The sequence below is a fragment of the Vicugna pacos genome, unplaced genomic scaffold, assembly GCF_048564905.1.
Source record: "Vicugna pacos unplaced genomic scaffold, VicPac4 scaffold_19, whole genome shotgun sequence".
NCBI classification, from domain to species: Eukaryota; Metazoa; Chordata; class Mammalia; order Artiodactyla; family Camelidae; genus Vicugna; species Vicugna pacos.
In genome coordinates, this window is record NW_027328740.1 from 66,848,138 (window position 1) to 66,920,226 (window position 72,089).

Here is a 72,089-nt window from a genome sequence, read left to right on the forward strand (position 1 = left end):
CTTTAAAACAAGATGTTAATTATTATCTCCAGGGCAATGGAGGAGAAGTAAGGAGGAGGAAGAGGAGGAGGAGGAGGAGAAAAAAAGATAAAATAAACAACAAATTAAAATGGCACACTTGAAAATGCCTACTTTGTACAAAAAAGTGTAGTAATAGAGGAATGGGGGAAAAAGGACAAATAGACAGCAGATAGCAGATGTAACTTCAACCTGATAAGAAATTACATTATGTAAATGAATTAAACATTCTAATCAAAATACTAAATGCAGAAATAAATGGAATAGAGAATAGATGAACAACAGAGAAAAACCAACAAAAAGAAAAGTTGGTTCTTTGAAAAGATCAACAAAATTGACAAATTTTTAGCTAGTATTAAAAAAAGAGAGAAGATTCAAATTACTAAAATGAGAAATGTAAGGAAGGATGTCACTACTGCCCTTAGAAAAATAACAAGGAATATAAGGGAATACTATGGATAATTATATAGCCAATAAATGAGATAATCTAGATGAAATGGATAAATTCCTAGAAGGACATAAATGACTGAAGCCAATTCAAGGACAAATGGAAAACTCAAATAATCCTACAGTAAGTAGTGACGGAAATAGTAATCCAAAACATTCCCACTAGGAAATGCTAGGCCCGTATGGCTTTGCTGGTGAATTCCATCAACTACTTAAAGAAAAAACAAAAACAAAAACAAACAAAGAAAACAATGCTTCACAAACTCGTCTAAAAATAAAGAGGAGGGAACACTTCCCAATTCATTCAATGAGACTAGTATCACACTGATACCAAAAACAGACAAAGGCATCACAAGAAAACTAAAGACTATCTCTTATGAATATAAATGCAAAAATCCTCAACAGAATACAAGCAAATCCAATCCAGTAACATATAAAATAGACCACAATTAAGTGGGATGTATCCAGGTATGCAGAGAAAGTTCAACATACAAAATTCAATTCATGTAATACACCATATTAATAGAAAAATGGATAGAAACTAGGAATAGAAGAGAACTTCCTCAACTTGACAGAGATCATCGGTGAAAAACCTGGAGCAAAGATCATACATAATGTTGAAAGACTGAATTATTTCCTCCCACAATCAACATTGTACTAGAGGTTCTAGTCAAAGCAACCAGACAAAGAAAATAAAGACTCTAGATTAGAAAGAAAGAAATAAAATTGTTTCAATTCCAGATGACATGATATTATATATTGAAATCACAAGGAATCCACAAAGGAAAAAAAAGAGAGTAAAGAAAAAAAATCCTATTAAAATTAATAACCCAGTCTGACCAAAATTGTAAGACACAAATCAATATATATAAAGTAATTATATTTCTATACAACAGCAGTGAATAATCTAAAAATAAAATGAAGGAATCATTTTCATTTACAATAGCATCAAAAAGAATAAAATACTTAGGAATATTAAGAACAATATGTGAAATACTGAGAAAAATGTCTGAAACTTGGATATTGAAAACTAAAATACTGCTGATAGAAATTAAAAATGACCTAAAATAAATGGAAAGCTCTTCTGTTTCCATGGATCAGAAGCCTTATTATTGTTAGGATGGCCATTGTCCTCAAAATGACCTATAGATTCAATGCAACTCTGGCTTTTTGGCAGAAATGAACAAGCTGATCCTAAAACTAATATGGAAATGCAAGATACCCAAAATAGTCAAAACAGTCTTCAAAAAGAACAAAGTTTTGAAGTTTCCAAATTCAAAACTCACTAACAAAACTGTAATCCATACAGTGTGGTACTTGCATAAATGACACACAAATAGATTGAGAGAAAAGAATTGAGAGTCCATAAACAAACCCTTACACGTAGCCATTTAATTTTTGACAAAGGTGCCATGACAATCCAATGGGGAAAAGATAATCTTTACAAAAATGATGCTGGGACACCTGAACATACACCTGGAAAGAAAGAAAACTGAACTTTTATCTTAACACCATTTATGAAAGTTAACTGAAAATAAATCACGGACCTGAAACTACAAAACTTTTAGAAAATGAACAATGAGAAAATCTTCAGGACTTTGGATTACAAATACTTGTAATAAATGACACCGAAAGCACAAACAACAAAAGAAAAAAAATCAAGTAAACTGGACTTCAGTAAAATTAAAAACTTCTGTGCTTCAAAGGACTTCATCAAGAAAGTAAGAAGACAATCCACAGGATGGATGAAATTATTTCCAATATTTTCCCTGATAAGGGACTTTTATCCAGAATAGACAACGAAGACTTAAGACGTTACAATACAAAGACAAATACAACTAAAATGGGCAAAGTATTTGAATTGATATTTCTCCAAAGAAGACATACAAAAGGGAAATAAGCACATAAAAAGATGTTCAACATCAGTAGGCATTAGGGAAACAGAAATCAAAAGCACAATGGCATGCCAATTCATACCAACTAGGATGACAAATATATATGATATATGATATATAAATATGTATCTATAAACCCGATAATGAAAAGTGTTGAGGTTGTGGAGAAACTGGACTCCTCATACATTACTACTGGAAATATAAATAGTGCAGTCACTTTAAAAACTACTTCAGCAATTCCTCAAAATGTTAAAAGTAGAATACATCCCAGCAATTCCATTTTTTGATACATCCTGAAGAAAACTGAAAATATGTGCTCACACAAAAACTTGTCCATGAGCATTTACAGCAGAATTATTCATCATCAACTGATGGATGGATAAGCAATGTGGAGTATTTATAACAATGGCATATTACTTGAACACAAAAAGGAATTTGGGGACTGATATATGCTACACCATGGATGAGCCTTGACAAAGTCACACTAAATGAAAGATGACAATCAAAAAAGGCAGCATACTGTATGGTTCTACTTATATGAAATGCCCAGAACAGGCAAATTCATAGAGGCAGAAAGTAGAATGGTGGCTTCTTGGGGCTAAGGGAAAGGAAGGTTAGGGACTGACTTACTAAAGGGTACCGGTTCCTTTTGGGGGTGATGGCTACAAAGCACTGAAATGTACTTAAAACCCTAATGCACACTTTCGAAGGCTGCATTTTATGGTATGTGAATTATATCTCCATAAAGTTGTTATTCTTGAAGCTGAGCCCACCTATGCAGCAACTGGCACAGCACTGACTGTGGCAACCCGAGGGTGAGTGACCTACCTGCCCACCACGAAGGAGAGCAGCACCTGACCCAGTGTTGGAGGGGCAAGATATTCTTGCTGATGGACACTGTGAATAACACAGACGAGGGGGCCAACAGGGCAAGCTGAGTTCATGAAACAGGACAAAGACACAAAGACCTCTCAATAAAACCATTGAGTGCACAGTCTCTAGGAGAACACATCATTGCTTTTTAAATCTTTTTGTATCTGTTTTATTTTCTATTACCTTTTTAATCTTTACTTTTTAAACAGTTCTATATGTTTAGTTTTCATTTCATTTTTAATTCTCTTGGTTTTGATCTGTTATTGATTATTCACAGGTTTCAAATATTGTGTTCTGATTTTTTTCTTCTTTTTATTAAGGCTTTTAAAAGACATCACAACTTGACTGCTATTCTGTTTCAACTTGCTCTTCTATTATTGATTATACACAGTTTTCAAACCTCCTTTTCCTCCATTCTTTTAAAATTCTCTCTCTGTCTCATTTTTAAATTTTATTCCCGCATAGGCTTTAGATAGATAAACAAATAAACTCCTTTAAGGACCACAATAGATAACTGATACTCCTTAAGCCACAGTGCCAGTGATATATGAGCAGTATGAAAAAGCAGAGGAAGTATTCCCAATTAAAAGAGCAAGAGAAATCCCCTGAAAGAACGATCAATGAAATAGACATTGATGGCCTACTAGATCAACATTTCAAAAAAGAAGTGAACAAGTTACTGAAGGAACTAAAAGAGATAGTGTTTAGAGACATAAAATATGTCAAAAACAAAATAGTAGCTATAAAGAAGAGCCATGTAAAATTGGTAAATTCATTGGCTGAAATGAGATCTGACCTAAAGGCTGTAAATAATCAGGCTAGATAATGCAGAGGAACGAATAAGTGACCTAGAAGACAGGACAACAGAAAGCACCCAATCAGAACAGCTGAGAGAAAAACAAATATAAAACAATGAAAACAATATAAGGAACCTATTGGATAATATAAAGCATGCCAATCTATGCAAAATAGGGGTTCTAGAATGGGAAGAAAGAACAAAGGGGATGGAAAAGGTATTTAAAGAAATCATGACTGAAAACTTCCCAAACCTAAAGAAGGAATCAGACACCAAAGCAGAGGAGGCTCAGAGGTTCCCAAACAGGAAGAGCCTAAAGAGACCCACGCCAAGACATATCATAATCAAGATGGCCAGATTGAAGGATAAAGAAATGATCCTAAAGGCAGCAAGAGAAAAACAAAGAGTGATTTACAAGAGAAGGCTCTCAGCTGATTTCTCTACAGAAACACTACAGGCCAGAAGGGAGTGGCAAGATATATTCAAAGTCCTGAATGAAAAAACAGATGCAGCCTACGATACTTTCTTCAGCAAGGCTATCCTTTAGAATAGAAGGAGAGATATAGATTTTCACAGAGAAGCAAAAACTAAAAGACTTTAGCAACACTAAACCCATGCTAAAAGAAATATTGGAAGGTCTACTCTAAATAGAAAAGAAGAAGGATGCTACAGAAATGAGAACTCATAACTGGAAAGGTGATAACTACCATGAAGTACAAATAGAATAAACATGAAATTGTAAAAGAAGACATCTAAATCATTGAGTGGGAGAGGGAAGCAAGAAAATATAGAGTATTTTTTCTTTCTTCTTTTTTTTAAATTTTTTGTTGTCAGTAGGGTGGGTTTGAGATTACATTACTATCTGTTTAGTACACATAGTTAGAGTAATTGGTTAACAGACTTACAAAAAAGTGTAACTGCAAGCCAAAAACTTACAAGTGAGTCAGAAAAACTAAATACAGTCCAAGATAATACAAAGGAAAATAACCATACCACAAAAGGAAGAAGAAAGGAACAGAGAAGAACTACCAAATCAACTGCAAAAGTAAATTCAAAATAGCAATAAACACTCATCTATCATTAATTACTGTAAATGTTAATGGACTAAATGCTCCAGTCAAAAGACAGAGTGGCAGACTGGATAATAAAGCAAGAACATTCAATACACTGCATTGAAGGGACACACTTTAGGGAGAAGGACACATATAGTTTGAGGGTGATTAGATGGAAAAGGATAGTCCATGAAAATCGAAACACCAAAAAAAGCAGGTACAGCAGTACTGATTTCAGACAAAATACACTTTAAAACAAAGGCCATAAAGAAAGATAAATAAAGACATTTTATGATTAAAGGAGCAATACAAGATGAGGATATTATAATCATTAATATATATGCACCCAACATGAGCACCTAAGTACATAAAACAAATAGTAACAGAGATAAAGGGGGAAATTGATGGGAATACAATCATTGTCAGAAATTTTAACACCACATTAACATCACTAGACTGATCTTCCAGACAGAAAATAAATAAGGCAACAGAGAAATTAAATGATACAAGAGAAAAATTAGATTTAGTGGATATTTTTAGAGCATTACAAACCCCCAAAATAGGATATAGATTATTTTCAAGTGCACGTGGAACATTTTCTAAGATTGGTCATGTACTTGGTCACAAAAGAAGCCTCAACAATTTTAAGAAGATAGAAATTGTCTCAAGCATCTTTATTGACCACAAACCCATTGAAACCAGAAATCAACTGCAGAGAAACAAAGGAGAAATAAAGGAAAGCACAAAGATTAAACAACATGGTATTTAAAAAAACCATTAGGTCAATGATGAAATCAAAGTTGAAATTAAAGAATACCTTGAGACAAATGAAAATTAAAACACAACCACACAAAACTTATGTGACGCAGCATAACAGTGCTAAGAGGAATGTTTAGGGCGATACAGGCCTTCCTCAAAAAAGTAAAACAATATCAAATAAACAATCTAACCCACCAGCTAAAAGAACTAGAAACAGAGGAGCAAAAACACCCAAAAGTCAGCAGAAGGAAGGAAATAGTAAGGATCAGGGAGGAAATAAATAAAATAGAGTTTAAAAAAATAAAGAAAGTAATCAATCAAACCAAAAGCTAGATTTTTTAAAGAACAAATTAAATCGAAAAACGTCTGGCCAAACTCACAAAGAAGAAAAAAGAGAGAGCACAAATTTGCAAAATAAGAAAGGAAAATGGAGAAATTACAACAAATAACATAGAAATACAGAATATCATATGACAATATCATGAAAAACTACATGGACAAAAATGAATAACCTAGAGGAGATGGACAAGTTTCTGGAAACATACAGCCCACCAAGACTGAATCAAGAAAATACTGACCACTTGAACAAACCAATCACTAGGAATGAAATCGAATTAACAATAAAAAAAACCTCCCTACAAATAAAAGTCCAGACTGGACAGCTTCACCGGGGAATTCTGCCGCACATACAAAGAAGAACTCATACCAGTCCTTCTCAAACTCTTCCAGAAGATTGAAAAGAAGTAATATTCCCAAACTCATTCTATGAAGCCACCATCACCCTGATACCAAAACCAGGCAAAAACACCACCAAATAAGAGAATTACAGACCAATATCACTGATGAACACAGATGCAAAAAGTCCTTACCAAAATACTAGCAAATAGAATCCAACAGCACATAAAAAAGATTATATATCATGCTAAAATGGGGTTCATCTCAGGGACATAAGTGTGGTTCAACATATGCAAATCAATCAATGTAATACTTCACATCAACAAGAAAAAGGACAAAAACCACATGATCATCTCAAAAGATGCAGAAAAGCTTTTGATAAAATTCAACACCCATTTATGATAAAAATCTCACCAATGTGGATATTGAGGGAACATAACTCAACATCATAAAAGCTATATATGGCAAACCTACAGCCAGCATAGCACTCAACAGTGAAAAACCCAAAGATTCCCACTAAAATCTGGGACAAGACAAGGATGCCCACTATCACCACTCCTATTCAACATAGACTTTGAAGTCCTGGATAGAGCAATCAGGCAAGTAAGAAAAGTAACAGGGGTCTAAATTGGATAAGAAGTGGTAAAAGGTGACACGATACTGTATCTTAAAAACCCTAAAAGGTCCACACAAAAACTACTAGAGCTGATCGAAGGATTTAGCAAGGTAGCAGGTTACAAGATTAATGTTCCAAAATCAGTTGCATTTCCTTACACTAATGATGAATCAACAGAAAAAGAAGTAAAGAAATAATCCCCTTTAAAATAGCACCCAAAGTAATAAAATATCTAGGAATAAATCTAACCACAGAGGTTAGAGAATTATACACAGAAAACTATAAACCATTGGTGTAGGACATTAAAGAAGACTTTAAAAAATGGAAAGGTATCACATTCTCTTGGATTGCAAAGATCAATATTGTTAAAATGGTCACACTGCCCAAGGCAATCTACAGATTTAATGCAATCCCTATCAAATTACCCCTGACATATTTCATAGACCTGGAACAAATCACAATAAAATTTATATGGAACCATCAAAGACCTAGAATTGCTAAAGCATTACTGAAGAGAAAGAAAGAGCCTGGAGGAATAACTCTCCCAGACTTCAGACAATACTACAGAGTTACAGTCACTAAGACAGCATGGTATTGGTACAAAAACAGACATATAGACCAATGGAACAGAATAGAGAGCCCAGAAATGAACCCACAAACTTCTGGTCAACTAATCTTCGACAAAGAAGGCAAGAATATACAATGGAATAAAGACAGTCTCTTCAGCAAGATAAACATAAAAGATAAGATACAATAAACCTCCTAGAAGAAAATACAGGCAAAATATCTGACATACATCTCAGAAATGTTCCCCTAGGGCAGTCTACACAAGCAATAGATATAAAAGCAAGAATAAACAAATAGGACCTAAAGAAACTTACAAGCTTCTGCACAGCAAAGGACACCATAAGTAAAACAAAAAGACAACCTACAGAATGGGAGAACAGTTTTGCAAATGAAACTGACAAAGGTTTGATCTCCAGAATATATAAGCAGCTCATATGACTTAATTAGAAACAACCAAATAACCCAATCCAAAAATCGGCAGAAGACCTAAACAAGCAATTCTCCAAGGAAGACATACAAATGATCAATGGGCACAGAAAAAAAGGCTCAGTATCACTAATTATCAGAGAAATGCAAATCAAAACTACAATGAGGTATCACCTCAAACCAGTCAGAATGGCCATCATTCAAATATCCACAAATGACAAATGCTAGAGAGGCTGTGGAGAAAGGGGAAACTCCTACACTTCTGGTGGGAATGCAGTTTGGTGCAGCCACTGTGGAAAACAGTATTGAGTTTCCTCAAAAGACTAGGAATACACTTGCCATATGACCCAGGAATCCCGCTCCTGGGCATATATCCTGAAGGAACCCTACATCAGGATGACAACTGCACCCCAATGTTCATAGCACTATTTACAATAGCAAAGACGTGGAGACAGCCTAAATGTCCATCAACAGATGACTGGCTAAAGAAGTGATATATTTATACAATGGAATACTACTCGGCCATAAACACTGAAAATATAGGGCCACTTGCAACAACATGGATGCTCCTGGAGAATGTTATTCTAAGTTAAGTAAGCACGGTAAGAAGGAATAAAGAGAAGTTACCTCCAGGTACAGTTATTTTGATTAAAATATACATACAGAAAGTAAGTCACCCCCACGACTGCTGCCAGGAGGAGCATCTGAGTGTTATAGCCCAGCCAAGCAAAGTAGATTCCGACCTTCTCTCCGTAAAATTTCCTGCAGAAAGACAAAATGTGGTTTCAGAAGACACACATAATCTCTCTGTAACTTCATCCTCATGTTAATTTCTTTTTTCTTTTTTTTTGTGGAGGGGCATAATTAGGTTTATTTATTTGTTTTTAAATGGAGGCATTGGGGATTGAACCCTGGACCTTATGCATGCTAGGCATGCACTCTACCACTGAGCTATACCCTCCCTCCATCATAATAATTTCTGATTGTAAACCAAGGGGGCTTTAAGTTTAAACCTCTGAGTCCATTCACGCTTAAAACGTGTTTTCATAGCATCCCCCAAATTCTACCGTGAAATAAGAAGTATTTTACGTATCATAGGAGTACAGATGACTGGTTCACCTGCTGAAGAGAGATAAATGAGAACAGAGCAAAGGAGGGGACGTGGTCGACCCTGGAGCAGATGCAGGGGATCATCACCACTCACTGGACAGTCTGGCACATTCAACAAATCCCCCCAAAGATCATTCTTAACAGGCTTGACACAAGTGGACATCAACAAGTGGCTCAGTCATCTGCTCCTGCCTTATCTCGGGAAATTCCCTGAAGCAAATGCATCGTAAACCACAGATAATAAGGAAATGTCTGATAATAATAACAACTGGGAGTGCAATTTCCCTCTGAAAAAATATTTATAAAACTTATTGTGGCAATGGGAGAGGGCAGAAGGGATGTGACTGAGGAAGGTACTGCCGTGTATTCTTTGTATCTAGCACGTCTGTTATTCCTAGGTTTTAAAAACTGTTCAATGTTTCTCAGTTAATCTTGAGTAGATGGAACAGGCCAGGGAGGCAAGATCAGAAGAAATGAGGCAGGGCATGGAGCGGTGCCAGGCTGGCCCTGAAAGGGAGACAGGCACAGACAGGCAGACACAGACGGTTTAGGAATGAGGCGGAACAATGAGACGGCTGCTCAGGTGTGTCATGCTGTTGCTGATACTTCCCTCAAATGGCTCATTACTGACTCGGCACTGCTTGGTAAAACCTGTGGATTTCTTCAGCTCTGAGTTCTCTCTGAGGCTTCCGGCTCAGTCTGGAGCTCACCCCTAGGGGGGACTCAGCTCTGAGAACAGCCTGCAGTCCTGGGAATCTTCACGCAGGAAACCCCTTGGGCTGGACCAGCTCTCACAGGGCTGCTATGGGACCAGCTCCATCATCAGAGACCTGGGCGTGGACCATTCCATGGGGAAAAGGGCTGGGCCCGATGCCAAATCAGATAGGAGGGACAAAATGTGTTCATTCTCATGTGACTAGGCTTTGTGGCCTGGCTCACAGATGGAAGGCTCAGGATGGTGTCTCGCAGAGAAAACCCTGGCAATGGGTTTGAGATGTCTTGGACTCTTTCTTGTTAAGCTTTTTGTAATAAATTCTTATCAAATATCCGTCCTGAAAATGCCACATTCAAAACTGAAAGAATGTTAGAAGTTGCCTTCTCCAACTGCCCAATGGTAAACACACCCTGCTACAGTTAGAGCAGGTCAGGCAGCCTCTGCCTGGATTTTAACAGTGACGGGGAGTTCATTATTTACAAAGGTTACATGTCGGTAAGAAGGTCAGACAGAGTTTTTGAACCTTAAAAAGATGTCGCCCCCTAGTCCTTGCTGAAACGCTAGGAATAATGAGGATCCCTTCAAATGTATTTTGTCTGACTGTTATCCCTCTCTGTCAAAAACACCCCAATTCTTAATATCAAATTTTCAAAATTCATCTTTGATTTCTTTTTATCAAAGTTATACCATATATTCCTTAAAGAGTCAAACAGTTCTCGAACACCAATTGGAAAAAGGAGCAGTTCCCAACAACTGCCCCATTTCCTGGCCAGAAGCAACCACGTTCAGCTCCTACTGCTGACTCCTGGAATAATTACTCCCTATCTCTGACTAGTATCCTTGTAACGCAGCCTACTGACTTTTTCAGCTTTATGTATCACCTATTTAACTTTGTATTTTGGAAAATGAGGATTAAGCTCTCTTTCAAACCCCATCTCATCTACACACCCAAAACTTCATTTTTCCAACTTTTTGATACAATTACATTATAATTTTGATCAGATCAGTAGCCTTGCTTTACATTATTAGCTCTCTGTACAGACTGTTCACAGCTGTAGCAAGTTGGCTGCTAGGCTTACTTTTTTCTTCCCTACGTTGTTTTCCCTGGAGTTAATAATTGTGTTGGTGGTTCATAGCTTAGATTTCTGTGCACTTAACAATTCAACCCCAGACCTTCCCCTGATGAATAACTTTCTCAATACTTTCCAATACATTGTCTACAAATTTCATCTCCTTGAATAAATCTCTTCAGATCTCCTTCAATCTTGATTAACGACATGCTAGTCTTGTCACAGACCTCAAGGGGCCACTAATGGGAAGAAACAAAGGGAACACATGGACCAGGGACAGGGAACAAATCAACATATTTTCCTTAGCAAAACATACTTAGAATAGTGGGAAAATTGTTTTCTTTACAAACACAGACACAAACCCCAAAACCCCATAAAGAATGATTAAAGAGCCGTAAAACCCATTGCCCTGCCATCAAATTCTGTATAACAAAACAAAAATAACAGAAGGAAAATATCATATAAATATGAATCTCAAGGGGGATGCGGTACACTCAGTGACAGAGTGTGTGCTCAGCATGCATAAGGTCCTAGATTCAATCTTCAGTACCTCCATCAGAAAAAAAAATTAAAAAGAAAAGAAAAATGTTTTAACTTTAAATATTTACATATGTACAAACATCCTCTTTTAAAACTGTGTTCTACCGAATAACCCGAGTTAAGGAGAAAGTGCCTCTTCATGACTGTGATCCTGCTGATAATTGAGGGAGGAAATTAGAGTATGACCACATGAAATAAAATCCCTTATGAAACAATGATCCCGGGTGACAAGCATTATTGGCTGCTGTCATCAAAAAATGAGAGTCAACTGGAAATTATGTACCTTATGACAGGAGTACAAAACTTCACATAACAAGTATTCTTGCACAAAGTTGAACCTCAATCAGATCAAGCTTTTAGGGGAGGATCAAATCACTTAGCTAAAGCAAATACATAGGATGGAGAAACAAGTCTAACACCACAGGGGAGAATGAATTCAGCCAAACAGGTAATAGAGAAACCCCTCAGCAATTTCAAGGAAAATGAGAAACAGGAAATTTTTCGATTAGAGCCCACTTGAGACATATACCAGCTGCAATGTCTGAACCTAAGTCTGGATCCCGATTTCAACCCCAAAACTACTTAAAAGTGTATTTTTCTGACAATTAGGGAATTACTTTGTAACCCTAAATAAAAAAGGAATATTTCAATTGTATTTGAAAGAGATCTTGTCATTTCACTAATGAAAGGTTAAGCTATGTAGGATTGTCTTCGAAATGATCCCGTAGTGGGGGAGGGGAGGAGGTGGAGATGAAAGATGCAACGGCAGTGACTCTGAGTTTATAATTCTGGAGCTGGGTGACTGATACAGGCAGGCTGGCTGTGCTGTTCTCTCTACTTCTGTACATGTTTGAATCTTTCCATAAAATGTGAAACAAACAAAAAGATTTCAGTGTTTTAAAACCCTCACTTTGAAGGTTAAGAGGTTTGCCCAAGTAGGTGGGCACCTGCATGGGGCACTGAGATTAGGAAGATCAGGCACCTGGCTCCAGGACGACCTGGGCCTACCTTGACCCTCCTCTTCTCCTCACCATCCACAGACAGCCCATAACTGTATCCTGTCAGGTCCACTCCCCAAACGAATTTCTCCCTGGCTCCCACCTTCTCTCATCTGGCCCACTCCAAGAGCCTCCAACCCGGCCTCCCTGATTCCTGGGTCCCTGCAATTCATTCTCCACATTATCTTTGCAAATTGTGGGTGAGAGAAAATTACTTTAGTGCTTAAACTACCATGACTGCTTCTCACTGTGCTTAGAGTCTACACTCCTGTCCGTGCTCCTGATGCCCTTCTAAGCCTCGCGTCTCATCCCTCTCACCAGCGCTGGCTCCAGTATCTCCTCAAACCTGCTGAGCACATTTGTGCCTCGGGGCCAATGGACAAGCTGCCTTTATTCCTGGGGTAACTTTTCCCAAATCCTCAAAGTCCAGCCTCCTTATCACCATCTCAGCTCACATGTAACCTACGCAAATATAGCTTTCTTGACTCACTTCCCCCCAAGCCTCCCATCTCAACACAGTGTTATTTCCTTCATTTCAATCTGACATTGTTTCCTTATTCGCCCGATTATTTTTATTTGCTCGGTTGTCCTTGGCCTCCCTCCCACCAGCAGCCTTGCCCAAACAGCATAAGCTCCCGGGGAGCAGCCGGCACTACTGCTCTGAGAAGACACATGCTGAGAGCGACATTAGAGTCACATGGTGTAGTGAAACGTTGTCGAAAATCAGATATAGCAAAGCAGTGAGAATTTCTCTCTTATTTTATAATTTAAGTGAAATCTAACATTTACTGCTGTTTAATGAAGAATTTGGTAGGTCTTTATTCCCAGTTCTTGGACGGGAACCACTAAAGCCTTGAAATTTCCCAAGATAGATGTGTCTTTGCTATTCATGGTGGACCCCTGTTAGGCTTGTGTTCACGGGATAACTCAGGATGGGGACTGGCCAGCCAGAGACACCAACCATGTGATTAGATGAGTGGGGCTTTGAGCTTTGTTACAATTGCGTGACCACCAGGAGAGGAAGGGGCTCAACGGTTAGGGCTAAGGAAAGGTTTGAGTTACAGTTAGGGTTTGGGTTAGCCATGTCGGTAGTGACCCAATAAATCATGTCTTTGTAATAAAGCCTCCAGTAAAAACCTGGGGCAACAAAGCTCAGAGCTCCTGTGAGCTTCCTGGTTGGTAACACTCTTGGAGGACTGTCACCCTCAGATGCCATAAGGACAAACCTGAGCCCTCCCCACTGGAGTGCTCTCCACAACAGCTCACCTGAGGAGATCTAAGGGCTGCTTCTTGTCTATGCTTCGAGGAGGAGCCCATTCCCTGTACAGAACGCCCTGTTCGCTGGGACAGCTGAGGTCATCTTACGGAGGCTGAAGTTGCACTGGGAAAAAGAAGCAAAGAGGTGATCATCACTGTCACCACGTGATCACATGTTCTGTTGATAAAATGTGGTGCTAACACTTCGTGGTCATTTGTAAATAAGGGGCCCTCACTTGCCAGAACGTATGGAGGTACCATATAATTTTTCATAATTCTCACCCAGGATTAATACTAACCCCTTGAGGGTCATTTGCAAACATGGGTAGAAAGGAATGTCTTCCACAGCAAAAAAAACTAGGCCACCCAAGGGCCCAAACTGCTGCAGTGGAGGGACACCTGATGGTCCAGCCCCATCCTTGGACAACCAGAAGAACCTGGACTCTGGCTGGTTAGGGGCAGTGTCAATTGTAAAACCCAGGTTTTTTTGTCCACACAATTCAGTAGTTATTTGGTGACAGCACATGGAATATAAACAACAAAGAAACTTGACATGATGTTATATATTTAGCTTACTCAAGAAACAAAATTAAAATCCAGTCATTCTCCTTCCCACCTGACCTACTTTCCATTCTCCTGTACTAGAACCAGATTATTACCCACCCAGCCTTAACATGGGTCCTGACTCCACTTACCTCCCTCCCAAACACCACATGCGATGATTTCTAAGCCTGGATGTGGGACCAGCAATTACAACAGGCTTTAGTGGAAAAGAACTGGTTGTGCGCAGATGCCAACGAAACACTGTAGAATCCTGGTGTCCCACATTAATAATCATGACAGCTGTTTGCAAGTGTCCCCAAAGTTCATGTCAGACTCTCACTGCTAATTTTGCTGGGACATAAATATAAAACATGTGGACTGCTGGACTGGACTGCTATGTTGGGTCTCTGATCCAGGAAGCTCAGTGTCTGCTCCCTGCACCCAGCTCCCTGTTCTGTTCATGCATGTGCATCAAGCAGCTGTTTAGTGTCCATTTTAATATCTTAAACAGTGCATTTCAGTATTGTCTTCATCCACAAATACGTGTACTACACAGTACTAATGATCAATCTCAGTCTTTGCTTTCTTTGGTCTTAGAGAGTCAGATAAATGGATAGCAAAGATAACAAAGTCATAGAGCACTATAATATAGTATTTCCTTTATTTCAATGTCAGGATTTATTTAAAGAGCTTAGATATAACATCCTTGCAGTTAGGCAACATTCATCGTCTGAAGCTCTTACGTTTTAAAAATGTCATTTCATGCAAGATGTTTTCAGTTAGAGAAATGCTCCTGAATTTGAGGGGTTGCTGTCATCTGAGACAGAGTCCCTAAAAAATGTCAACACTCTGTAGTATTGCCATCATGACAAGAACCCAGAGAGATGAAATTTGGAAAGCCCTGTGGCTTCCTAGTGCACAGACAGAAAATGATATTTCAGAGGGAAAAATCCCGAATTACAGAAAACGATAAATGAAATAGTCTAACATGTATTTCCCTTACAAAGAACTAATACTCCTTTGGTTGATAATAACATCTGTCAGCAATTATGAAAAGAGCTGACAGATGCATAGTGCTTAATATTAGCCAGGGCAGTTCTAACATTGACACAGAATTTTTAATCCCCATAGCAACTCTACCAGGTGGGTATTATTATTATCCCCATTTTATTGATGAGGAACTTGATAAACACAGAGGCTAAATGACTTTTACAAGGTCGACAGTGAGAGACCAGCACAGGTGTTCCAGCCTGAGTCTACGCTCTTGGCCTCTTCTCTTTCTTTTTTTTTTTTTTGGTGGTGCGGAGATAATAAGGTAATTCTGGTGGGGGGTGGGGAGGTAATTAGGGTTATTTGTCTGTTTTAGAGGACGTGATGGGGGCTGAACCCAGGACCTTATACTTGCTAAGCATGCGCCCCATCATTTGAGCTGTACCCTCCCCTCTAGAGTCTATGCTCTTAGCTGCTAATCCTCACTGTCCCACATGGTAACTCTGGGGGAACTACAGTTCATTCATTCACTCGTTAAACTCAGCCTTCCCGGTGCCTGGGATTCAGCAGTGAACAAGAAAACATGGTTCCTGCCTTAAATGAGCTTGTCGCCTCCTGACATATTATCTTCATCTTACCCAGGAAGAAACAATGTCAAGAAGATTAGTCTTTTCCTGTTAACACCTGAGGAGACATGAGGTGCTTTATTTCATTTCTGCCATTTGACTTACACCATGGGGTAGGAAAGCTGCCTTGCAGATCCCGGAGCTCACAAGCCTGTTAATCCCGAATTTTTTTTTAACACTGTCCCTTACTTGATACTTGATCTGAGAAAGGATGAAGTAAACCTAAAAATATTCTAAGAGAGTGTGTGGTTTATACGGGATAACAAACCAGCCACTGTTTACTATCCTAACAGGAATCTGTAGGTATATTTCTTTTCTTTCTGTTTTTTCCTTTTTATGGGCAGCTTTTAAAAGCCAAATCAAACCAACCCAACCAAATCACTGATAATTCAACAGCAGGTTCTAAATCACCCCCAAGACAGCAGCTAAACTCGGTTTAGACTTACAATGCGGCTTCTGGTGGCTGGATTGAAGAATGTATCTCTATCCTGAATATAATAGTCATTCACGCAGCTCTTCTCAAATAGGGCAATGAAAAATTCTTGCTCTGTCTTGATGATACTTTCATCTACTAGGAGGACTTTCATAAAACTGCTGAAATTATCAAAGGGTGAGGACCGGGTTTTCAGATCATTGGGCTTCAGGGGCAATTTGATGTGCAGTATCTCAGCGTATGTACAGAGCACCTCCCACAGGGTGTGTACTTTTCAAATACAAGCTTGTAATCCAAAACCTATATTGGGAGAATGAAAACACAAACAAGGAAATTATTTTCTCATTTTTAGTACACAGACTTTTCTTACATTGCTGGTAGTTAAAGCCCTTGTGCAAGCACACACACATATGACACTGGTAAAAGTGAAGATATAATAAAAATAGATTTGCAAACCATCATACATTTTTGCCTTAAAGATAATTTCTTTGTTGAAGTTACTGAAAAGTTATTTAAAATCCTTAGAGTTTATTCATAAAAAAAACCACTGGTTTACATGAAGAAAAGCAAACTTGTTAATTTTTAGTCCAAATTAGTAACTAAATATTGAAACACCATAATATTCTTTGCAGTGGTATTGTAATGACAATTTTTTAAATTTCTGAAACCTAGGACTATTTATATATCTGTTCAATATAGTGTTAAACAGCAATTAAAAGGGATTTAAAAGAATTTTATTACTGATATGGAATATATAATTAAAGTAAAAAGCAAAAACATGTGAAATAATAATTTTCCTTTTGGAAGGGAAAAATATCTACATTTGAACAAAAAAGTTTAGAAGGATTTTAAGTTTCTTTATGTATAATTAAGGTACAGATGATTTTTAATTCCACTTTTCTTTCATTTTCAAATTTGGGAGGTAAATTTTTATAATAAAAATATCTTTAAAAAGGTTCTTGCCTTAATACATTAATAGTTATATTTATGACTACATTCTCTGGCTATTAAAATGATCTCCTAGTTTTGGATCTGAAACATACATTCCATAATGCAGATTCTGACTGACTCGCCTCCCAGCCCACAGGGAAGGTACTGCTAGGGTGACATGTTTCAATTATTATTCCAGGTAACATGCAGGCTCCCAGCCAATGGCTGCAAAGGGACTGACACTGATCAGGTTGCTCCCATCTGCAGACCATCACAGATGAGGTTAGATTCATAGGCTCATGCTTTCTCTGTCAAAAGAAATGAGAAAATGTTAAGCTTTTACTTTCACCAAGGGAACAAGTAGTTGTTTGACTTTTTTTTATGTAAAAAAATAACAACAAACCAATTTGAACCTGATGAAAAGGCATTTGCTCAAAACAGCACAGTAGCAATGAAAGTGCTCTGGCTGGCAGGGACTTGTTGGATCCCTGTGAGTACTTGACTCCTCACATGGAATTCCCTTGGCACTCCAGAAGGCCTGTGGTTGTCCCCAGGGGTTTGTGGCCATATATGACACACAAAAGTCTCTGGCTTTGCCACAATTTCAAAGCCTTTTTTAGCTTATGAAAGGCTTTGCACTCAAATGGAGTTTTCTTGAGTCCACTCACTGATGTCATTCACCAGAGTTATAGCCCAGATCTGATATTCTAGATCCTTAAAATCTTGCAGACATTCAAATGTTTCAGGTTTGGATGTGTATTCACCTCTGCAGGCCTGGACAAAATTCGATAAAGCCACCCGGACAAGTTCAGCAAAATGCAAAGACATTTTTCTCTCTGCAAGACTGAAATGTCTGTGAAGCTCTAAAAACTTCTGCATCTACAAATATAGGGAACCAACTCATCAATAACATATCTATCCATAATGCATGGACATTAAAAAAAAATTCTGTATTTGCTGCTATTAAATTCTATCTGGCTTTTGCCAAATTGTGTCCTAAACTGTAAGGAAAGTATATAAATGTAGAGAATTTTTGAACTTTTAAGAGAAAAAGGAACCCTCCTACTCGGTTGGTGGGAATGTAAATTGGTGCAGCCACTATGGAGGACATTATAGAGGTTCCTTAGAAAACTAAAAATAGACTTCCGTGTGATCCAGCAATCCCATTCATGGGTATATGTCTAGAGAAAATTGTAATTCAAAAAGACACATGCACCCCAATGTTCACAGCAGCACTATTTACAATAGCCAAAACACTGAAACAACACAAATGTTGACAGATGACTGGATAAAGAAGGTGTGGTATATTATATATATATATACACACACACACACATATACACACACACACATATATACACATGAACACACACACACAATGGAATACTGCTCAGCCATAAAACATAAAATAATGCCATTTGCAATAACATGGATGGACCTGCAGGGTATTATGCTGAGTGAAATAAGTCAGAGAAAGAAAAACAAATATTCTATGTATTAACTTATATGTATATCTAAAAAATAAAACCAATTAATGAGTATAATAAAACAGAAATAGACTCACAGGTACACAGAATAGACTGGTGGTTACCAATTGGTAGAAGGAAGAGAGGGGAGGCAGGAAGGGCGTAGGGGATTGAGAGGTAAAAAGTACTATATATAAAATAGATAGGTAACAGGGCTGCATCATACAGCACAGGGAAATATAGCCATTATTTTATGGTGACTTTAAATGGAATATAATCTATAAAAATGTTGAGCCTCTGTGTTGCACACCTGAAACTAATATGATGTAAATCAACTACTCAATTACAAAATTCTTAATCAAAGTTTTCTTTTCATATTATTTGCAATAAGTTAGAAGCCAGGACTGTCAATAGAAACATAGTGCAAGTCACAATTTTCCAATAATCCCATTTAGACAATAAAAGGAACAAGTGAAATTAATTCTAGTAATAATTATATTTATCCCAAAATATCCAATATACTATCATTTCAAAAGTGTGATTAACACTTTTGAAACTTACTAATAAATATTTTGCATTATTTTTGTTGTACGAAGTCTTGAAAATCTATTATGTATTTCCCACATATAGAACATCTCAATTCACAATAGACACATGTGGCTGGTGGCTACCATACTGGAAAGAGTAGATTACACCATTCACACTTCTGATAAATTACCTGCTCTTAGTTATTTAAAAAACTTGTAGAAAAGGATTTAGATATTCCCTATATCAAACAAAGCAAACTTGACGGGTGATGAGTATCTTCATTATAAAGTGAAGAATAAAGGTAACAGAGCCATGGTTACTTGTATGTTAATGTAACAATACCTTCTTAATTCATTCAGGACTTTACAGTCTTTCTTCATATGTCAATGATTCACTGTCACTGCACAATGTTTTTCACTATTATCGTTTTTGGAATTGAGAGGCTTCTGATCACCCTGCTTTGTGCATCTCTACATAAAAGAAAACAACAAAACAGAGAAAAATACCTTATTAAAGATAATTTAGGGGGGAAGGTATAGCTCAAGTGAAAGATCATATTCTTAGAATGCACAAGGGCCTGGGTTCCATCCCCAGTACTTCTAAAAATAAAATAAATAAATAAAAACCTAATTACCACCCCGTGTAAAAAATTAATTTATTACTTTAATTAAAAGTTTAAAAAAGCTAATTTAGTGCAGGCTTATCAGGCTACAAGAGCTACAATGAATGCCCCTCCCCCCAATAATTTAGAAGAATTCTCACAGTATTTCCCAACATAAAGGCTAAAATATAATTCAGAACACTTTCAGAGGGTCAGCATGATTTTAACAAAACAGTAGATAATTACCTCCCTGGTGTCAAAGCTCTGTCAGAGATGGGTAAAGAAAATTTAGTAAAAACGATTTTGCAACTACCTTTGAAAAAATTCTGAGAAATGATCTTTTCTTTTGGAAATTAGTCTGCTTTTACATTCTGCAGTAGGCATACGTGTTTACAAACCAGGCAGGAACGGGATCATATTTTACACATACTTTAGAAACTGATTTGAATTTTGCTGTCTACCTGCAAGGCTATTTTTTGGGTAATAACATAAGCTGGCCACTGTACTAAATTTTGTTTCCCTGTTTGCTTAATCCTCACAACAACTCTGTAAGCTGCTTTTATTACCCCCATATAACAGATAAAGAGCTTGAGGCAGAAAATAATTTTGGAAACTTGGTAAATGGTGGAGCTGGGTAAGACTGCAGCCAGTCTGACACTCAAGTCCATTCTTCTCACAGATGTCTGATACTGCTAACTACATTCAGCAATGACTGCTGATTTCATATTTAAGTGTGTCATTTCTAAAAGTGCAAAGCTATATTAGTACTGCTGTGTAAATTATTCTTTTGAGATGTGATTGCCAAAAAACAAAATCAAATAAAATCAGGTTGCCACCGGGGGGAAGCCGAACTACATATGGACGGAAACAAGGGGACTTTTTGAGGACACAGTTGCACAACTGTAAAAATAGCTAAAATGGCTGACTTGTACAATTACAATGTGTGAATTTTATGCACTGTAATTTACACCTTAATACAGCTATTAAATTAAGAATCTGGGATACCAAATTAAGACTAAAACACATATATATATCACACAAAGAACAACAGGCAAATATCATTATTTACTGAACCATTTTCCTTCATGCAGCTTCCTTTCCTCACCCATTCCTTAAAGGATGAATCATTTTTAAAATAGTCTTTTAATCTATTCAGCAAATAAATTTTGACTTCCTACTATGTACCCAGGACTAGTCTAGGCACTTGGAATAGATCAATAAACAAAACAAAAGTCCCGTGCTCACGGAGCTTGGTTGGAGTCTAGCTGGGGTGCGGGGTGTTGATGACAATTCACACAACAGAGCAGCAGAGGAGGTGGAATGCTAGGAAAGAGGAACCATGGAAAAAAGATAAAAGGGCAAGGTAAAGAGAGTTGAGGGTATTGGATGAGGATGTTGTTGTATTAAATTCCAGAGCAGGCCACACTGAGGACTGAGGTTAGAACTAGGACTAGGAGGTGAGAAGTCCCATGTGGACGGAATAACCATCACCAAGGCCAGCGTGCACCTCGCATGTTCCAGAATGGGGCACGGCTGGAGCTGCGGAGAAGGGTCAGTGCAGATCCTGTACAGCCTTGGAGGACTTTGTAAGGACTGTGGCTTTTACCCGGAGTGAAAAGGGGAGGCACTGCAGAAAGATGACACAATCTAACAGGTTTTCAAGGCTCATTTGATTGTCGGGTGAGAATAGTCGAAACGGGTCAGAGATGAAAGGAGGGAAGCCTCTGAGAAGGGCTGTGCAGGAGGAGAGGACAGTGGCTCAGTGCAAAGAAGCAGCAAAGGAGGCAGGAGCCATGGTGAGAAGTGGCTGGGCTCTGGATATGTTCTAAAGGCAGTGTTAAACCAGATCTATTCACAGAATTCTTGTGGTATGTCAGTGAAAGTCAGAATAACTCCAAGTTTTTTGACCCAAGCAGCTGGAAGGATTAAGTTTCCACTAACTGAATGGAGGAGGCAGCAGAAAGAACCAGTTTGTGGTGTAGAAGGACCAAGAGCTCTGTTTTTACACATGTAGGTTTTAAGATATCAGAGATCCAAGTGAAGATGTCAAATCAGCAGAAGATTGTAAGAGCCCAGAGTTGGAGAGAAAAAGTCTAGCTGGAGACAGAAATGTGGGAATTATGGGTCACACAGGTGGTACACGAAGACATGAAACCCAGGTACTCAAACATTAAGATAACCTGGCGTTAACCATAGAAGTTGTCCTTGAGGGCCTGCCTACTAGGTGTGGATATCAGTCCTATTTCCTGACCACTCGAGTTTTAAAAAGGAACTTAGAAATGAATTCGTGCAAGACACTGCCTCCAGTGGGCGGGATCAGAGCTGGAGTGGGAAAATGGGATGGTGCACACTACTCCCTACGGCAGAATGTGTGTATGTGTGTGTGTGTGTGTGTGTACGCATGAGTGTGTGAGCAAGGGGATGAGTTACACCTGGCTTAATAAAAAGAGCTAGTAAATTTAGAAGCCAAAAGATGAAAGAACATCCAGATCTGGTAGAGGGAACAAGGGAAACATGGTGTACTGTAAGACATTTCCCCATAATGCCACTTCCCACCATCCTTTCATCAGGAACACAGTTGGAAAAGGGGGAATTATGTACATACGTGTGATGTACACAAACTTTCTGACTATGTAACACTGAATATCTACATATGTAGCAAGTTAATGATATTTATATCTCCATCAAGTTTAATAACAAGTTCACAACAGAGGAAAAATAAAATATTGAGGACTGAGAGAAGTACCATAGAAGGCCTTTCAATGCTCAGAATGGAAGCAAAAGCAGCTTCACCCCACAAAGAATGTCATTAACGGTCAGGAATGTTTATATTTGCTTAAGAAATTGAGAGTTACAGCTTCCTGCTTTAAAGAATTAACTTTAAGACAGATACTACAGTATAAGCAACGTCTATACTGGTGCTTTCTTAAAGCTATTTTTAGTTCCTGCTTTTTCTGATGTACTCCAGAAACTCTGAAAAGAAAACCTTCTATTCAAAGGCTTAAAGGAATAAAAAAAGAAATAACACTGCATTCTTTTAAGTGTTCTCTGTACCGAAAGTCACTTGCAAATGCAGCACCCTGCCACAGGTCTACATTTTTAACAATAAAGTCCTTTGTGCAATTTTTCAATTGCTATGTGACTTTGTGTCAGTCTCTCACTCAGAAGCAGAATGGAGTACCAGAAAATGACACATCAGGTCTAAAACTTCAGATGTGGAAGGTGAACGTCCACCAGGAAACAGCTAAGTGGGAGGGTAAGGTTTACCTTTGAAGTTACCATAAGTGCAGTTACACCTGCTCCCTGCTTCCCCTGTGAAGTGAAGAACTAGTCTTTTCCAGAAAAGCTCTCATTCTGAGAACTGTCTTCTTCAAATATTTGGAGGTTCTCTTTTAAGGCTCTTTCACTTTTAAGTGTTTCCCCAACTCTACATCCCATATCAAGTGTTAAAATTATCCAATAGCCTATTTCTACAGAACATACTCTACAAAACCTGAGGTTTCTCCGGGTTTGGATCCCAGAACTCTGTTACCGGATAATCCTAAAGCCTTCCTTCCATAACTGACTCTTCTGCCAATTCCCAGCTGCAGGCAAATTCGGCTTCTCAGACCAGGTAACTTTCTAACTCTGCCTACGAACACTCTGCTGCCAGGAAAGGAACTCCCAGCCAGGAAGCACACAAAGCCCCTAGTGAGGGTTGCCTCCTTCAATCAATCAAGATGCCATCACCAAGCAAATATTTAAAGCTACTGTAAAACTTCTGAAGACATCTTGCAAACAATACAGTTTCTATGGGTGCATACTATTTGCTCTGGAACAGTGATTTCCAATGGAGGGAACATAGGACTCCATGACCCAAGCAATTTTTTAAAATTGCACAAAACTGTCCCTCTTCATGTGAAGATTCAGGCAAGCCCGTCGTACAGCTCTAGGTGTAACAGAATGACAGCACCTCTAGGAGTAGGGTGAAAAGCAGCGAGGTAGACTTCTAGTGAAAGGGGGTGATGTAATAGGCTCCATCGCCCACTTACCTCCCACCACAGGACAATCATCTCAGATCGAGAACAAACACTTTGGGAAACAGAGATTGTATTTGTTTTTATGGTTTTCTGGAGGAAATAATGCCCTGAGACATGTGAAGTTGTGGCTGCAAAACTGAACAGGGGACCAGACATTTTCACATTCAGGACACAAATAGCCCCCGGGTGGTCACCGTATCTGCTCTCCCTTTTGCCTGTTCATCCCAAAAGCTGCAGGACTCTCCTGCTTGCAATGACACTCACCACTTCTCACAAATTCCTGCCAAGATCATGTCAGTAGCTTGTGGTCTCAAAGTCACCATTTGTACTGCTCTGAAGTCCCTCCATTACTTTATATCCCTTCTATTTTCTCTGTTGTCTTCCTAGCTGCACTTGCATTCAGAAGCTGGTTACCGCACTAACATTGCCTCTGTAATCAATCCAGGATATAGGAAGTAGAGATTCAACTGTAACCAGTCCCAGAATACTTGTCATGCCACTCTAGTGTCCCAACAAAATACTGTGGCATCCCTCATCTCACCCAAAGAACCACTGCATTACTTAGAGGTTGTAAAAGTAGAGGGTTTTCTCTACTGGGAAACACTGTGGCTTGGGATTGGACTTGTTATTTCAGTTTTTGCAAGTAGTTATAGGCAAAAAGACATGTTCTGCAAATTTTCTTCAAGCGTTTGCAATTTAAACTTTTATTAGATACAGAGACGTCAGACTAACCGTAATCTATGAACATATGGTCATATTACCAAATAATGTTCATGTCTGCCTTACAGACATGTAAAACTTGAATTACACTTGGCCTTTAGAATTGGATGTGAAACATCCTGTGAGATAAAAAACCTCCTATCCAGTCACAGAACACCTTACAGACAACATCACATTAATGCCACTGAATACATTAGTAGAGTCCATGTATGGTTATGTTACATCTCCAATTTTTCAGAGCTGGAAAGGAGATGTCTAGAAAAGCTGGAAAAGCACAATTACCAAAACAGCTCAAAAGTTAAAGCAGACTCCTGCATCTGCCAGAGCGGAGGGAGGAGGGGGCATTTCCCACCACCGTGTCCACCCTCACGACGTGGCATGTGGGGAAGCAGGCAGGAGTGTGTGGCTGGGACTCGGAGGTGGAGAGGTGATGAAAGCAAGAGTGGAACTGCTCTGGTCCTAGAACAACAGACCTGTAAAAAGCTCGGCTTCTGTTCAACCCGCTCCCTCTCCCACTTTCCCTCCCACCTACGTGACAAACAGAGCACAGTCAGGCACTTTCTGCCCATGACGGTGACTACTAGCAGGAAAGGGAGCAGGATAAAAGCATGTCCTATAAAAGATCAGTCTGATTTTAAAGACTATGTTATAAACAATGAACAGCACGGTCAGAGTGGGACAATTGTGAGGCGCTCAAGTAGGGAGGAGGAGGCTGAGGATCCATTTTCCGCACTTCTATGTCTTTTATCACTTCTATTTCTGACCTTTGCTTTGCCACTTTTTGTAGCACTGCCAACACTGGCAAGTAAAGGGGCAGCAATGTGACTTGGCCGTTTGGCCGATGGGGCTACATTTCCCAGCACTGGAATGAAAAGGCACTGGAAGAGGGTCAGGTGGAAGATGTGAACCGTGGTCTTGGCCTGTGCCAAACACTAACCAGGTGACCCTGGGTTAGGCTCTTAGTCTCTCTAGGCTTCTGGCTGTTTACTTATAAAAGAAGGTTTTGTCATTCCACAAATATATCCAATATGAAATGTAACATGAAAGTCAAACATAATGACATCTCACCTGCTTGCCTCAGGGAACTGTACAGTCACTGAACACTATGTGAATGTAAACACAGAGTTAAGAAAACTGTTGAGGCAAAGCGCTAAAGTGAACATGGAGATAAATTGTATGGATTTTCTTGGCTTTCTTTTTTAATTGCAACACTGAAGAAATAGTTATTAGCTTTACGCCACACCACCACCTCTGCGAAAAAATAAAGTAGGTTAGCACTGCCTGGATGCCTGCTATTGCCCCATGCTAAGCAGGGTGAGGGGTATAAAGAAGGCTGAACAAGGGAGTCTTCTCCAGTTACGAGCTACGTAAGGAGACACATTGGAAACCACCGGGAATGGTACCAACTCAGTACTTAAAGCCAAGATAACAGGCTACCAATCATAAACATTGCAGGAATACAAAGAGGAGCTAGAAGTATTTGGAGTAAATAGGGAAGACTCTATGAAGGTGATGGGGCTCCTAGTAGTTCTCAGGGCAATTCTAAGCTGTTTTAACTGAGGACTGGTTAGGAAAAGGCTGGTGACTCCTGGTTTTTAATAAGGCACAGGTTACCCTAGGAGGCTAAGTCACATAATGATTGGAACACAGTGATAGAGGGTCGAGACTACGTGGCTGAGATCTGGTTGTGGTAAGGTTTGACTTGACTCTAGATGTTGGAGGGTCAAAACTCTAGGTTGACAGAAAGGGGGTAGAGAATACCCAAGAATGCAACAGAAGGAAAAATTCATATATCAGGTATGAAAGCTCTTCATCAGAGTATCAGCAATCAGAATAGACACTTGAAACCAAAAACATACAGTTCCAGAAGCTGACAAAATGTGGAGGGTGGTGAGAGAGAGATGAATCAAAGACCATTCGAAGCCTTTGGGTATTCAAGACCGGAAGAATGATTATCCCACTGAATAAGTGGAGACGCTGCAAGAAAAAAGATTATGAAATCAGCTTTAGACATGTTGAATCTGACATATGAGCTAAGAGTAGGTGTTCTCAAAGAAGCTGAAAATTCAAAACTGAAGCACAGATCTAGAGTACAGGCTTAAGATGCAGATGGACAAGACATGATAAATCTCCTAAAAGAAAACATAGGCAAAACATTATCTGACATAAATCTTAGCAACGTTCTCCTAGGGCAATCTTCCCAGGCAATGGAAATAAGAGAAAAAAATAAACAAATGGGATGTAATTAAACTCATAATTTTCTTCACAGCAAAGGCAACCATAAGTAAAACAAAACATTAACCTACGAATGGGAGAAAATATTTGCAAATGATACAAATAACAAAGGCTTAATTTTCAGAATATATAAACAGCTCATACAACTTAATAACAAAAAAGCAAACAACTCAACCCAAAAATAGGCAGAAGGCTTAAACATGCATTTCTCCAATGAAGACACAAATGGCCAATAGACACATGAAAAAATGCTCAGTATCACTAATAAACCGAGAAATGCAAATCAAAACTACAATGAGGTTTCAGCTCACACCAGTCAGAACGGCCATCACTCAGAATTTCATGAATGATAAATGCTAGAGAGGCTGAAGAGTGTAGGGTACCCTCTTACACTGCTGGTGGGAATCCTGTTTGGTGTAGTCATTATGGAAAGCATGGAAATCCCTCAAAAAACAAAAAGTAGACTTACCTTATGACCCAGCAATCCCACTTCTGGGTATATAACTGGAAGGAACTCCAAGGTGAAAAGATACCTATACCCAAGTATTCATAGCACCACGGTGTACAATAGCCGAGACATGGAGGCAAGCTAAATGTAGCAACAGATGACTGGATAAAGAAGTTGTGGCATATTTATACACTGAAATACTACTCTACCATGAATAGGACAAAATAAAACCATTTGCAGCAACATGGTTGGAGCTAGAGTTCGTCATTCTAAGTGAAAGCAGCCAGAAACAGAAAAATACCAAATGATACCACTCATATGTGCAATCTAAAAAAAGAGAGAAAAAGACACTGTGAACTCATCTACAAAACAGAAACAGACTTGTAGACTTAGTAAATAACCTTAAGGTTACCAGGGAAAGGGGATGGGAAGGGATAAATTTGGGAGTTCGAGATTTACAAATGTTAGCCACTATATATAAAAATAGATTTTAAATAAAGTTTCTTCTCTATAGCACAGAAACCTTTGTTCATTATCCAGCAATAACCTATAATGAAAAAGCCGATACAGCCACCAACTGAGGAAGCAAGAGAAGAAAGGAGAGTTAGTTATGCTGGGCTAGAGCCCACTTCTAAAATCCTTGTCACCCACTGAGGCTGCCCCGAGTACACTGAGCCCTCCTCCAAGGGACAGGCTGACGTGACATGCGTCTTGCAAACCTGGGGCAGCAGATGCCGAACTCAGGTCTGGCCCTGGGGGAGATGGGAGCAAGTCCACCTGCTCACCCTGGGGCAGCACCCCTCCCCGCAGCCCCCGCCTCCTGACTGCACTGCGCCTGCCTCTCAGGAACCCACTGACTTGAAAACAAGTGATCCACGAACCTGGGGCAGCGGCAGGAAGATGGGCAGCGACCTCGCAAGCTGGTCGATTTGCCCTCATCTCCCCCACGGCCTGTCCAGAGCTCGGCCTTTGCTGCTCCAGGCACGGTCCTCAGGTCAGCCTGCTCCCAGGAGGAGGGCGCTGTGTGGTTCAAGGCAGTGGCTGGTTATGGAGTCTGCCCATTTGTGCCTGTGGATTTGCTTCAAACTCCCCAGCGCATGGCCTGAGCTTGGCGTCTCTGCCCAAGATTCGTGGAACTCATGTTACAGTTCTGCCTGCTCCTGGAAGGCGGGTGCTGTGCTGTCAGGGAACCGCGGCGGCTGCGATGGCGGGATTGTGGCTGCCCTGTGAGAGCGCAGGGGTTGCGACCATTTCCCGCTGCTGCTGCAGCCATCTCAGCACACTGATCGCACTGCGCCCACCTCCCAGGAGACGACTGTCCTGTAAACTGAGTCCCACGAACCTGGGGATTTAGAGGCCACCCCCAAGGTCAGGCCACGGGGAAGATGGGAGCAAATCCAGGGGCTCTAATGGGGCAGCACCCATTTCATTCGAGGCCCACTCACAGCACCGCACCCGCCTCCCAGGAGCAGACCATGGTCTTAGGGCAAGTCGGAGATGCTCCGGAGCCGTCCGGCGCCCTCCCACCTCCCGGGGCTGTACTTGCTCTCCTAAACCCGGGTATAAGCGGCGGCAAAAACGGGGGGTTCAGGAACTACTAATAGCGGGATTACCATGAACTACAGCGTCGGCTGCCACCCGCCTCATTTTCCTAACCGGACGCGCGGCCGGGACCTCACCTCCGCACCCCTCCCTGGGCGCCTCCCCAGCCGCACAGCCCAGGCGTCATCCGCCGGCTCCCCAAGCAGCGCGCCCCCACCATCGTCCCCTGAACTGCCCGGCAGCGGCAGCCGAGCCGCGGGCAAGCGGCGGCCCAGACCCCAGGCCGTGTTCCTCTTCCAGGAGCTGGTCCGGGAGCAACCGGCTGCCGCCAGCTTCCACGCTTTCTGGGCGGGTTCTGGCGTCCGCGCGTCTGTCCGTCTGCGCGTGCGCGCCCCTCCTCCTCCCGCCCACAGTGCAAACTGCTCGGGTGGGTCTCCTGCTTTACCGGACCTGGCCACTGGGGCCGGGAGTAGCCAGGTGGGGCCCCTCCTGCTCGTCCAGCCTGGTCTCCTCCCCCTGAGCCTTCACCCCGCCACTGACTGGGTCCTGGCACTGAACTAGAACCATGACTGCCCTGGGCCAGGCCGCACCCCGCCAGCCCCACTTCCCCTGCTCACCTTCCCCACCCTGTTGCTATGCTCCCACCCCTGGCCAGGCCCAGTTTCCCACCAGACCTTGAAGACAGGGCTTCTCCTCACACCGAGGTCCCTGCCCAGACACTCCAACTTGCTAGGTCCTAACCTATGGCCCCTACACCCACAAGCTTACCCCTCATGACTCAGCACAGGACCCCCAACATCCTGAAATTGTCTCCCTCACCTCTCAGCCAGGTCAGTTCCATTGTAAGTGGGCCCCATACCCCACAACCTGTACCCCCTCACCATGGGATCCCCTTCACTCTGAGTGCACCCCTACCCTGAACTCACTCCCTCACCCCTCACCCTGTGGTTAGGATGAGGGAATCCGTGCTCCAGTAATGATGACTACTGCCACCAGTGGGGGACCCAGCCTAGTGTGCACCTTCATAGTTAATGTCTGAGGCTACAGGGCGAGGCAGGCTGGGCTGAAGGCGGTTCCAATTCCCGCCTTGGCACCCTGATCCCCGCACCCTGTTCCTCAACTGACCCGATGGGTCAGGGTGATCACAGGCTGCCTGCCACTGGCCTGTGGGCCTTGGGTGGTTGACGGTTCTTATGGTGGTCTGGACCCCTAGGGCGGAGGCACTAGGGACGCGGACCTTTGAGGTGGGGGAGTTCAGAGGGTGCACTTGAGCCCAGGGGTAGACAGCAGATGGTGGGCTGTGTGCATGGGGCTGTGTGCGTGTCCTGGCCTCAGCCCAGGTGGGTGCAGGGATCTTGTTCATTCACACCAGGCCAGACGGAAGAGGGACTGGAGCTTTTAAAGCATCAAAGTTAGGAAGCCAAGGCTGGAGAGCAAAGTAGGAAGGTGCACTGGCCTGGCCACCATGGAGCCCGCCGCGACACTGGTTCCTTGCACCAGGGGAGACTAGCAGTTGACTGGCCAATGAGACATCCCCTGCTGTGGTATAGTTTACAGGCAATTGAAGGGATTTTGACAGGTAATTTTAATCCAATAATTGTCAGTTTTTCTGCGGGAGATCAGGTCCAAAGTCATGGTGAATCTGGCAGGGATCCTGCCTCAACTCCAGCCTGGAACAATAGAGGACCCACCCAGGAATCACTCTTAGCTCTCACCAAAAGGCACTGTAATAGAGAAGAAAAAATCTGAATCCATATTGGATCTGTGCCTTTTCCTTTAACCCTCTGCAGTGTTTTCTAGGCTTAGTCTTGCTAGCTCTGCACCTTTTGTAATACAATGTTGCCTTTAGCCTGAAATAAACAGGAGAGCCTATTCTCAAAACCCTGACCTTTAAGGATATTAACACTTTTACACTCCTGTAAAGATAACAAGTTGCAGAATAGAAAAAGTTTGTTTTGTTGCAGGTTTTACAGGAACATCATGATCTGGCCCACGTGGACAGCTGCAAAGGATTCCAAGAAGAAAAAATCCTACACCAAGAAGTTTGAAACAACCAACCACAGCCCCTCCCCTATTTACTAGAAAAGGAGCCTGAAGTCTGACTTGGGGAAGATGGTTCTCCAAGATACTAGTCTGCCATTATCTTGGTCTGAAACTGTCTATGTAGACCAGATCATAGTGCCTCTGTGAAACCTCTAACAAAACAAAAGTTATTTTCTATTCTGCAACTTGTCTTTATATAAGTGCAAAAGTGTTAATTACCTTAAAGATCAAAGCCTTCAAAATAGGCTCTCCTGTATATTTCAGGCTAAAGGCAACATTGTTTTATACTATGTGCTGAGCTAGTAAGACTGAGCCTAGAAAAGAGGGCACAGAGTTAAAGCCAAAAGGACAGAATTTCTATGGAGTCTTATTTTTTTCTTTTCTATTATACTATATTCTATTTTTGTTTTAATTTTATAAGAATAAAGTTTAGCCTTTTCCCATTTTAAATTGTGCAATTTTAAGGAGCATTAACTGCATTCAGAATGCTGTGGGACTAACACCACTGGTTTAGACAATTGCCTTCCTCAAACTAAAAGCTTGAATCCAAAGCCCACCCCACATCCTACCTCCCCCAGCCCATGAGAAGCCCTAATTCCCTTTCTCTCTCTATGTCTTTACCTATCCTGGAGGTTCCCTATCAATGAAATCATATAAAAGGTGGCTTTTTTTTTCTCTCTGCCCACATATCTTAAGTAGGGACGGCTGAATTTTTTGTTTGTTTGTTTTCACGTGAATTAGCATTTTTGTATTTTGAGAGGAAAATCCAGATGGATTAAAGATGAGACGTACCAAATGAAGCCCTTTTGGTAACTCTGTGCATAATCTCGGGGTAGGCACTGCTCTTCTAAGTGTGAAACCAGGGCCAGAAGGGAGATGCTTAGCTCTTCTTGTGGCAAAATAAAGCCAAACTAAAGCAGAAAACAAAGGCTAAGAAAGACAGATGGAAAGACAAACCACAGCCTGGAAAAAGCTTTCCTCATGACCCAAGGTTGGAGATAATCTTCACATCCTTGTGGTCCAAAAACCTCTTGATGCCCAGTGTTCTGAAAAGAAACAAAACACAAACAGACAGTTCCAATGAGAGGCAGTGCAGGTGGCCGGTGTGTGCTAGAGATGCTCGACCTGTAAGTTGAGGACATATGCAGATGGACAGACTGCAGAGACATCATTGGCCACCATCACACTGGCAGGTCTTTAGCCTGGTGACAACCAGTCCTGGTGACAACATGAGCAAGCAGAGGCCCCAGGAGTTCCCCTGGAGGGAAGAGCAAATGGACGCTCCTCCCAGTAGAACAAGGTGCAGGATACATCAAAATGCCACAGGTGCATCCCTTCCCTAGCAGTGCTGAGCCTTAGAGAAGATCCCACCAAAGTGCTTGCACAATTTTCAAAGATAATTTTCTTCAGTAACATGAATTCAAAATAATCAATATGTCATCAATGGATTTTCAGAAGTGACCTGCCCTGTACTCGAAAAATACACACACATAAATACACACATATACACATAAATGTATGCACACATACATACAGGAAAAGAGACAGACAGACTGAAACACAGAGAAGCAGGGGGAGACAGAGAAACAGAGAGCGAGACAACTCAGAGAGGCACTGAGAGACAGAGACAGAGAGAAGGAACACTGGAGCTGGTAATGAGTGGAACTCACATACATTTTCACAAGTCAGTCTATGTGTCAGAACCTGGTCCCAAAGTCGATCCACCCTCCAGGGGAGGGTGTGGGGATCCCACAAGTGTGTGGGAACAGAAGGCAAAAAATAGGAAGCCATTGTGGGGCCGCCCACGACAGAGGCCGAGATGGGACACTGGGCCTGCATGTCGACATGACAGAGTGACCTAGGAGGTTGTATGCCAGAGCGGACGATGTCAGAGTTGTATTTAATCTCAGTCACATGACTGGGAGCTGGGAAGCAAGCAGCAAGGAAAGTGACTTTCTCCAAACCCCAGGGCAGACCCCGGTCTGAGTGGGTGTGCTCTGCGCTCCGCCAGCCCTCTGTGGGGTCCTTCCATGCTGAGTCTGTGCACGAGCTCCCTGTGATGCCAGCCCATGGGGGTGACAGATGCAGTAGGTGTTTCTAGGTCTAGAGACAGGATGGCTTCTCTAGGAAGCAGGGGCCAGAATGATCCCCACTGTGCCGATGGGGGATTGGGGAGACCCTGAGAGGCACGTGGCTTGTCCAGGATGATAGCACTGCTGAGTAGGGGGAGCCAGGTCTGAACCCAGCTGTATCCTCAGAGCTGCGGCGCTGGCTGTATCCAGGCCTCCCCAGAGCTATGGGGGGGCTGAATTGGTGTCACTGCGTGTGGACATGGCATTGAGAGAGAAATGAGAGAACGACAGCCCAGAAAGGCCCTTGGGGAGCTTTGTGTCAGGAGGAACCTTGGGTAAGTGGACCCCAGGAAGTGACCTCACTTCCCTGGCAATGGAGCCCGACAGAACTTGGAACCAAAGTCACCAGGCACCCACTCTGTACAGAAGCCCCTATTCAGCTCACCTGGTTGGAGACAGAGGCATGTTCTGTTGCATCCCAATATCCCGAGGCCGCAGTCCCCGGAAAGCCCGCAGCGAGGTGCTCCACCAACGCTGCCAGCGCTGGGTCAGGTCTCACTCAATGGGCCTCTGGCCTTTTGGCCAGAGAGACCCAAAGGTCTCCCAGGGAGGCCCAGGGCAGGCACGCCCAGGCCGGGCCACCACTCAGATCCCACCCAGGTAGCCCCACGGCCCCGTCCTGGCTGCTGGAGGTGGAGCATTCATGTTGGGGATCAGTTTCTGCCTCAAGCAAGAGCATGTCAGAGGCCTGGGGGGCCGGTCACATCCACAGCCCAGGTCAAAGCTGGCTGGCTGGTATGTGGAGAGCCGGGGAAGGGTCCTGCTGCCCGAGGTGGAGCCCATGCATTCTGGGTATGTCTTTTCCCTCCCGGGTGTCTGAGCTGAACACGGTCCCGGTCTAATCTGGCAGCAGAGGGTCGACTGGACAGAATCAGGAGTGTTCCTGACCGGGCAGGGCTCTGAGACTTCCAGGCTGGGTCAGCTGCTGTTCACTGTCATTGCAGAGCCAGATACCACATACTGAACCGAAGCTGATGAAAAAGAACACCAAAGCACCCTCCCCAAGTGAAGGGCTGTTGTGCCACTTTTCTAAGGGCCAGCGCAGGCTCCAGGTGGGTCTGGATATGGAGGGGTCCCCACAGCCATGGCCCACAAACCAGTGGGGCAGGCCTCGGACCCAGACTTCACCCAGGGCTCTCCCAGGGACCTACCAGGGGCTGACGGGTAGCTCAGCACAACCGGCTCTGAAATGGAGCACCGTGCCCACCTCGCTGCAAGTCAGGTGGAGGACCAGGAGCCCCCGAAGCACAGCCCGAAGTTCAGAAAGGCAGGGCTGGTGCCTGTGTGTAGGTGAGGGAGGGGCGAGGGCTGGGCCACAAATGGAGGTGTCCCCAGAGGCTACTGTTGGGACCAGAGCAAAGAATGGCCTCAGACCACCTGTCTGGAAAACTTTAGTCACAGAACACATCCTGTGGGCACTTTCTGGGTGGGAGATGTCTGGAAAGCTCTGGGAAGATATCTGTCCTTGAAGAGGCACATGGAAAGGGAGGCAGGTGGGTAAATTTTTCCTCTCCCACAGCATGAGCTCTTCCACAAGACTTAAAACTCTTTCCACATCCAATAGTTACAGAGGAGGCAGTGGCAGGGGAAGATGTCAGAGACCAAAATAAGGACGATCTGGATCCAGCAGGAGACCCCGACCTCCCTCCTGCCGCTCCTGCAGCTCCTCCTGAAGCTGCATCTGCCCCTGGACAGCTGGGGCAAAGCCCCCTCTGCACCCACACACACCTTCTTCTCCAAAATCCCACCATCAGTCCCCTCCCTATCCCCTTCCCAAACTTGAAGTCCCTTCCTCTGGAGATGTTTTTGTTTGGTTTTCTTTAGTTTCCTTTGTTTGTTTCACATCATTTATGGCATCCTTTATTATTCTTTTTAGAATTTCATTAATAAAATATAGACTTTTCCCCTTTTAAGTTGTGCAGCTCAGGAGCATTAGGGGCATTCACAATGTTGTGAGACAATCACTACCATCTAATTTCACATTATTTCTTTCCTCATAGTGAAACCTTGGATCCTGAGCACTCACTCCCTTCCCTCCTCACCCAGCCCCTGAGAACCCCAAGTCCTCTTTCTCTCTGCGTGTCTTTAACTCTCCTGGGTGTTCCCTGTCAATGAAATTTAAAAAAAATTTTTTTTGTCCCTGCCCACATGTTTCAAGCTGGGGTGTGTATTATTTTTGTCTTCACTTGAAACAGCATTTTTATTATTTTAAGGGGATATCCAGGTTGATTAAAGTTGTGACGTACAAAGTGAAGCCCTTTTAGTAACTCTGTGCAAAATCTCATGGTAGACACTGCTGTTCCCCCTGTGACACCACAGCCAGAAGACACAAGGGAGATGCTTAGCTCTTCCTGTGGCGAAAACAAAACCAAACAAATCAAAAACATTAGCAAAAGCCCAGAAAAACTGCTTGAAATACATATCACAACCTGGAAAATGCATTCCTCATAACCCAAGGTTGGAGAAAGGTTTCCCATCCCTGTAGTCCAAAATCCTTTTGAAACCCAATGTTCTAAACAGAAACAGAAGAGACATGGGCAGTTCCAATGGGAGGCAATACAGGTGGCCAGTGTGTGTTAGAGATGCTTGACCTCTCAGATGAGAACACAGGCAGATGGAAACACTGCAGAGACAGCACCGGTCACCATCACACTGGCGGGTCTTTAGTCAGGTGACAACCAGCCCTGGTGACAATGTAAGCAGGCAGAGGCTCTAGCAGATCCCCTGGAGGAAAGAGTGAAGAGACGCTCCTCTCCAGGAGAAGAGGGTGCAGGACGCATCAAAGGGCCACAGATGCATCTCTTCCCCAGAAGTTCTGATCCTTACAGTTCATCCCACTAAAATCCTTACACACCTATTCAAAGATGCCTTTGTTCATCACAGCACTGGTTGAAACAGTCGGAATTAAAGCAACACTAATGTTGTTGGAGAGGGGATGGGGTCCATTCATTCTGGTCCATGTGGATGAATGAACGCTGTGCAGTTGGAAAAGTGGATGCCTGGTCTCAACCCAACGTCAAGGGAGGCCTCAGGGTGGAAGTATGCAGACCCACCGTCTGCACCCAGGGTCCCATCTGCACGACCACATATGTGTGAAATCAGCATAGATGTAAACTGATCTGATTGTGAGTGTGTGAGAGACAGAGATGAAGAGAGACAGACTGAGAGACACAGAGACTGAGACATAAGCACCAAATCATTCATGACATTCACCTCTGTGTGTGAGAATTACAAATCTCTTCTCTTTTAGGCAATATTTCAATTTTTTGTACTGTGTCTGTATTACTCTACTAATTCTAAAAGGATTAAAATCCTATGTTAATGTGACCCATTCATTACTCATCTATGGAGTAAATTAAAATACATTAATCCTATTTTTAAAAGAATTTAAAGCCTTCTCAGGACTCAGTTCCATGTCAGCTCCGTGGCAGCAGAGGTTCTCCAGGAGGTCGTGTCTCTTCTGAATCAGCATCTAATAGAGGTGAGGAAGAAGCACCAGACTTGGACACTGAAGACTGCAAAAGATGAGAGATTCTGTTGAGAGAAATTAAGACCTATTTTCATGGGGAATAATCCCATATTCATGGAGCAGAAGGCTTCATTCTACTAAAATGACAATAGTCCAAGAATAGATCTAAGGATTCAAAGAATGCCTACCCAAATCCCAGGTGGTGTTTTGCAGGTATTGACAATCATTCTAAAATTCACGTGGAAATTCCAGGGGCTCAGAATACATGAGTGAATCTTGACAAAGAAGAACAAAGTTCGAGGAATGGTAAGTCAGATGGAACCCACGGATAATACAAAAGCACTTTAAGCTGAAGAAACCTGAGATTCAATACATGGAGAAGAAAACCTATCATGGAAACCAATTCTCTCCTCTCCCTTTGTCCTATTAAGTTCAGTTGGTAAAAAAGCCTTTAACTTTCATGATTTAACATGGTAGTTACTTTTCTGGTTGGCTCCTGCGTGTGTATAAATAAACCGTTTCTCTCGTTCATCTCCTCTTTGCTTCTGTGGGCTCTTTGGGAGGGACTCTGGATTATGGGGACCTGCTCTTTTCTCACCTTCTTTAGTGGCATCTTTTGTCCATGGTGAAGTGCTTAAAAAAAAGAAAAGGCTCATTGGTTTTGGGTCAGATTTGGAACATGTTTACTTTTGGAGACCCCCTGGAGGAACAAGGGGGTTCAATACTGCTGGGAGAATTTACTTGTCCAAATGCCTAACAAGACGCTATTTGCAAGGTTTTTTTTTTTTTTTTAAAGATTCTTACACTAAAACAAATACCCTATCTAAACCTCTTGGATGATTAAATACAAAGAAAAAAGAAGAATCATGTCTGGCCTAAGAACTCTTTCTTAACAAAACGGAAGGACAGAATCAGATTCAGAGCAAAAATTAAAATCCATTTATACCATCAACGCACCCAATCTTTTGTACACTGTCCTCATGTAATCTGTCAGATGGCGCCCTGGAGAAGGTCTTTACTCGTGCTCATTTTCAGAGTTCGGCCAAGAGAGAGGTTGGTCCCCAGGGCCTGAGAGGGGCTATTTGTGAAATCTTCTCTGCTGAGACCCACCGGACTGAAGGGAACTGTGTGCTCTGAGGGAAAGAGCACACGGAGCCTCTGTGGAGGCGTCTCTGAGATCCTCCCAAAGGCACACAGCTCTAACTCTGGACACGGGAATTTTTGATTGGCATCTTAGTTGGAAATATCCTCCTGGATAGAAAGAAGCAGATTCAAGATGTTGCAACTGGATGGGCAGGTCGGCCCCTCGAATTTGTCGATGAGGAGGACACGCAATTCTCTGCAGAGGTAGGAACACCTATCCTTGCTCTGCTGACTTCATCTACAGAGAAACAGAGACGCGGCTCTAGGGGGAATTAAACACCCACCAACCGTTCTTACTGACGTCAACGTCCCCACTTTATTCTCCTGTCAGGTCTGTGCACAAAGACTGTGGCTCAGCCCCAAATGTCACATACCCATCACCCTGAACCATTCTGTGTCTGTGTCTACCTCGAGCATTAAGGCCTGTGACCGTCACTGTCAAATCGTGTCCCCCTTTCAGCCCGTCTCCCGCCATCATCCCAGCCAAACCTCGGTGTCTCTCTCCAGGTCAGCAGCACTCTTCCCACTGGCTTCCCATCAGCTTACCTTGCCCTGCTTCCATTGCTTATTCCCCATACGTTACCCACAACAGTCTTATTAAAGTATGAATAGGATAAAGTTGTTCCACTTTGCAAAATACTCTCGTGATTTTCCATTGTATTCAGAAGGATATCCAAAGTCCCTACCAAGGTCCTGTGTGATCCGGACCCTCACCCGTCTCTGCAGCCTCAGTTCTCAACGTTCTGCTCCAGCCCATCTTCACCGCCCCGATGGTCCCCACCAGGACAGCTGTGTTTGTAACTCCAAGTCTCGTACTTACACTTCTCCCGGCCTGGGAGGCTTTTTTTGTCTGTTACCTAAGTGGCTTATTCTTTTGCTTCATTCAGGACTTTATTCAAATTATTTTACCCTCAGAGAGGACTTATCTGACCACATTATTTAAAATGACATGCACATATTTCCTATTCAATAATTTTCTCTCCTAATATGCTTTATGTTTCTTTGTGGCAACTATTAGTACCTGGCAGTATGTCATATATTTATTTGCTTATTGGTTTATTGTCTGTCTTTCTTACTAATCCTATATTAATGGAACCACAAATAACTGTTTTAACCAGTAACATTCAAACCGCCTTTAAATGAATTCTTTTATAAGATGAGAATTTCAGAAGCTTCCACGGGTTGCTTAGGGGAAGAAAGAGAAAGGATTCAGGTTGAACAAGGTTATTGAGGACCTGGGAGTTGGTTATTTATTTTATATATAGTAGTGTGTACCTGTTAATCCCAAACTCCTAATCTAGCAAAAGACCAAGCTGACTACTATTTTTAAAAGACTTTATTTTCTTTTTAAACTTGGGTTGTTTGAGATCTCTTTTCTCCTTTGTTCTTTTCCTTGTTTATTTTAAAGAAATTATATTATTTTTCTTTTACATTGAGGTACTGCGAATTGAACCCAGCACATACTCTACCCTTGAACTATACCATCCCCTCCAAATACAATTATTTTTATACTTGGCAATACCATATTGAATTAAGATTTTTTGTTCCATTTTCCGTTCATAGAGTTTATAACTGAGGGAGAGAGAGAGAGGAAGCCCTGGGCCATCCCTTCCTTCTCAGCGGGTTACTAAACAGCAGAGGAGCTTGGCTGTCGTCAGGCCCAGCTCATCTTTCTGCTCTGAGGGCCGACTCAGGCCACTTCTCTCAACAGCGGCGTGTTAGAAGCAGCAGAAAGCCAACTAGCAAGCAACAATGACAAAACTGACCCCCCTGCAGTTGGACATCATCTGCTCTGAAACGAACCTCTTAAAGCTCTTCTTCGTATTAGTGGATGGTTTTCAAAAATATTTCCAAGGAGATGAATCTCATTCCATTTTTCCGGATTTCTTGGGCCTTCTATGACTTTAACTGCGGCTTGATTTTCTGCAGAACGTCTGCATTGAAGCCAGGCAGAACACGTGAACAGACCCTGCAGGGCACGGCTGAGGCCTCCGGTCAAACATCCTTGTTGTGCAGAGCCTACGTTCATGGGGCCATTTTCATGACTGCTGTAATTAGTTCTCATCCAAGTGTCCCACCAAAAACGTTTCTAGATGGAAGGTGTCCTGACGCAGACCAGCAGTGGGGATGTGGGATACAGATGGCAGACATACTGGAAGGAGAGACGGGAAATGTTTCTTCAGGCTTCAGTTTGGAAGATTTCTGATTTTTATATGGACATTAAACTTGGTCAGGCTGAAGCACTGTTTGCTCTAAGACGGGGTGATGAACACGTATCCCTACAACTTCTAAAAAATTTTTTGAATCTGGACATGAAAGCCTAGGGGACAGACAGCTTAGAGTGACACCTACGTTCCAGGATGCCTATGATCTCGGGCTCACAAAGAGGAAAAGAATACACATACTTTGCCTGCGTAGCTCTATGTGAAATTATTTTGACCCTTGCCGGATGGTGTAAGATGAGAGATCATGTATTCTTTCTTACATCGCTAAGATGACAATACTTGATGAGTCAGCAGACTGTTTCCGATGGCCTGGGGTCTCTGTCAGACATTAGCTATCTAGACAAATACCGCACAGCCCCCATCCCTCAAGGAGATCACAGTGTGTAGTGAAAGAGACAAATTTAAATAGGTTTTCAAAACAATGAGGTAAGAGTCACTTGGCATCATATATACTATATGTTCAGAGGGGCTCTTGCACTGCCTGGGGCTGGGTTCTAGAAGGAAGGGTAGGTGTCAGAGAGGAAATGCTTTCTGCACTGACATCTGAAGGATTCCATCAAATCTGTAGACCCGGAGAGTGCGTGGTGGGGACGGGATTCTCAGCAGCTTGCGTGTCTCGTGCAGACGCCTTGTCGTGTCTAACAGCACTTTGCAACTAGGGAAGGAAGGTCAGTGTGGCTAGAGTTTGTGAGGAACTAACGGAAGCTGAGGCTGAAAAAAAGCAGCAACTAGGTGATGAGAAGGTGTGACGTTAAGTCAGGGAGCGTGGACTTCCTCACATACGCAGCAGGGATTTCTTTGGCGTTTTAAGGAGGAGAGTGACACAGATTAGTCATTAAAAGTGAGCAAAGTGGATTGTTCACTCTAAAGAACAGCACTGGGGAGACTAGCAAGGGGTGGGAATTAATGCAGTGGGGAGCGAGGAGCAGGGACTTAGTTGGGGGACATTAAGGAACAGAATTGTAGTACTGATGGGGGTGAGGGAGTGGAAAAGTAAAGGAAATCTCCCAGATGTATGTCACAGAATACAGATGGGATAGTGATGCCATTGTTTGAAAAAGTAAACCTAGTTCTGAGTGAGAGTAAATCCAAACATGCAGAGCTTGAGATTTTTATGGTCTAATCAAGTGGGAATGTCTACTTGTCAATTAGAAGTATATATCTGGGACTGTACTGAGATGTCCATGCTGAAAAAGATTTGACAGTTAATCAGTGCACAGAGAGCAGTTGAAGCCACGGGAATAAATGCCACCCACTGACATTTTAACAAAGAAAAGGGAAGCAGGGCACTTCTGGTTCAGAAAATATGGCAGACCAGGAACTTGAAGACCCACTCAATGAAGACACATAAAAATGTATGACACAATGCCGCTTATCTTTTCTTGTTTTTTTACAGGCACTTTTATTGTGGTATGATTCCTGTACAGTAAAATACACATATTTCACATGTAATATTTGATTAATTTGATAAATGTCTACACCCAGAAAACCATCACCACGATCAAGATAGCCAGCATTTCCATCACTCCCCAAGAGGGGCACTTTTCGAATCCCCATATTTATCCCTTCCCATCCCCTTCCCTCCCTGTGAACCGTAGGTTTGTTTCTCTATGTCTGTGGGTCTATTTCTCTTTTGTAGTTAAGTTCATTTGTGTCTTTTTTTGATTTCACGTATAAGTGATATCATATGGCATTTTTCTTTTTTTCTGGCTTACTTCACTTAGAATGAATATCTCTACGTCCATCTATGTTGCTGCAAATGATATTATTTTGGTTTTTTCATGCCTGAGTAGTATTCCATTGTATAAATATACTACTACTTCTTATCTAGTTAGCTATCGATGGACATTTGGTTTGTTGTCATGTCCTGGCTATTATAAATAGTGCTGCTGTGAGCATTGAGGTGCATGTGACTTTTTGAATTAGAGTTTTCTTCTGACATATGTCCAGGAGTGGGGAGGCTGGATCATGAGTTAAGCCCATTTTCAGTTTTTAAAGGAATCTCCACACTGTCTTCTGTAGTGACCAAGCAGCCCATTTTGTGAAAGCAGAGCCATGCTCAGAAACTAACGGGTATTTCTAGGGGCCAGACATGAAGTGCAGTGAGTGTGGCCTGTTCAGGAATCAGAGGGCAGTCTGCCAGGGCTGGAGGAGAGTGACAAGGGAAGTGTGGTACAGGTAGGATTCAGACCACGTGGGGACCTGACAGGCTGGGATAAGGAGCCTGGACTTCCAGTCATCCCTTGGTAACCATGGGGCACTGGTTCCAGGACTCCCCCCAGACGTCAACATCCATGGATGCTGACGCCTCTTGTATAAGATGGCTTAGGAGTTGCATGAGACTCATGTACACCCTTCCATCTACTTTTTTTTATATATATGCAAACTTTTTTAATTGAGATGTAGTCATTTTACAACATTGTATCAAATTCCAGCATACAGCACAAGTTTTCAGTTATACATGAATATACACATATATTTGTTGTCACTTTCTCTTTTGCTGTGTCCTCCTGTGTAGTTTAAATTATCTCTAGATTACTCATGGTATCTAATACAACATGAATTCTATGTAAGTAGTACCAGTGTATGGCAAATTCAAGTTTTGCTTTTTGAAACTTTCTGTATTTTCCCGAATATTTTCAGTCCACAGTTTGTTGAATCTGCTGGATAGGGAGCCCCTAGATACGGAGAACCCCCAAGCTCCTCCTTCCCACCTCCTAAATTTCCACTGCAAGCACTGAAGGGGTCCAAACATAGAAGAGACCCATCTACCTGCTGGAAACGCTGAGGAATTCCGACAGCGTATGTAGCGCAGGAGAGAAGGCTTAGGGCCAACTAGTGGGAAAGGAGGGCCTGCCTGGAGAGGAAGGAGGAAGGACCGCATTGGAAGCCATCTCGTACTCTTACTGGAACTAGCTGATAGCCGTGAGGGAGGCCGAGGAACTGGAGACACGTCACATGGGGGGTGATTCGCCACCATGTGCAGGGTTCGCATAACTGGGATCCAGTTTGCAAGATCAAAATAAGAAGGGGGGAGATGGGTTGCCTCAGTCCCTGAATCCTGACAACGGCCACAGCGCCGTGACCCCAGCTAATGCAGCTCCCTTAGGAAGCCAGAAAAAGGAAACTCTGAGCCAAGATATTGCAGATTCCACTGCAGCCACACGGACAACTAGATCTCTAACCTGACAAAATGTAACCACCAGAAACAGGAATCTTTCCTTTTCTCTTCCTTTGGACCTTTGGACGGGGAGTCACACATCTTTGACGGGAACCACCTTTAAACTGAAAGAGAGCTCACTTTTTCAGGAATAAGCATGGAGAAAAAGAGTGGAGTGATGGTTTAAAGTGGAAGTCAAAGTGGAAGCCCATCTGAGAAATGGTAAAAACATGCTTCTCAATGAATTCTAGATATGGCAAAAAGAAGGAGGAAGGTTAAGGAAATCTCTATTAATATCCACTCAGCATACAAGACTAGCCAGCCATAAAAAGACAGCACCTTAAATTAAGAATTTTTTTTTTTTTGGTGATGAAAAACAATGTCTTAATTTAAAAAAAGGATTGGGCTATCAACAACACACTGAGAGCTGTTGATGAGGAGAACATAAATCTGCATATATATATGTAAGTGTTCCAAGTCCACCACTCGAAAAAAATTAGTCAATCACGTGTCCAGTTGATTGGGAAATCACGATAAGTAAATAACTCAAAAGTGGGAAAGACATGGGATTAAATAGTGGTAGTGAGCAATGAAATCCAAGATGTTTATACCTATATTTTCTTTGCTAATGTAACAAACTTTAAGCAACTGTCTAAAAAGTAGTAACTGGAGCACACAAACACACACGCACACACACACACAATTTGGAACAGCAGAGAGGTAAAATATGCTAAATTTTTCATTATTGAGGAACAGGATCTAATAGATTATTTCATTTCTGAGATTCTTTTAGGTATACTGGTCCAATTGCATATAAAGTTATGAACTTAGAGATGATTTATAAAAATTTAGAGAGACTTTCAATTAAGAGGCAATATAGCTTCCAAATCACTGAAGAGAAAATTAACAATAAAAAATTAATTAATCCAGGTAATATGGAGTAACACTGACCATATTTACCACCCTACAATAAACCACAAAATGGATACAATATACGAATCAATGATTTTTAAGACACGTGAAAGTGATCATCCACTAGGATCTTGCCCTGCTACCTCTATACCAAGGCTGCTAGGCATCCTACTGTCATCAGCAAGGATGTCCACCAGGAGGCGACATTCCCTTCCTCTGCTCCTACTGCAGAGCCAGTCCTGAGCAGTCCTTTTCCAGGTGTTGGCAGGCAGCTCCCAGAAGTGCTTTCGTGGGTCTTGGTCCTTTTTAGCCACCAGCAAAGGGATCAAGGATGAGCAGTGAGCCTCCTTCCTCATCCAAGACCTAGGAACCTATCTGACTTCTGAGCAGCCCTTCACTCTTGTCTGCTGTCTGGTACTCTTCGCCCGGCTTCCCGAGTCCCCGGCTTGGGCAGCCTGCACGCTGGCCACAGCCCATCAGAATCTGTTCCCCCGCTAAGAGGCAACGCGTGATCTTGAGCAGGGCTCCAGGCCTCTGGAGCAGCACGGCTTGGACTGCGTCCTGGTCCTGGGCTCGCAAGCTCCATGCCCTTGGTTGAGTCAGTTAACATCTCTAAGCTACAGTTTCCTCATCAGTAAAATGAAGACATAATCAATTTGGAAAAAAAATCAGAATCTGAGAGGGACTAAATTTCTTGTGATTGAAGATTATTTTAATTTTGAATTATACAGCAATGGACATCATACAATATTTAATACTTCATAATTCTAAAGGACAGCTTTTACTATTAAAACTAATGCATGCACGTACACACAAACACACGTGCAGACACACTGGCTCTGGTCCACATACACCCCCACGGGCACACACACACACACGGAGTCATGTAACACACACACACCCATAACATACACACAACCACACACGTCCTCAGGCGCACACACACACATAACATACAGAACCACATACATCCCAAGGCGTGCGCACGTGGACACACACACACACACACACACAGAATCATGTGCCACACACGTCCTCAGGTGCGTGAATGTGCACACACACGTCTAACACGCTTTGCCGTTATTCTAAATCAATTTACAATTGAGGGTCACAGTGTCCATTGTTTTATCCACTCAGAAGATCCTGACTTTGGAGCGTGAAACAGGAACCCCTCCTCTCTGGAGATGGTCTTTACCATTTACAGTCTCAGTAGAGCCATAACTGCCCTGGACCTTTGGAAGTGCAGGGCCAGAGCATACCTGGGAGCTCACATCCTATACATGTAAACATGTTAAGTGCAGTAGGTTCTAAAGTCCTGCCTTTACAAATATACATTCATTATAAGGGGGAAGGCAAGGTTCAAATTTAGAATTCCCAGACACAGGGGAGTTCGGCAAAGAAAGTGAGTGTGTGGGGAGAGCTGATTCCCAGGCTCTGATCACTAGCCTGACCCTTTTCTTCCCAATGCTGGGTCCATTCCCTGCCACAAGGGGCCTTGGATGTGCACAGGGGTAAACTCAGACCTCACGTCCGGGCTCTGCTCATACCCTCCATGCAAACAGCTGCCCTTTGGCCTCTCTGTGAGTCCTGGGAATCTGAACTCCGGGGATAGTCGGTGCAGGCACTAGAAATGGGTCAGGGGCTGCTGAGGCAGGGCATTTGTGTTCCTGGGTTTCTAGAGCATGGGATGGAGCCAATGACCATGTCCCCTTGGCCCTGCTGACTCCACCTCGTGGAGGGTGTGGCCAGAGGAAGTGTCAGGGCCAGAGGGACCCTCTGTAGTGCAGGACTCAGGGCAGCAAGCCCCCTTGCAGAGGTCTAAGGGCAGAAGGCCTAAGAAAAGGCCTGAGAAGGCTGTAAGGTATCTTCATCCCCATTAATTAAAAAAAAAAGTAAAAGCTTACCACAGGTGTGGTTAGAAAGGGTTTTGTTAGAACAAGGGAAGGCACTTGCCAAGGTCTGGCCATAGAGGGCTGGTGGGTTTGCCAGGTTGATGAGGAACCAACAGGCCATTAGTCTCCACTGGGTCTAAACACCCCCTGAATTCCTCCGGGTGACACTGAAATGCAGTGAGACACGGAAACCTCTTAAATTATTAAAATCTTCATGGTGAGCCATTCAACTCTCTCCTCATTCTTGATACAAAAGCACGATAAACACAGGCCAGAAACTCATCAGCTTGTTGGCTGGTTCACTATCCGTCTGGTGCCCCCTCTTGTAGGAGCCTTCATCACATCACCCAGGGCTGACCCGGCTCAGGATCATAGCTGATTTTCCGCAGGTGGCATCACTTGCTGGTGACAAGAAGCAGGCATGTTAGCCACCTCCCAAACACTGAGGTTCCTCCTGGGAGGAACCTGTAGGCCCCCAGTCCATCCTCTGCACCACGATGCTCCTTAATGCCACTCCCGGCTTGTTGCCCTGGCCTCTAGCTCTGGCCAGAACCTCACTGGATTGTCGATAAATGTCACCCATATACCAAGTGTAAGCTTGGGGTCCAGATATGACCATGTTTCTTATTTTCTTCCCATCGATAGATTGTTTGATTTTTGTGTAATCGTGTCGGCAGGAAGGCCAGTACCGCCGTCTTGAGGCCTCCCCGAACCGCCTCTGTCTATAACTGTCCTAGCACCCCAGGGTATCTGGTCTGAAGCCTGGCACTCAGACACGGTGGCACCTGGAGAGACAGGAATCCACTCCTGCTGTGGCTTCTGCTGAGGTTCGATGTGGCCATACAAACAAATCCCACAGGCCCTGACGTCACTTGACTCGCCGCAGGGATGCTCCCTCACTGCCCCGTTCCCCCCAGAGACCGAGGGCTTTCAGCTAGTTCCCGAAGGCCCCACCCCCGAAGGGGCACTGGATCCAGTGGAGCGTCCAGCCTGCTTCCCCGCCAGCCCTTAGGGCTTTCGTGGGGCCTGGAACATCAACTACCCTCAGCTTAGGGGCCCGTTTGTCCTTTCCAGCCAACAGACCTAGGTCATAAGCACTTTAACTCACCTGAGGGTGTTTTCCTCACTTCAGGGGCAGTGAGGACTGGGCTTCTTCACACTCCAAGTGCCCCAGGTCTGGACGCAGACAGCCTGGCTCTCCCCCCAGTCCTGCAGGTCCCAGCCACACCCACTGCTGGTCACTAAGTCTGTGCTGTGTTCTCTTCCAGGACAAGAGGTGCACTCTGCCCCCCGCCCCGCCCCCACCAGCGGTGGCAGGGGCGGCGAACAGGCAGGTGAGCTGGGGCCTGAGACCGTGCCCGCAAATCAGTGCCCCAGAGGCCGCTGGTGACTAGCGGGACCCCGGGACAGAAGCCAGCATGGGATGGGAGGAGGAGGAAGGTTCAGGATAAGGAGATGGAAGGGGGAACAGATAGCACCGTGAGGACCTCGACCATGAAAGGGAAGAAAAAGGACAGTGACAGCTGGAGCGGTGTTGGCGTTAAAGCTGCGGGCTTTTTCATTTAATTTCATTAATTACCATTACATATAGTGGCATGTTTTTATCTGATTAAAGATTAGGTGCCATGTCATATAACAGGATATATTATGTTATTATTTATTAAATAATACATAATAGTAGATATACAAGCATATTATTTTGTTTATTTATTGTCAGATAGTATATAATACATATGTATGTATTTATATACAGAATATAAAATTCATGCATCTATATAATATATAACATAACAATGTAGGATTATGATTAATATATTTTATAACAAGATTACATAAAAATAATGATGTAATATTATCCATTGTATGTCTTGGTTCATGACACATTCTCACCTTAGGTGCCTGTCAGAGGTATTTATGTATTAAAATTAATATTATAAGAAACAGTTTTGAACCTATCACCCAGCATCAGAACAGGACTATTGACAGTGACATACTGTGTCCTCTTTCCCTATCCTGCTCCTGGACTCTTCTCAGAGGAAGTAACCAGCATCCTGAATCCTGGCTTACCCTTGCCTTGTGTTACTTTCACACACACAACATTTTAGATCAGTTAAAACAAATGAACTGCAGGTACATGCAATGAAGTGGATGAATCATACACTCTATGTTAAATTGAAAAAGTAAGCCCTAGAAGGTAGCCTATAGTGTGCTATGCTTTTAACTGTGTATATATATGTCAACTACACTCACTAAATTAGAACAACTACAGCTGGAGTCCAGGTGGGAGAGGGATAGATAAAAGGTGAGGTGAGCAGATTTGCTGCAGGTGAGCGAGTTCCTTTCCAGTGACATGTCATTCTCTCTGAAGCAGGAGGCGAGGCCATCTGCTGGCTGTCAGGGAAGAGACAGAGGGAAGCTTACAGTCGTGCAGAGAGCAGAGAATGTTGACACCACTAAGTGATAAGTGGGGAAATGTGCTCACTAGAGAAATCCTGGAGTATTGCCTGGCAGTGGCAGCATGGTAGGCTTTGATTTGTAGTCTTAGAAATCTGTGCTGGGAGAGCCTGCTGCCTGCAGCCTCAGAACAAATAGAGCTGGGTGAACCGAGATGGAAGTCGTCCTGGTGAGGAACTGAAAAGATCAAGGGTCAAGGGGGTTTTGTTTGTCATAAAGAGAGGGCTGACTGTGGATGCAGAGCTGGAAGGTGGGGAAGTGGAAGTAAGAGGAATGTGGACAGGCAGGAAAGCAGAGGATTCAGTGCTTGATGCCCCAGTGAGGATGAAGGAGGGCCAGGGAGGCTGGTGGACATGCACCTGGACGGCTAGAGGTGGGCACTTAAAGGCGAGAGGCTGGAACTGGGATGGAGATATGCCCGGGTATGTGACCGGGGGTAGGGTGAATGGGCGGTGGCTGGCTCAGGCTGAAGGAGAAGAAGACCCTAAAATGACCATACTGGGTCGTGGATGGAGAGTCAACTTTGACGTCTTGATGGTAGGAGGTGAGGCAATACAGAGCTGGTGGTCCAGGTGCTCTTGAATGAGGCAGATGAGCAGGGAGGCCAGGGTGGAAGGCACTGCTAGGAAAGGATTTGGGTTTTCCAGGTGCTCCCAAGAGAGGAGGAGCAATGATCTGAAGATGGAAAGTGAGCACAAGGAGGTCAACCCAGGCTCCTTATCAAACGGAGGGTTGTGAGGGGGCAAAGTGTCAACTCCAGAGATGGTTATCCAGGAAGCAGGGGCCACGGGTGAAGTGAGGGGACACTCAGAGAAGAGAGGGAGAAATGTCTTCTGGGTGTAGGGGGAAGAGAAGACCCAGGACAAAGGAGCACAGAGGAACAGTGATGAGGATGGACTGGCTCTATGGTGACACTGCAGGGATGGCTGGATCTTTGTCCTGAGGTCTTAGGTTGGGGGGACTACTGGCCTCATGAGGACCCCCCTCTCAGCAGCCTGGACAGAGGCTCTCGCTCCTGAGAGCTGTGTGGCCACCACTGTTCCCGGATGGGCTCTGCCTCCATCTTCTCTTATCAGACTTTCCTGCCCAGCCCCCGACAGCCAGCGAGGGAGCCTGGGCCTCACAGCTGCTTCCCATGGAGGGACACCGGCTCCTCGGAGAAGCAGGCTGATCTTACTTTTCTCCGTAGCCAAGGGCCTAGCAAAGCGCCAGCCTATGGGTGGGCCATTCAGAGGCTCAGATACTTACCAAACTAACTCAAAGCAGAATAATAGCAGAGCTGGAGTGACTGACCACTGAGTTCACAGAGTTCACTGCCCACACCCCCATTCTACAGATGAGGAAACAGAGACCAAGCGGTGAAGCAGCCTTGGCCAAGGTCAAACTGCTCTTAAATGCTGGCCCGTGTCGAGCATGCCAAATGATGAGCTGCAGTGAAGGGCATGAGAGGGGGCTCTGGGGCCAGACAGCTTGGGTTCAAGTCCCAACTCTGCCATTTTTTAGCTGTGTGATTAATGAATGTCCTTACCTTTAAAGTGGAACTCATAGTGGTGCCTACTCATTGGATTTTCGTGAACACAGCATTCCTGGAACAGCAGGACAGAGCTCTGTAAGGGTTTGCTGTTGCTTTGGTTACTACTATTATCACCAAGTGAACCCTGAAATGAAGAACAAAGACAGCAAGAATTTTTATTTTAAAGGATTTTAAAATCCTCTGATGAATGTTTCATTTCATCTAATCAAGTTTGCATTTGACCCTTATTAACAACTACACAATGGATGACTTTTGAGGGAATCTTGCTTCATGTCTTTAATTCTCACTAACGACACAGGCTATTTAACAGGCAGTAGTTTCTTTTCGAGGAAGAGGGACAAAAAGTTAAAAATGACTCAGTGCCTCTCGGTCCCCAGTGAGTTGGTTGTGACCTGTCAACCCATCTTTAGGGAAGTGCCCGCTCCCCCTGGGCTCGCTGTGCTGCCCTGCAGCCTCCAAGGGGCGCCATACCCCCACACGAATCCAGTCTCTTGGTTCCTATCTTTGCTTCAGATCCCTCAAGTGCTGCCCATGCCCCAGGACCCCATCTGCCCCACCAGCCTTGGCTGCTGGACTCCAGGACACTATCCTGGGTCTCAATCATCCTCTGTTCCTATGACCTCCCCACTACTCTACATTTTGTCCTTCAAGTGTGGGCTCCTGTGGCTCACCACACAGCAGGGGTCTCCCCATCCTCCGTCCTCCACCTCGGTTAACTGCATCTTCCTGCACAGTGCCTAGCGAACACATGTGGAGGCAAGAAGAATACACAACAACAGGCGCTCAGAGGGTCTGGTTTTTCCACTGCAGAGGCCCTAGAGAGCTTTCTCCCAGCTGGTTATTCACAGGCACTGAAGCTGTGGAATCTCGATCTCACCATTTTAAAGGGCATCATCACTAACTAAAAGCAATCATTTCTTCAGTAGCAAAAGGAGAAAAGGCTTTGTGTTCTCCACTACCAACTTTTTTCCTCCATCTTCAGATGTTTCTCATCTCTGGGCAAAGTTAGAAAGCAACTCACAGAATATTATTTTTCAATGTCTTTTCCCACTCTGAAGATTGATTTCCCAGAACCGATGAAGGCTAGAATGGTTTAGCTTTCCTGGACTGAGTATTAAGAGGCCTGGGGGGAGGGGGAAGGGGAGGTGAGATAATTCAGCAATATTGAACCTAACAGAGACATTAAAAGGTTCTATTCTAAACAGGAAGGAAGCAGGATGCTATAGAAACAGGAAAACCATAGTTGGAAATGCAAAAACGAGTTACAAGAGAATAAACATAAAGATGTAAAAATGAAAAAGGACATCAAAGTAAAACAAGGAGGGAATGGGAGAGGTGAGCAAGAAAATACAGATTTTTTTCTTTCTTTTATTTCTTCGTTATTCTTAGGATGTGTTGAAGCCTACGTCTCCATTATCAGTCTACGTTAGATTATCAGTCTAAAGGAAATAGATATAGTAATATATTGATATATTTGAAGAATAAAGTAACCACACAGCAAAAGCATACATAGTCACAAAAAAACCAAAAAGAAACAAACTCAAAATGGCTTAAAGACTTAAATATTAGACAAGACACTATAAACTTCTCACAAGGAAACATAGTCAAAACATTAGTTGACATACATCTCAGCAATGATTTCCTAGGGCAATCTAAGCAACCCAAGCAACAGATATAAAAGCCAATATAAATAAATGAGACCTAATTAAACTTATAAACTTTTGCACAGCAATAGAAACCATAAGTAAAACAAAAAGACAACCTATGGAATGAGAGAAAATATTTGCAAAGATGAGACTGACCATGGCTTAATTTCTAGACTATATATATAGTTCATCCAACTTAATAAGAAAAAAATAAACAACCAAATACAAAAATGGACAGAACAACTAAACATGGAATTCTCCATTGAAGATACACAAATGGCCAATAGGCATATAAAAAATGCTCAATATCGCTCAATTATCAGAGAAATGCAGCTCAAAACTACACTACAATTTTATCATCTCACACCAGTCAGAATGGCCATCATTCAAAAGTCCACAAACCATAAATGCTGGAGAGGCTGTGGAGAAAAGGAAACCCTCCTACACGGTGGGTGGGAATGTAGTTTGGTGCAGCCACTGTGGAAAACAGTATGGAGATTCCTCAAAAGACAAGAAAAAAAAGAAAAAATACTTATCACCTAATCCAACAATCCCACTCCTGGTCATATATCCAGAGGGAACCTTCATTCCAAAAGATACCTGCACTCCAATTTTCACAGGAGCACTGTTTACAATGGCCAAGACATAGAAGCAACCTAAACGTCCACTGACAGATGACTGGATAAAGATGTGGTATTTAGATATAACAGAATATTACTCAGTCATAACAAGAAGGAAATAAGGCCATTTACAGCAACATGGATGGAACTGGATATGATCTCACTAAGTGAAATAAATCAGACAAAGACAAGTATCATATGATATCATTTATATGTGGAATTTAAAAAAAAGATACAAATGAACTTATTTATAAAACAAAAACAGACTCACAGACTTATAAAACAAACAGGTGTTTGGGATTAACAGATACAAGTTACTATATGTAAAATAGACAAACGACAAGGATTCACTGTAGAACACAGGGAACAATATTCAGTATCTTGCAACCTATAATGGAAAAGAACCTGAAAAAGAATAGACTACGTCTATGTACAACTGAATCACTATGCTGTATACCTGAAACTAACAAAACAGCTGTACAACTGAAACTAACAAAACATTGTAAATCAACCACATTTCAATTAAAAAAAATGATAAGCTCTAAATACCTTTATTCAAAAAAAATCTTGAACTATTCCCTGTTACAAAACTTAAAATGGAAAGCTTGAGCAGGACCAAATTATACTGCATTGGCAGTTACATACCTTCTCCAGCACGTGGCCCATGCTACACACACATCGTGTTTTCCTACAGGTAAGAACAGCCCTGAGTGCAAAGGGAGCGAGTCCTTCTGGGACAAGGCCTCTGTGGCAGTGGCCTCCTTGTCACCGCTCCATCTCACCAGGAGGCCAGGGTTTTTAGAGGTGAGGGGACATAGAGCTCATACACTTCAAATTGATTTCCCGAAAAAACTATGGAGAAGCCAAATTCACCTGCAGTGTGGGAAACATGAGCATGGTCCCGAAGCAGACCGACAAGCCCAAAGTAAGACAGCCCAATGTTCAGATCGGAACCAGAACAACGACCACCTGGCCCCAGTTAAATGACCACCACCTCACATGCAATGAACTGCTCATACTCAATGTCAGGGATGTTTCTGTTGAGACTTGGGAGGTCAAAGGAGTCGGACCAGGGAATCCAGATCTGGTTGATGTCGGGGCTCTGCCAGTGGTAGAGGTGGCCCCAAGGGGATAGCACCAGTACCGGCTCCTCCATCTTCAGCAGGGTCTTCAGGAGGAAGGCAATGTGGATGCAGACCTTCCTACGGAGTCTGAAGCCCTCTGGAGTGTTGACGTAACACGGAAAGTATCTGGCAGGGAGCAAAGAAGAGCGGGTCTTCAGGGCCAGGACTCTGCACAGGAATCCCGGCTTAGATAGAACAGATACAACAGGAATCCCTGCACAGCCCATGGCCTAGACTCCAGACACATTCAGCAGCTTCTGGTTTGTAAAGTGGAGGCACTGCCCACCCATCTCCATGTGGCCAATTACTTTAAGTAGGGGAGCAGTTGCGGAAGACATCTTGGCATCTGTCTAACACCACTAAGCACCTGACTAGCACCTGAGCACCTGTTCTACAGGGGCTCTTAAACTTCTTGTTCTACAGAACCCTATACACTCTTAACAATTACTGAGAACTCCAAAACTCTGCTATTTATGTGAGTTAAATCTATCAATATTTCCTGTGTTAGAAGTTAAATAAGAAGTTAGAAAAAGTGTATGAATTCACTTAAAAATATTAACAATCTACTGTATGTTACCATTAATACACTTAAACAAAATATAATTTTATTTTTCAAAACAAAAATCATTAGTGAGAAGAATAGCAGTGATTTTAATTTCTGCAAATCTCTTTTGGACTGGTGAGAGCTGAATACTATCTGCCTCTGCATTCCCTCTTTTGTGATATCACAGACCAGGTTTTCCCTGGAAATCCCCACAGGAATCTCGGGAGTGCAAGAGTGTGTAAAAAGCAGGTGACTTCCCGGCGTTTCTGCGAAAATAGTCTTGCATCCCAGGGGCCTCGGACACACTTTGATAGCTGCTGCCCTACCCTAGGCGAGACTCTCCTACACAAGAGCCAGGCAAGGGTCCTGACTTCTTTAATGAGTTACCGCAGGAACACCCCTCCCTTCTCTGTGTTAATGTTTCCCACAACCTCCATTACTGCAGATGAGGATGTAATCCTCAAGTGGGGCCTTTAATCCCAGAAGTCTGCCAACCTTGAGAGGGAGGGCCCATCTACCATCCCTACAGCCCGCAGTCCATTTTGAGTCAAGCCCTAGATAACTACTAATCGGCACTGACCCTTGTCTTATTCCTGAGGTTTACCGAAGGAGCCAACATCTGGATAGAACTGAAATTTCCCTGCAGATAAGCAATGCTGATAAACCACCCCATTCCAACATCTGATTCTGGGACTCTTCAAAACCCGGATAAGGCCCCGCTTCATAAAAGATGGGTCCTCCGCCTGCCCTTCCCGGGGGTTCTGGGAGGCCGCGGCCACCCAGGGCTACCCGGACTCTTGGCCCCAGCCCCAGCGCTCGAGGGGGAGGAAAGCCCGAGGCTATGCCCCAGCACTTTCCCCCCGCCCCAACCCGCTCCCCGGCACCACAGCAACTCCCTGGCCGCCACACCAACCCGGATCCCACCCCGGACCATGTCCACTGGCCCCGCCAACAGCGCGGCCGTACTTTTACCGTCTGTGGGACGACGCCCCAGACAGGATGTCGGCCGCCGACTGACCAAGCCAGAACTAGTCACCAGACCGAGAAAGCTGCCATCCCCAGCAGCAAGCACAGCCATTGTCCCTAGCAGCTACACATTTCCGGAGCCCGCTCCCCGTCCCAGAAGTGCACGCTGGCCTTGCGGGGCGCGGCGCCTGTAGCCATGGCAACGCCGCGGGGCCCTCCCCTAGCGCTTGCGTCTTGCCTCCTTCCGAGGCTAGACGTGAGAGGGCAGAACTTGCGGAGCCAATGGGAGCCAGGGCGCGGCCAGGACGGGGGTGGGGAGGCAGCTGGGCGGGGCCGAGGAGGGCGGGGCCTCGCGGACGTCCTGACCTGCAGGTGGCGCCGGCCGGAGGCTGGGGCGGTGCTGCCACCAGTGGGCGGGGCGGCGGGGCAGCGGGGCGGGGGCACCCTCACCTGTCTGTGTGCGGGGCTCAGCCTGGGCTCCGCGGCCTCCGCTTGCACCGGAAGTGGACCCAGGCTACCGGTGGGCAAGATAGAGGACTGAGCCCAGGCAGGCACGGCTGGCCAGGTAGGGCACCTGAAGTGCAGAACCGCCAGGCCCGCTGCCGGCCTTGAATACGCGCTGCTAGGCAGTTTCCAAGAAGTCGGGATCTGTCATAAGAGGGGAGGTAGGGCTGTGGTACCAGATGCCGGGTTGGGTGCAGTCTCACAGGGGAGCCATGGTGAGAGGGTGCAGAGCGGCCCCTGTGTTGGCGGGGCTAAGAGTTTGGGGTATAGGGTGGGGGTGGTGCGTGCCTTGCTCTGTGGTCTCCCCAAGAATCCTCACTCCAGAGCAAGGGGCTCTGCTCCTCCCACCCCTCACTGCACTCCCTGCCTTCCCCAGCACCACCTGTTGTGTGGTCATGTCGGGGCAGGGAAGGCCCAGGGAAGGGGCACATTCAGGGACAGGGGCCACTCTGCAGCGATGCTGGACCTGATAGCGATGCGGTGTTTTGGAACTCCCCTGGGCTGGGTTTCTAACCAGTGGGATGGAAGGGCCTCTCCTTCCAGGGGTGCAGTTGGGGGAACTAGATTCTTCATGAATGTCAGCCCTGAAAATGGAGGCTGCGCTACATCCTTTCTTGGAAAGAAATATCAGGCCACTCCAGCGCAGGTGACTCAGAAAGTCATTCAGCAATTTTCGGGGTCCCCAGTTTAGGCTTTCAATTAAAGCTGAGCGGCTCAGGAGGCCAGATCCCTGTCCGTGGCTCCAGGAGTAGGCTTTCTGCTGGGGGAAAGGATCCTCACAAACACCTGTGTCTTTGTGGGTCACTCCCCTCTGACAAGCTGGGAGGCAGGGTGCAGTTTTGGGAAATCGTGTTTCCATGAGCAGAGGGCCACCAAATGATGGGGGCACAGGAGACAGTGAGAAAGAGTCCCGCAGCCTTTCTGGAATCAAAAAACTGGCAAATGTGAAAAAGTGCATAATTTATTTTATTGAACAGGCTGCTTATGTACGTTTGGAGAGCCAGGTTTAAGGACTCTGCATCCCTCTAGGACAATAGCCTCAAGAGAAGAACAGACAGAGCAGGAGGAGATCTGGGGTTTCTCCCAGGAATGAGGCAGGACAGGGATTTCTGCAGATTTGCAAGGAGGCCCCGACCACTGAGCATGGAGTTACAACCCCACGTGACCCCTGTCATGTTTGGCTTGGGCTCTGGGTCTGGCCTGATCATGTATTCTTCCAGCTGAGTTCCAGAAACTCAGAGGGTAGACTTAGAGCGGCTGCATTTGGAACCCGGTGTGGAAACGGAGGGTCCTTTATCCTGAGTCCCCTCAGCCTAATCACTGTAACTGAGTTCCAACACTACCCAGGCCTCCAGGGTGGCCTTGGAGGGAGAGAAAGCCTGGCAGGTGACCCAGGGGTCCCACAGCTGTGCCCCTCCCTTATCTTTGTTCCCTTTCACCCCGGAAGGTGTGATTGTCTCATGTCATGGTGACAAGCCAACTCTCTTCTCTGTCAGGTGGGGTCCCCACCCCCACTCAGCCTTCTGTCTGCATGGATGCTGAAGGAGAAGGCTCACTTGAAGTTCTGAGCTTGAGCAGTAAGGTGGAAACAAAGAAACCAATGGAAACAAAGAAACAAGTCATTGTGGCAAAGCTTCCCACCACAGAGAATCTGCCCTGAGTGGAAGGGAGGGTGTAGGCATGCCCATTTGTTTCCTGTCACCCAGTGCTCTTAGCTTTCTTATTGCAGACCTGCATGGTTATAACAAAATTATCTGCAAAACTGAAAATATTTACTCTCTGGCTTTTACAGAAAAGGCTGACCAGCCTCTGGTTCCCGTACCGGTCAAGTGATTGGAGTACCTCTCCAGTTTGGAAACATCTGGGTAGGCCCAGGTTTGCAAAATTCTTTAAGAGTAGTTACGGAGTTTTGCTTCTAAACATTTTTACGGCTGTATACTTCTGAGCTGAGGTTGTGCTGTGTAATTCTGATCTGGGATTTTCTCAAACTGTTTCTCATTTTTTATACCTGACTCCCCTATATTCCAAGGGGAATGGGATGTTAAGGAAGCCATGGAGTTTAGGAAAAAGATACAGATTTCATTTCCATTTAAGCATCGATGTATCTCCTTCCTAGGCAGTATCTGTTCTGTGGTATTGATAGAGGAACTAAATAGCAACCAAATTTATAGAAAATAGTGGGTCATTGGGTACACAAGTTCTTCTTTTCAACATTTCTGTAGTGTTTGCAGTTTAAGATGACCAATCCTGAGAAACAGGCAGCCTCTTAGAATGAAATAGCATTTTTCCTGAACCATATTCAATTTTTATTTCGTAGACAGCAGGAAGGACAATCACACATCCAACACTTGGGGACCTCAAAGATAAAATGTAACTTTCTGAGAGCACACTCCCCGCGTCTCCCTCTGTTCTTTTCACTATCCCATTGTCCCTGAAGGCTCTTTCGTATCTTCTGCTCATGACTCCAGTAACTCTTCCTCCTCGTTCCTCAGCTGGTAAGTTTACTTTTCTACTTTGACAAAGCAAACGGAAGCCAACAGAAGAGAACTTTCACAAGCAACTTCCAGCACATCTGCTCGCCTTCTGATGTCTGTGACCTCACTCTCGCTGCCCCACCTCTTATTACAGGTGACATCGAAAGCCAGATCATCCAAAAGTCGCCAGGGGGCCCATCCATCCAATCTTCTCCGGGCTGTCACTCCCACATCCATCCTCTCTATCACTACCTCATCTACTTTCTTCTCCTGCTAGTTGGCTCCTATCAGTATATAAAAGTCCATCCTCTTAAAAGAAACGAACAACACTCCTTGACCCTAATTCGCCCCCACCAATTGCCACCCCATGTCTTTGCAGCAAACCTGTAATGGGTATTTTAAACTCACTGTCTGCATATTCTCTTGAGCCATCCCCTTTTGCACCCACTCTGGCTTTTCCCCTGATCCCTTGCTCTATGGAAACTGCTCTGTCAAGGCCATCAGTGACCCCATGTTGCTAAATATAGTGGTCAGTTTTCAGTCTTCATCATGCGTGGCCCTTTGGCAGCATTTGACCCAGCTCTTCCATCCCTCCTCCCCCGTGTTCCTGCTTTACTTGGCCTCCAGCCCATCGCTGTGCTTTCGATCCACTGGCTGGTCTTTTGCCAACGTCTCCTCTTTTTTCCAAACATTTACTGCGAATGTGCCCCAGAGTTGGGTGCTGGGTCTCTCCTATATCTCTCTGCTATACTTTTGGTGGAAGCAACCAGACTTGGAAATTGACATGCTATCAATTTCTCGATTTGTCCAAAACTCCCTGATTTGCCCTTTCCATTTGGAACTCTCTCCCTGATATTCATATTCTTTTTCTTTCATTCATCTTGCTTTCACATTCATGCATATGTTCTACTGTGTAAATGACTTTTCCAAATTTTGAATCAGTCCATACATATCATGTAAAATGCTCAGATCTCTATTATTTCCACTGAGATGCTTATTCTCCCTTAGAACCTTTCTGTATTTCTGTATTTCTGTCAGTAAAGGGAATAGTATTTCTACAAGCCTCATAGTTAAACAGTGTGTTTGTTTGGGGCTATTATGTAACATGAAATAATGATACATCAACATACTCCTTTTTCATTTAATTTTATGTAACACAAAGATGAGTTTTTTGCACTGAAGACTGGTTTTATTGAAATTTTACCTACTTTATGGACAGTCAGTTTATGTGAAAGCCCTCATTTCTCCCCTTTTCTGATATATTTTCCATTTGGCTATTATAACATATACCTTGGCATGAAATAAAATTCAAAATTCATTCACATAATAAATTTAATACATTTAAATTATATTTTTTAATGTTAAAAAGAAAGAAAAAAAAACCCAGACTCCTCTACCTGTTAGGCATTTCTGTGGCAATATCTAATAGACTCCTTAACCATGACATTTAAGAACTGAGCTGATTCCAGCCCCTTTCCACCTGCTCAGCCCCATCTTGTCCCATTCCCTGTGGATGGAGAGGACATCCATCACATTTTCCAGGTCCAGATGTTGGAACCATGTTGTTTCTCTCTCTTTCTCTTACACACACACACACAGCAAATCCAGCTTGTTAGAAAATTCTGACTACTCTGAATTCATTAACCACCTACTACCTGTTCCCCACCCTCCTAGGAGCCACCTTCAACCCCTTCTAGGACACAAATAGCCTCCTTCTTCCATCTTTGCTTTTCTACAATCTCATCCACACAGAGTCAGAGGGAGCATATAAAGGCATACATTGAGGGGGTGAGTGTAGCTCAGTGATTGAGCATATGCTTAGCATGCATGAGATCCTGGGTTCAAACCACAGCATCTACACTAAAATAAATAAATTACCCTCCCCTCCAAAAAAAACAAAACAAAAGCATAAATTGGACATCACCCACCCCATCAAAACTCACTAAAAGGGTCAAAATTTCATTAGGAGCCAAAGTCGTCCCAAAGTCTTCCAGGACCCGGCGTGCTCTGCCTCTCCGCACATACTCTCCCCATCATTCTGGGGGCTTCTGGCTCTGGCTCTTCCTTCTTCCTCCGGATCTATGCTGCTTCAAGTTCATTACTCCGTGAGATCTGCCAGGATTGCCTTATTCCCTCCTGCCTGCCTCCCACCCCACCGCCATCACCTGAGTTTGCTCATATCACTCTTATTTTTCCCCAAGCTCTTGCTACCCCCAACATGCAGCCTGTTTCCTCTGCTAAAACTCTGAGCCCCCAGTGATGGGGAGTCGTGTCTATTTTGTTGACTAATAAAGCCCAAGAGCCTTGGGAACGGGTCTACTTACTAGATTCCCATATGTAGTAGGAGCTTATACAGATTTGCTGAATGAATGCAGAGGCCCTGGTCCAATCCGATGGAGCACTTCTGTGTCCTGCTCAAAGAAAAACTCTCCTTTCCTCCTGAGAGGGGGTGATCACTTCCTTGGTGATCAAAGGCAAGATCTATTTTCTTTATGCTGTTAACCTTAGGCGGGGAGACTGGGGGATCTTCATTTATATTTTAAAATTTGATTCACTCTGCAGTTTGTCTTCTGTCTATGTATCCTTTTGAGAAACCGTTTATGAGTGATCATTCTTTCATCAGATTGAACAGGATCCAGGGGGAAGGACCAAGCCTGTCCCTTCGGCCATCCTGTGTGTCATGTCCTGTGACCCACTGGATGCTCAGCATGTAAGTGAACCGACAGGAGTGAGTGAACAGATGGGAGAATCTCATTATTGTGGTGGCTGCATTCTGTCCGATGTCTTGAGATTTGGGGAATGGTTAACAAGTGCGGAGGTGTGAGGGCAGGGCCTCTGTGTTCTTCCTGAGTGCCCTGGCCTTACCCATTCCCTCAGCCTCCTCTGGGCAGCCAAGCCCAGGAGCTGGGCCACCGGGGATTGTGCTGAACAATAATCCACCTCACCCAAAGTCTGGGGGTAGGAGCGGCCAGCAAAACTGGTTGTAGACTCTGGAGTCAGGTCCTTGGAAGAATTCCTCACTGAACGATGTTTTGGACCTTTTATTTTTCTCTATAGCCTCCAGCTGAAGAAGAAGATTGACTTAGATACATGAAAGATGAGGACATCTACTATCCCCATGGAGCCCAGGTGGGGCTGGGAGTGTGCTGTTTGTACAGCCGGTGGGCTCGTGTTCCTTTGGGCATCCCTGTGCCTGAACTCCAGCAGTACACTCGGTGGTAAGGATGGGGGAGCCTGGCAGGGAGGGAAGAGTGTCGGGAGACTTTGCAGCTGGGGAGATGTTAATCTGGGGTGAGCGGGAGACGACTGAAGCATGGAATCTCGGTGCAGGGAACTCTCCACACTCAGAGAGGTCCCCACTCCCGCAGGGTCCTTTTAATCAGGATGCTGGGCTGTCAGCACAGCAGGGTCCCGGTGAGGATCATGGTGCCTTCAGGCAGTGGGAAGTGAGGGGTCCAGTGGCACTTAAATTAACAGTGCACCCGAAGCCAACCCCCGTTTCTTTCAGCCTGTTTCCTAACCTGCAAAACTGGAATGATATTAACCATCCCGCAGGTTCGTTGATGGGCTGGGACAAACTAGACAGCCAGGAACTGGAATTCCTCTGTCCCCTGATTGTTTTCCTTCCTTCCCACTATTTGCTCTCACAAGCTCAGTCTCTTTGTCTCTCTCTCTTTCACTTGTAACTTTCTCTCCTGCTCTGGTTTCATTTGATTCCCACCCTCCTCCCAATCCCCAGATGAGTGAAATTAATTTCTGTGTGTCAGTTCCAAATTCCCGGGAAAGATGCTCTGTCCCCTCTGGATTGGTTGTCCAACCTATCAGTTGCAGACAGAGGAGTGAGTCCCTCTGGATCCAGTGGAGGGGCTCTGCCCAGGCCCCCAGCCACCACTGTGGGAGCACATAGCTCTCCGAGGAGGAGGTACTGGCTGTGACTTGGTGTCACTAAGTGTGAATTTACGTCTCTTCTTGACCCACCTTCATCCTCCTAAACAAAGATGAAAATTAAACATTCCCGAGATTTGTGTAATGGAACCCTCAAGGTGGGAGCTAAGAGGGATGGATTCCCTGCTGAGTGTAAGGGGCTACAGTGACTCCCTTATGAGGGGCTGTAAAGGGAACAGCACCAGCCCCACCGGACACTTAGGGCGCTGAGTCTGCGTGACATTGAGCCAGGCTTCTTACCACAGCACAGGGGTCTGGTCCGACCGGTTAGTCTTTGAAACCAACCAGCTTTGGATTCCTCAATCCCTCCCTGAGGTTTTACCTGAACCACCAGCTTCTGTATCTCTGAAGACATATGATGAAGACCCTTCACGTAAGACATTTGCACAGCCCTGTGCGGGAATTTGTGCTGAACGGTCTGCCTGGCGATCTGACCGAAGTTGGTATTTTACTGATGTTAGAAATAGTCTGGTTTCCTGATGCACTGTTTCACTGAACAAGCAACAGAAGCCACCTCTGGCTGATAAAAGCAAAAAAGGGACTTAATGAAAAGATACTGGGAGGGTGCCTGGAGTGGCCCGGACCAGAGCCGACCCGGGGGCCATAGGAGATGTTGGGGAGCCCCAGGCACCAGGCTGGGCAGGGTGTCACCGGGCCTCCTGCTTCCCCAGCAGGGACCCCCCTCCTCCTGACCCTCCACCTCACTGCAGGTTCATGTCCCGCCAGGGCCAGATCACACTGAAGCCACCGGCACACACCTCAATGGGGGATTTGGCCCCGTCTCAGCTGAGGGCGTGCCCAGTGTGGGGAGAGGCCCAGTTAGAGGAAGGCGGTTCCCCTACTCTTCCGAGTTAACGTGCAAGTCAGTGCCCGTCACTCAGGAGAGCCAGGCTGTTCTGACCTCATTGTGGTGACTAGGCCGTCTGAGTTCACTTATTACTTTATAGGTTGGAAGGCCCAAGAGGGAGAAAAAGTGGAGGTTCTAGTATTATTTTATATTTCCCATGTACCAGATACAGTAAGCAAGCCACTTCAGACAAGGCCCAGAACAACCACATAAATAGGCCACAAAGCAAGTCGTGCAGTCAGGCCTCTGCAGCCCCGAAACCCGTGTCCCCATCGGCTCAGTAGTTACCAGTGGAGGTTGTGGGGATTTATGGGACTGTGTGCTCCTGTGGGGGCTGGGATGTGTGTGTTTAAATCCACATCGTCAGAAACTCGGCTAGAACCACAGCCACTGATTGCATGGAGGCAGAGGAGGGGAGGCTTCCAGCCTCTAGTCCAGCTTGTGAGGAGCTCAGAAATTGCCACTTCTGTCCTGAAAACAACACCAGAGCCAAGGGAGCTGAAAACCCACTGCTCTTCTTAGATCCACAAGAAAACTGAGGGGGAAAGCTGCTCCCAACCCAGAGAGGCAGTCGGGCAGGGTTGGAGAGTCACAGCTGCCAGGGAAGGACCCGCTTTTGTAAGAACCCCGGGGGCAGGCAGATTTAACAGGTCCCTGAGGCCAGCGGGAGGCTCAGCATGAGGAAATCTGAGTGTGACAACTCCAGGGGGACAGTCAGAGGGGCCCCCTGCTCTTTTTCATGCATTTTACCTCCAGGACCGTACCCTGTTCTCAGAATGAAGATCATAGGAAAACTCCTCATGTTTCCTGCTAGGAAAGGAAAAAATAGCTCTATTGAAATACACCCAGAATATTCTCTTCCATTGTTGGGGGTTGTGTTTTGTTTTGGTTTTTTTTTTTAATGAGAAATTATTTTACCAGAGCTTAACCTACCTGGGGGAAGGGAAATACCTTCTGTCTCACCCAAATTGGGGTGGGGGGAAAGAGAAACATTTGTGGAGGTCACAGCTCAGGGCACAGTCTCAATGATAACTAATCACAGGACTACAGATGCCCTGCTCTGTCCCGCTCCCCCAACACCTTATCTCCATGTCAGTAGGGCCCCTGTGTAATAACAGGAATAAAATTAGAAGAAGTAAATCTCTCAGGAGTGTCTAGGGAAAACACAAAGACAGCGGGGAGATGAAAACAAGGACACACAGGTGGCTTTAGCCTCTCGCACGAATAGCTGTAGCAAACTACACACAGCCCAGCCCCAGTAGATAAACAGAAAACCTCACAGAAGAAACTGTTTATTTTGGTTCTCTTACCCAGTGCATTCCATGGTGCATCCTCGCCTAGAATTGAGAGGAAGCAAGTCCATCTCAGAAGGGACATTACTGAAGGGGAATGGCTTTCCAGACTCTGAAGGGCAGAGAGAGCACCATCCTGGGTGAGAGCACGGTGAGGGGTGGGGTAGGGGGTAGGCTGCCTTCTTCCCCAAATAAGGAAACTTCCTGAGGCCAGCACAGTGGGAGGGAGGGCCATGGGGTGGAAGCAGACAGACTTCTTCCTGAGAAGTGATAGGATGCCTCCAAGGGACCATTCAGGTGCCCAAACTGGGCCCTGAGTGTGGGAGCCAGTCTGTCTGCCTCAGAGCCCAGGACCGGTCTTACTTGGCCGGATGCATTTCATTTCTCTGAAGCCCTGTGTAAAACATGAAGCCTGGACGGCCTGGTGAGCCCAGCTCTGCCCTCAAGATCGGTTTCAACTCCTCCCTTCCCAGAGAACAGCATCTCTGAGCCTGTCCTGGGTGACCTCACAGAGATCACGCTAGTGCCCCAGGCTAGTGAACGGGAACATGTACCTTCCTGCAGCCAACCCCAGACGTTCACTGATGCATCATATACTGGCAAAGATGTGAGTCCCTGTGCATTGGTCTAACAGCAGAGACTCTGCCACAGGCCCAAGAGGTGGTGTGTGGGACATGCAGCGGTGCAGGAGTTTAGGCAGTGCAAAAGTGTAAGTAGTGGCAGGGGTGCAGGGGCTGTGGAGGGTGCAGGCAGTTCAGGGGATGCGGGGGTGCAGACAGTGCATAAGTGCAGATAGTGGCAGGGGTGAAGAGGTGCAGGGTGTGTAGGGTTGCAGGGAGGTGCTCAGGCACGTAGCCAGGGTTAGAAGGCAAATGCACATCCTCGCAGTCAGCCTGACCCTGGGAGGCTGGTGTAATGGTTTGGGGCCGCGGAGGCGGCGGCGACGGGTGGGAGGCTGCCCGGGCAAGCCGGTCGATTTCTTCTCTCCCCTGCAGCCTGGCCTCGGGGGGCCTTGGCCGCCGGAGATTCGCCAGATGTTGGACTCCAGGTAAGCTTGCTCCTGGGAGGTGGGGCGGTTAGGTCAGGGGGCGGCGGCAGCGGCAGAGGGGCGGAGCGGGGCTGCCCCTGGCGAACTGGTGGAATAGCTGCCTTGTCCCGGCTGCCGGGCCTGGGAGCGGCGTCTGCTGCCCCAGGTCGCCGGACACAGCTGTCCCACTCAGCTTGCTGAGTGCGGAGTGGAGGCGGTGCCGTTAAGGTGCGGGTCCCACGGGGGGAGGGGGGCTGCCGCTGGGGAGCCGGTCAATTCGCCCCGCTCTCCCCCACGGCGGAGCCTGGGAGCGGCCTCCGCTGCCCTAGAGGCGGGACGCCGGTCTCCAGGTGAGCTTGCTCCTGGGAGGCGGCGGCGGCTGCGGCAGGGGGAGGGGGGCCGTTGCAGGGAGCTGCTCCATTTCTTCTCTCCCTCGCGGCCTGGCCTGGGGGCGACCTCTGCCGCCAGAGATTTGCCTGAGGTCCGACTCCAGGTGAGCTTGCTCCTGGGAGATGGGTGCGGTCAGGGATCTGGTAAATTGGTGGCTGCGGGGATAGGGAGGCTGCCCCGGGGTAGCTTGTGGATTAGCTCCATGTCTGCACCACGTGGCCTGCAGGCGGCTTCTGCTGCCCCAGGTCCCGGGACACCCCTGTCCCACTTTGCCTGCTGGGGGCGGGAGGCAGGGTAGTCAGGGTGCAAGGGTGGCGGGGGTCGGGGGCCTGCAGCGGGGGAGCGGGCCCATTTACTCCCATCTTCCCCGCGGCTCGTCCTGGGGGCGGTCTCTGTTGCCCTGGGTTACGGGACACGTGTATCCTAGTCAGCCTGACCCCGGGAGGCGGGCGTGATACTTTTGGGGTGGTGGAAGCAGAGGCGCGTTTTCCCATGAAGCCAGTCCATTTGCTCCCATTTCTCCTCATGGTTTGCCCTGGGGGCGGTCTCTGTTGCTCCAAGTTCGCCGGACGTCCATCTCCAGGTCAGCCTGTTCCCTAGAGGAGGCCACTGTGAGGTCAGGGGGCAGGAGCGGAGGCTGATGCGGGCGGATGGGGATGTACTGGGGAGTTGGTAGATTGGCTCTTGTCTCCGCGATGGCCTGATGTGGGAGTGGCCTCTCCTGACCCAGATCAGCAGACACACCTGTCCCATTCAGCCTGCTGGGGAGGGGCGCCCTGGGCGGTGCCTTTAAGGTGCGAGGGTGGCGACGTCGAGGGTAGAGGGCCTGCAGAGCGGAGCTTGTCAATTTGCTCTTCTCTTCCCCGCGGCCAATCCTGGGGGCGTCCTCTGCTGCCCAAGAAGCCGGATGCCCATCTCCAGGTCAGCTTTCTCCTGGGAGGCGGGCGCGATGAAGTCGAGGGGAAGGGGCAGCCAGCCGTCGCAGCTGCCTAATGGGGCCACTTCTTCTTTCCCCTGACCTGGCCTGGGGACGGCCTCTCCTGCCCAAGATTCGGCTGACACACCACACCAGGTCAGGTTGCTCCTGGGAGGTGGGTGCGGTGAGATCAGGGGGTGGAGAGGAGAGGGGTGCTGCCTATTGCGAGCTGGAGGATAACCTCCCATCTCTCTGGAGGCTTGACTTGGGGGCGGCCTCTGCTGCCCCTCGTTCCCAGGTCACAAATCTCAGGGTCATATTGTCACGGGGGTGCGTTAAGGTGCGGGGGCGGCGGGGTGATGGTGAGAGTATGGGGCCTGCCAATTGGGAGCTAGTGGTTTAGCTCCCATCTCCCCAGCAGCTTGGCCTGGGGGCAGCCTCTGTTGCCCCAGGTTGCAAAGCACAGTTTCTCTGACAGCTTAGCCACCGGAGGTGGGCAGGATGTGCTGAGGGGACTGAGGCAGCCACCAATGCAGCAACGGAGGGGGCTGTCCCTGGCAAGCTGGTCAATTTGTTCCCATCTCTACCTTTGCTGCCCTAGTTTCGCAGGACGTCCTTCTCCAGTTTATCCTTCTCCTGGGAGATGGGCTCAGTTCATGCAGCCCAAGGTCTGGGCTCTCCCCTTGGGAGGGGAAGAACTCTCTTGTTCTCCTTTGTCTTTATTCTTCAGTGAAGGGGTTACTTGGCCCAATTCTTAATCCTGAGAAAGTGTAGCCTGTGTTATGGAAGAGCTGCTGGACAGTGTGCTTTCTAGGTGGGTTTTCACATCAGCTGATGCCCCAGGCAGACAGGAAAGCTATTACTCAGAGCTTCTTAGTGTGGAGTTGGGGGATGGCCCTGCTGTCCTCACCATACTTTTTAAAAATATGTTACTTCCCTCTTTTTCCTAGGTGACATTTTAGGTTATTGGATCACAGATTGCTGGCACACCCATCCCTGTTCTCAGACATCTTTTAAACTTGGGTGAAGTGATAAGTAGGGGAAGAAGATGATTTACTGAAAGGTAAGAATACGTAAACTTGCATTAAAGCTACATTCTGTCAATCTTTCTCAAATGATTTTTGTCGGATTCAAAATCAACGACCTAGTGAATGTTGTACTCTTGTGTAAATCATTGATTTTTACATCACATTTGTTGAGTGGTCAATGAGATTTGTTTAGTAGATTATTCCTGAAAGGAAAAGCTCAGGCTTTTGATAATTCCTTGTCTGATGTTACCCGGGCAGTCACAGTAGAAGACACCTGCCTGAACTGCAAAGCTTCTGGGATTACCGATTCCTGAAATGCAGGTGACTCTTGATGATAATCTGGGGGATGGTTTATATGATCAGATTCTTCCAGTCCTGTAAATGGGTTCCGTGGCCCCAGCCCCGGGAGAACTGGTCATAAGGGCCATATCGTGAGGGGTGGGATGGGAAGGCAAGGTGTAAGAGCTGGAATCACTGAGATTCAACACTCGCTAAACACAGACTCCAGAGCCTAATTGTTGTCAGGTTCTGTTCTGGATTTGAGAGTTTGTTCAGACATGATTCTTGCCCTTCAGGAGTCACTGCCTGGGTGGAAGTAACCTTTATATAAATCTGAGGAGGATGGAAATTAAGTAGATGGGCTGTTATGGTTCTCAGTGTGCCTAGGCTCGCTCTTCCAGGCACTCATTAGACTAACAAGAGTCATGTTATTCACTCATTCACTGATTTATTACCCTTGAACTGATCATTTGTCCCACAGTAAGTGAAACAAGGGATCAGGAACCTGAGCTTCGTCCCCTCTCCTAACACTGATTGTATCTGTCAGTCGGGCACCCTACGTATGCATTGTGAAATGGTGGTATTTCTTGCCCAATGGGGCTGCACTGTCAGTTCTGAGAATCAGGGGAGACACGTGGGTAGGAAAGCACCCTGACACACATGGCCCCCCCACCCCGTGAGACAGCTTTGTCGATGCTCAGGTGACGCGATGTAGACCGCGCTGCTAAACCTGAACATGGTTAGTGATCTTGGTGGCTATGAAAATACAGACTACCGGTCCCTACCTCTGGAGGCTCTGAGGGTGTGTACTCCAGAATTCTGCATTTTAAAAAGGACTTTAACTAATTCTGGTGAAGATGATCTGAGTGTCCCACTGAGAAACACTGGTGTTCGAAGCACCAATATTGAGGATTCTCAGGGAGCAATGTCTTTTCAGGATGGTCCTAGGGCCCTCACTTGAGACTTTTGCCTTGGGTTTAATTGTATGTGTTCAGAAGTGATGTCTCTCACTTCCAGTGCTTGTAAGCGTGCTCTGTGCAGGGATTTGCACTTAGTAGATGGCAAAAACTATGATTCTTCAGGTCACCGAGCTAGAGTGTGAGCGATCTTTTATTTTGGTGTTCTTTATAGCAATGCAGAGTCTCCCGAGAAGAGATTCAGACTGAACAGCTCCTTGTCAGACTTTGGAAGACCGCTGGTGCCCAAGGTGTTCTCTGGCAGGGCAATGACGAATCTAGGTCCCTCTTTCACTGCTACATCAATGAAGTGGGCCACTTGGACAAGGCCAAAGCTGGTATCTCAACCATTGCCCTTGACAGTGATATTCGGCTCCAGGAAGCCTTCAGATGCAGCAGGTGGCCAGAGGAGGAGCTGAACAGGCTCACGAAATGTGACATCCCCAACTTCATCAATACGGACCAGAACTCTTCCTTTGGGGAAGATGATCTCCTGATTTTGGAACCACCGATTGTTCTACAAAATAAGTCATTTGCTCAGACCTCACACAAAGACTTGAATTGAGAAACGTGCTTTGTCAAGTGTCTTTCTGAAGATGTGAAATCTGTCCTTGTATGGCAGGAATTGCCCTTTCACAAAATTGTATGTGTTTGTGTCTGAGAGAGGGAAATGGAGACAGACAGAAAGACAGAGACAGAAGAGAGCCCCCTCAGAAGAGAGCTAGTTAAGGTGAGTTTTTGTGCCTTTAAAAAAAATTTGGGGTTTTGGGGGGAACAAAGTATTTACACTGTCTCATTCTCTTACTTGGAAACCTGGCCCCATCCTCAGTGTCAGTGGCCTTGAATGGGGTTGGCACGGTGTGTTTCATCTGGCGCTGTCACTACCACGCTCTGCCTTTAGCATGTTGCTTTGCCTGTCAGGGCTGCCACCCTTTTAACCTTAAGGCTAGGAGTCTGGGGTAGATGATCCATCTCAGCTCTGCTGTTTTGAAAATTCCTGATGGCAGCATAAACCAAGCCCTACCTCCTGTCTCTTGCTGGGGCACCCCTCAGGTCTGTGCCTTCTACTCAACCATTTACTGAGCCCAGTTTTATCAGGAGCCCAAGTGCCTACCGGCATGGAAGGAGACTTGTCTCTCGTGGTCACGGTGGCGGACATTTCCATTGGTTGTGCTGAAACAGCTCTTCTGAGATCCCCCGGCCACCCTTGCTCAAACCTGAGGACAACACTGTCGTTTCTTTCCTAGGAGGAGGATCAATGCATGGTGCATTTTATGACAATCCTGTCCTCAGGAATGCATGGAAGTTTTTCAGCTGAGTGAGGGGAGGTGCCTCTGTGTCGCTGTGTCCCTGTATATCTGTCTGCTCACACTACCCTGCCACCGGCTACTGAGCAAGAAAAGTGCTATTCACCATGCTGTGTGTTTTGCAGATGTGTAGGTGATGGTCGTCTGGCTCGTGTGTGTGGGCTTGGAGCTGGGATGTTGTAGGGCTTATAAATACCTCATCAACATGTATTCAAGGTGGCCTGGTGCCACACAGACTTGATTCATGAAGGCAGCAAGCCTGAACACTGGTTTGGAAACAACTTGGTTTTGATCAGTCACACTGCATGCATGACTCGCTGCTAATCTCTGGGTGGTTTTTTCATTTTAGATTTATTCACCCAGTGTCTTGCTTAAGCTGAAAAATACTTTTATTTCACCAGAATATTCTCTGATTCTTTGTTTTCACACATCCAGTTTTTTAATTCCTTTAAAAATTGTTCTGTGTTTATAATGCCTCCTGATTTCTATCATTTCTAGTTTCCCTGTGGCCTGAGCCATGCACCAGATTTTATATAGAAACTGTTCCACCAAAAGGAATCCCCTCGCTATAATATCTTTTGAGGAAAATATTATTCTTTAAGACCCTAACACTAATTCGTAGAACAAAGCATGGAACATTTCTTGTAGTTAATACATGTTCATGCAAAAAGAAACTTGATATTTTCATTGAAGAATGTTGATTTTAATAACTTTTACTAATGTGAATATTATTATTCATAATTTAAGTAACCAAATAAAACCACAGTTATTTATTATTAAGATTAAAAACTATTTGCATGGTCTCTCAATTAGAAGACTGAAGTGTATTTAAAAATGGAAAAATACCCATGATGACACCATCTTTTTTATTAACTAAATATCAAGAACTGTGCAGGGTTATGATTTGACCACCTGCAAGCTGCCAAGTTAGCATGAGGTAGTTTGTGGATGCTGCCAGAAGACAGGACACTCCCCCAGGATCAGTCAAAGGACTTCCTGCCAGCACAGCAGGCAGCCAGTGGTTCATGTTCATGTTGGTTCCTGAGTTCCTTTCCTATTGCTGTTGTAACAAAGGACCACAGACTCAGTGGCTTAAAGCAATACACATTCATCTTCTCACTGTTCTAGGGTGCAGAAGTGCAAAGTCAATGTCAGTGGACTAAAACCAACGTGTGGCCAAGGCTACGTTCCACACCGAGGCTCTTGGGAGGGATTCATCTTCCTACCTTTCCCAGCTTGCATAGGTGCTCATACTCCTTGGCCCAGGGCCCTGTGTCACTGTGACTTCTGCTGCCACTTCACATCTCTGTCTCTGACCAATCTGCCTCTCTCCTCTAAGGACCTCCGTGATGACGTTTGCTTTCCCACAGTGATCTGCCATCCCAAGGTCCTTGACAGTCACACCTGCAGAGTCCCTTTTGCCATGCACAGTGACATATTCCCAGGTTCTAGGGATCAGACCGTGGACATATTGGGGGCCATTATTCTACAAAGTTCTTCCCTTTGGCTCCACTGGTTCTTGTCCATCCCACATGCAAAATGCATCCACCTCATCCCAACACCCTCCAGAGTCTCATTTACTACACCATCAACTCAAAGTCCAACATGTAGTCTAAGTATTATCAGCTCAAAAGCCTAAATATTTTCATCCTCATCGCCTAAGTCAGGCATGAGTGAGACCCTGGGTGTGATCTTCTCTGCTCAAAATCCTGCAATGGCTTCTCATTTCACACAGTGAAGAAGCGAGAGTCCTTATGGTGACCTTACAGGTTTACTCCCCCTCCCCAAGCTGAGCTCATCTCCGGTTTTCTCCCTGGCTCACTCTGCTCCAGCAACACTGGCCTCCCTGCTGGCCCTTGGGGACATCAGACTTGCACCCACAGGCCTGTTGCCCTGGCCGGTCTCTGTCAAACTCATATGCCGAAGTCCTAACCGCCAGGACTACAGAACATGACCCCATTTGGTAATAGGGTTGTTGCAGAGGTCATTGGTTAAGAAGAGGTCATTAGGGTGGGCCTTAATCCAGTATGACTTGTGTCCTGATAAAAAGGGGCAATGTGGACTCAGAGATACGTGTACATGGGAGATGACGTGATGAAATGTGGAGAGAAGACTGTCGTCTCCAAGCCAAGGAGAGAGGCCTGGACCAGCCTCTCCCTCCCAGCCCTCAGGAGGAACCAGCCCTGCTGACACCCTGCCTGCAGACTCCCCGCCCCCAGGGCTGTGAGACAGTGAGCCTCTGTAGTTCCCGTCACCCAGTGTGCGGTGCTGTGTTAGAGGAAGCTCAGCAACTAGCACCCCCTTCTCAAGGTCCTCAGTGAGGCCTGCTCTGGCCATCTCATTTTAAACTGGAAACTGCCTTCCC

At 45.0% G+C, this 72,089-nt stretch overlaps 2 long non-coding RNA genes across 3 annotated transcripts; both read right to left on the bottom strand.

The window, feature by feature from the left end:
• Positions 1–8,663: 8,663 nt before the first annotated feature.
• On the bottom strand, positions 8,664–16,515 carry LOC140693175 (uncharacterized). The gene is made up of 3 exons (XR_012068888.1): positions 16,420–16,515; positions 13,824–13,938; positions 8,664–8,886 (listed from the first exon to the last, which is right to left on the bottom strand). It is a non-coding gene; the product is annotated as an uncharacterized lncRNA (long non-coding RNA).
• Positions 16,516–16,613: 98 nt separating this feature from the next.
• Positions 16,614–29,251, bottom strand: LOC140693169 (uncharacterized). 2 transcript variants are annotated; one of them, XR_012068881.1, is made up of 4 exons: positions 29,033–29,251; positions 19,673–19,800; positions 17,578–17,644; positions 16,614–16,706 (listed from the first exon to the last, which is right to left on the bottom strand). It is a non-coding gene; the product is annotated as an uncharacterized lncRNA (long non-coding RNA). The 2 variants fall into 2 exon arrangements; XR_012068880.1 differs by lacking the exon at positions 16,614–16,706 and having other exon boundaries at positions 17,510–17,644.
• Between the last annotated feature and the right edge of the window lie 42,838 nt (positions 29,252–72,089).